General features: G+C 32.8%; 2 protein-coding genes and 1 long non-coding RNA gene across 3 annotated transcripts; all 3 read left to right on the plus strand.

The window, feature by feature from the left end:
- Positions 1 to 15,094: 15,094 nt before the first annotated feature.
- Positions 15,095 to 17,562, plus strand: LOC127872137 (scavenger receptor cysteine-rich domain superfamily protein-like). Its single transcript, XM_052415463.1, has 5 exons — positions 15,095 to 15,125; positions 15,896 to 16,058; positions 16,212 to 16,372; positions 16,798 to 16,971; positions 17,426 to 17,562. The coding sequence occupies exons 1-5, from the start codon at positions 15,095 to 15,097 to the stop codon at positions 17,560 to 17,562; spliced, it is 666 nt and encodes a 221-aa protein (XP_052271423.1).
- A 2,084-nt stretch (positions 17,563 to 19,646) lies between these two features.
- Positions 19,647 to 26,175, plus strand: LOC127873565 (uncharacterized). Its single transcript, XR_008046253.1, has 10 exons — positions 19,647 to 19,749; positions 20,206 to 20,362; positions 20,489 to 20,658; positions 20,819 to 20,965; positions 21,289 to 21,448; positions 22,926 to 23,086; positions 23,387 to 23,544; positions 23,936 to 24,099; positions 24,253 to 24,408; positions 26,037 to 26,175. It is a non-coding gene; the product is annotated as an uncharacterized LOC127873565 (long non-coding RNA).
- Positions 26,176 to 27,013: 838 nt separating this feature from the next.
- Positions 27,014 to 43,718, plus strand: LOC127873560 (uncharacterized). Its single transcript, XM_052417436.1, has 34 exons — positions 27,014 to 27,170; positions 27,609 to 27,765; positions 27,968 to 28,125; positions 28,338 to 28,505; positions 28,750 to 28,917; positions 29,237 to 29,413; positions 29,785 to 29,952; positions 30,100 to 30,267; positions 30,400 to 30,576; positions 30,789 to 30,956; positions 31,584 to 31,751; positions 31,932 to 32,099; positions 33,051 to 33,230; positions 33,408 to 33,575; positions 33,718 to 33,885; positions 34,732 to 34,911; positions 35,040 to 35,162; positions 35,466 to 35,587; positions 35,958 to 36,279; positions 36,487 to 36,690; positions 36,855 to 37,129; positions 37,257 to 37,470; positions 37,764 to 38,006; positions 38,361 to 38,498; positions 39,348 to 39,542; positions 39,739 to 39,987; positions 40,378 to 40,570; positions 40,877 to 41,046; positions 41,383 to 41,532; positions 41,886 to 42,005; positions 42,620 to 42,745; positions 43,046 to 43,180; positions 43,301 to 43,414; positions 43,511 to 43,718. Exons 1-34 carry the CDS (start codon positions 27,119 to 27,121, stop codon positions 43,582 to 43,584), a joined length of 5,760 nt encoding a protein of 1,919 aa, XP_052273396.1. The 5' UTR covers positions 27,014 to 27,118; the 3' UTR covers positions 43,585 to 43,718.
- Positions 43,719 to 72,089: the final 28,371 nt, after the last annotated feature.

The raw sequence follows: 72,089 nt of genomic DNA on the forward strand, positions 1-72,089 counted from the left end.
TAATCACACAAATGAGGAAAAACGACTGATACGAAAACATTTGGGTACGAAAAAATTATGCCAAAAAATGGGGTACGAAATAAAATTTGGGTACGAAAAAATGTTTGGGTGCGAAAAAAAAATGGGTACGAAAAAAAAGTTTGTTAAAAAAAATTTGGTACGTAAAAATATGTGGGAACGAACAAAACTGGGTACGAAAAAAAATTTGGTTACGAAAACATTTAGGTATTGAAAAAAAAATTGGGTACGAAAAAAATTTGGGTACGAAAAAAAAAAGGGTACGATAAAAAATTTGGTACGAAAAACTTTTTGGATACGAAACAAAATGGGTACGAATGTTTTTTAATTTGGTACGAATAAAAAAATGGGTTCAAAAATGTTGGGTACGAAAAAAAAATGAGGGTACGGGGAAGTAGTACCTGTGGACTTCTCGATAAATTTGAAAAAGGACGGGAACCAAGCTGTCTTTACCTTTATCAATGGCCCTGGGTTGGGTAATGTGGACATGGATGGTCGAGATAGACCGTGTTGTCATAAGAGATGTACAGTATTAATTTAAAGTCAATTGGTGAATTATTTGGAATTTTGATCTGACCCTTGAGTCAAAACTTATTATCATGTGCGTCGCATGTTGATAGTAAAATGAAGTTTTTTTTACCCATTTTACCCATTTATTTACCCATAACTTTTGACCCAGGCTGAGGGGTCATATCAAAATTCCGTCACCGTCACCGTCGCACATATGCACATAGCTGCCATGTGTGTAAGTTTCAAGGTTCCAGTGCTTATAGTGTAGGAGGAGATAGTAGCCACACGGAAGGACAGAAAGATGGAGACCAATACAATATCCCCACGCTTTTTAAAAGCGTCGGAATAATGAATTTATTTACTTTAAATATACATTATACTTATAATATATTTCAAGATTGTACGGACGAAGCTGCATATGTAATATTTGACATGGTTGATAGATTAAACCACATTAATATGCAATCGTGTGCCAGATATAAACCGGAAATTTGCTAACCTTTCGTATATGTTCGTGTATGTTAATACTAGAAAAATATCATTTATAGTAAGGTATGCAATTATTGTGATAATCGTTCTGTTAATTTAAGTCGCCACGTGTACAAGAAATAATAATTCGTTTTGTAGTTTTAACATCACGCTTTAAACGAGCTATAATGTATGAACGTATAACTAAGATTAAGGCACAAACGCAAAAGTATTTGAGCATTGCAACTCAAATTAAACAATAATAAAAGGTAATTAAAACGCATTCAATTTAATTACAATTTAATTACTCAATGGTAGGGAAGAGACTAGAGCAACAGAGTTACAACTTTTTGAGGAACGACGAAATGAAGAAACTACGAACGAGTTTATAAGACATTTTAAATGCACTTGAGCTACTTTCTTCTATGTTATTATGATTATTTAGTTATTTACAAACAAAACGTACAGTATGATTGTAGGCAAAAATGTGGTTGAGTAATCTTTAATAAACACATGCCTATGATTTTGGTTGACAGCAACAAAGCACATTTATTGCATACCGAATACTTAAGTGTAAGTATTGTCCTTTGTAGCCTTGAGCAACTTTCTTCTGTGTAAGTAAAAGCATTATTATCCATCAATGATTTAATAGCAATATGATTATGAAATGATACATGAACACACCATTAAATGAAGAAATTCTGCGTACATGTTTAATTGTTAAAATAGAGTGTTAAAGGTTTAACAAGGTTTTAACCATGAATACGACATTTCGGAACATTTTATATGTTGATATATTTCATAAAAATAGGTTTATTTCGTAGCCGAAAGGTTTTGATTGTAAGAAGTGTAATTCTTATAGGACAGTTTGACAATATTATATTACGTCACCTGCTATATTTGATAAACACTATTTAAACCTCTAGAGCGATCAATAGATTTCAAATTTTGAATCTGTCTGTGAGCAATACTTCCAAATGCAGGTCGATATCGTTAGAATGTGTATGAACGTTATGCTAGGTATACTTATAATTTAATAATCTTGAATACACAACGTCTAAATGATAGCTGGATTAAAATTGACGAACATATACGTGCCAGTTAAACTTCATTGATCTGGTTTTCTGTAAGTTTATATTTTACTGATGAGATGGTTAAATCAGTTATAATTAATTGACAATATTATTAGGTAATTTATTTCTCAGCATTGGCCTTGTAAAAAAAAAGTTTAAATAGCAAGATAGTATTGTCGTCAATTTTCACAATACCAATTATGTTTCGACATTTTATATATGTATATCCATCTAGGAATATAGCATATTGAAAGTTTTATCGTGGATGTGTTGTTAATTTCGGGATTTTTTACGGCTTGAGTTTCTATCAATTATGGCAAACCAGACTGGAACATAATATCTATAGAAAACACTACATTTAATATTTTGAACATTCTTGAACATACCAATGAAACCATGTATTTTTATTAATGATATATTAAGGATATATATTATTATATTTTTTGCTTCGGAAAATCCATTTGTTTTCAACAGTATGAAGTTTCATACAGATACAATTTGTCTTGGTTTAAAGCTCTAGCTAGTTGCGATTGATTGACTGTGAAATATCATGAAGATCATGTTTCAGTTGATGTGGTAAAAAAACTTCTAAGAATTTGAGTTTCTATTTACGTGTATCGGGATATACTTGCAATACTTTCAGAAATGAGATTACTTGGGTGGACGATGTTTCGATAACGTAAGTAACAAGTAAGATTCATTAAATTATTCTTTAAAAATTAAAGGAGAGTACATCTATGACTATATGTTAAAGGGATTTTTTACGTTTTATTTATGTTTTCAGTTTTGATCCTTAAAATCTTATTTTTCGTGAAATGTATTTGATACTATTTTTAGCAATTTATCAACAATCAATTAATAAAGTTTTCTAATGAGAGTCATAATATATAACTGGCTTTAAATCACTGTTTTGTTGATAAATCTAGATTTTAAAAGATTAAAAAACACATATGACGTGCAATCCCAAAAGATATCAACATATTTAAATAAAACATACTTTTATTTTTCATGACCATATAGTTTGTCAAAAATACTATCAAAACTTGTTTAAGAGATGATTTATATACGATTTACATTAGTATTAAATAATGGTCATGGGCAAAGATGTATTACTGGGCTTTTATTACAATTTCAATGTCGCCATTGAATGCGCTTTACTTTGTCAGTCATTTCATTATTCTATGTCTATTAGATACAATAGCAAATCTTTGAAGGCCGAAAATCATTTAATTAGGCAATGTTATGTGATGCTATTGCTAGATATAGTTTAATTGGGTACACTGACCTCTTTTAAAGTTGTTTGTTTCAACTAACCATTACCAACATAATTTTTGGAATGACCTTTAACTTTTTTTGTATTCAATTTTCTGTATCGAGTTTTCATTAGCATATTCTCAAGCTAAACGTTTACGCGTGAAAACAATATATTTCCAAGATATTTAGAATACTTCAATCATTTACTATCCGCACAAAAATATTCTTATACAAGAATACAATACAGTTAAGCCCACCTACGTTCTCAAATTTTTAGGCGATGCCAGTTGAAACAAACAAATGCGTAGGCCTAATCAACATTATCGACTTTTTTCTATAAGTAAATAAACAAACATTTCAGAAAAGTGCAGAGTGCGATCAAAATAGTAAATTGTGTGAATTATGACATATAACAGAATTATGTTTTTATGATATATTTAGATAAAAGCATTTCATTTGAAGACGATACATGTTTACTTAAATATTTGCAATGTGTCTTCTGAAATTAATGGAGATTCTGAAGAGTGAAATATTTATCTGATATATTGAAATGCGTTTATGGAGCATTTGTTAATGAAAGAAAGAGCAAGTAATTCAACTATCAAAGCTTGTATTTACTCGCTGAAAATTGTATTCATATACTTCTATTGTCTACTTCCTTTCTCAATTCATTTTGTCTACCTTGCGTTAAGAAAATAATATTATATCCATAGACTTTAAACCACTGAGTATTGAAAGATGAAAAACGTGAAAGATATTTAGTGATTTGGAGGAAATTCATTACCCTATTGACGCATGTTTGCTATTAGACTTTCATTTTGCGGAAGAGTATGACAATTTGCCTCAATGCATTTATTTTAGAAAGTTCTAAAAACACATTGTTCACTACAAAATTGTAATTGATGTACTATTTTAGATTCATACTACTCGATCAATACTATGTAAAAATGGAAATATTAATAGATTACTAAGGACCTGCACTATAAATATCATACTTTTTTCAAACCAAATTGTGCAACACCTAAAGTGTTAAGCACACTTTGCGCTCATAATCTAATGCGATCCATAATTTTACTTGAATATAGATAAGAAAAGACGTCGAATGGATTTAATACAAATATGTATTAAATACAAATAAGACGACCGGTTTTTCTCACAGGTGGTTAGCGTGTGGCTATGATTTTTAATACTGAAAACATCATTTTGAATGATAAATTATAAAATTATAATGAAAAATCAACTTTTTTAAAAAAATATTTCCCTATCAAATATTTGATAGTGAAATTTCTTTTTTCCAGAAAAAGTGACTTTTCTTGATAATTTGATTATTTATCATTCAAAATGATCTTTTCACTGATTAATATCATAGCCACACGCTAACCACCTGTGGGTTTTCTTAGCTCATCAAGATGTCCAATTTGTCACGGAAACACAAATTTCTTGCAACAAAAACAGTATACTGTCACTCGAGGCTACGCAACTCGTGCACATATGTTTTGTCTATAACCAATCGTGAGATAAAATTCGAGCATACAGATAAAGAAAAAAAATCCTGTATTCGTATTAATAGTGTGTTGATGAGTATATATGTTTTTAAATATTTAATAATCCCAATAATTGTGTTCTCGACGTAAAGATAACATTTGAAGTGTTTTAAATTCACTATTGAACGGACCCTGTACTGTATAGATACGCACTTAATTCAATAGTTCTTATAGCTGACAGTCTAAATAAATAGGAACACAGTCTAAATTACATAATTACATGTCAAATACTGCTACTCCAGTAAGCAATATTTAAAAATGTAACACAATACAATTATAGATAATGATTAGGTATATACATTTGACCAATTGAGTTTAAAGAAAATGTCATGAATATGTCAACCAAATAGCAACGAATGTGATAAATAATGTTACTTCATGAATGTTTCAGTAGAAACAAATATTGAACTACATTCGTTTTGTTCAAAATTAGCATTAGTCTTCAAAGGACTAAAATGGTAAGCAAGAAATTGCACAACTATGCATTAAATTCAAAATTAGGAACAATCGGAAAATAACACTTTATTCAAAATCAGATCCTATGAACGACAGTTTATTTCATAACCTACTTGCCATCCAATATTTGTGTTACCTATGAAATCGTAAAAGGAAGGTGTAATTATAGTTTTTAAACGCGTATTTTATTTACACACTTGACAGTTGGCGACAATGAATACACTTCAACTATTTACGTTTTGACTTCTCTATCAAAGGCGGGTTTAACGTATTTATTATTACTACTTCCTAGTTGAGGTCAAAGTCTGTTAGTTTATAAAATAAATAATTTTTTTCTTCACCACAATGTATTTTATTTTAGGCTATTGAACAACTTTCATACACTGCAACAAACGACAAGGCACACGCAAATTCTTTCACATATACATGTACACAAATACATATACATTGTGAACTAAACACGTCAGCATGTAATTTACAACACATATGACCATATGTTTAATAATCAAATCGCAGCTGTTATAATTCATAGGTGTACATAACGCTCAAGTCGGGACGGCTTATCATACGCTGTTCTATAATGCATTAATGGGTCATTATTACTTATATGGTTCACTTGAACTTGTGAATACTAATGTTTGCGCTTTTTTTATCTTTGAATTGATGACCGGCTTGCTATACGGTCGAAAACAAATAAAAGAACATTCGATGTTTTTTTAATTGCACCCCATGGTAATTGGGTTTAGTTTAATCCCACCAAGTATAATTCACAAGAAGCCATGTGGGATATAAAATTGTCCTTTAAACTACTTGTTTATGTCGATATAAAAATGTATGCGTTGAATATAACTAAAATGAATTTAACAATTTTTGATTACAACATACATTAAATGATTCTGAAATAGCTTGGCCTTAATGTTAACCACCTTCAGGTGGTATTTTACGCGTGAGAGCGCATAAACCTCCTTCAATATACATGTTTTTACTTTGAAATCAATCTTAGTATATAGATAACCTAATAACATATCCCCTAATCGCTGTTATTGATTTTAAATACGCACGTAACTGAGGCACTAACATTTGTAATATCCGATTCGCGCATTGCACTCCTCTTTTCATTTTCTGGATTCGTATGTAATATATATAAAAAAACGGGCGTATTGTTTGTGATTAATTCTTTAGTTATTATGACGTTCGGCTAGTCCTCTAACCGGTTTAAACCACACATGCTTACATTGTCCGATTCAAGGATGTGATCACAGTTTAAACATCTTATACTTATATTTGGTGGGACATTATAAAGTAGTGGATATAAACAGATATACTCTCTCTCATAATATTTTTAGTGTTGTTATTTGCAATATTAAATATCAAAGTAGAGTTGGAATCGTTAGAATCATTTATTTATCTGAATAGCAGGAATATGCTGTAAATTTGTCAACAATACACCCATCATTTGTATATCAATATTTTGATTTGCGTAAACAGGCAGTTTATTATTAACGGACGGTAAGTATGAATCATAAAAGCGTTTCGATTAAATCTATGTGTAAATAATCATACAGCTTTTATATACACAATTTGTACAGACTTAAGCTTACTAGTATGAGGACAATATAAACTCGATCGGTCGCATTTATAACTTTTTTGTTTGGTACAGTCAAGTTACCAATATAGGATCACTACCCATAGCGGATCACTTTGATGTTCAAGACTGCGTATCGCGATGAATAGTTGACAATTTTAGATGATATTTTGCACACATCATCTTCAATGCCTGTTCTTAAAAACGCATTGAATGAGTCGTAATTGGAGCTACTCTTTGTCAAACATTTCGGTATGTTTTATTGACATGTATATACGACTTTGTCGACTTCCGTCTAGTTTGCAAATCGAGGTTGAACATTTTTGGCGGCCACATGCTATAAAACTGTTCAAAAGTAAGAAGTTTACGCATTAAATTAAAGGCAATTTAGTAGTCTTTCTGCCTGCAAATGTCCTTTTCAGTTTTGATTCGTGTTTAAGATTTTGCAACAACTTAAAGTAAATGAAGACTTAGGGCAATAACGGATCAAGCGTGATAGTATGCGTATTGATAATATATTATATTAAATTATATGCCAATCTTATTGATTCTTACAATACATGATCTCAATCTTAATGCTTTATTTATGTTCGATTTTCAATATCGATGATTAGATATGATTCAAACAATTTACATGGTTTATAAGATGCCCATATCTTTTCGATCTTTTTAGGATTTTCAACAAATAATTCACACAAGAAAACCATGCATAAAGTGTGGTTACAAGATCACAATTAGAAAACAATTAATAACAAAAAAATGAATATAATTTATAACTGGCAATGTAACATGGTCATTGTAAACAACACTTTCATGTTTCGACCGTTCAAATAGCGTGTTAGATGCCCCCTGAGTGGTTTCAGTCACGTGATCCGTTATGGCTACAACTGATCCGTTAATGCATGAATTATGCGGCGAAAAAAAGGTATAACAAATACATTTTGCCTGTGTTTAAAAAAAGGCTATGTGCTGAATCAGTAAGCAAAGGTAATATTTAATCAAACTGGTGTAAAAGAAGTCTCAAAACATGTATTGCTTTTCACCAGAACAACTTAATAACGCTACTGATCCGGTAATGGTAACTTGACTGTATTTTGTTCGATAGGAAATGAGTTGACATTTATTTATTTTCGGAAAGATTGGAGCGATTTTGAAAATGACAGATTAATAAATATATGTTCATTTTAAGCATATTTACTTCTACGCTATTTAGAGGTAAAGCGTGTAATCTTAAACTTTTTTTGAGAGCTTATAAGGCGTATACTTATTTGTATTTGTATAGGCATTGGCTATCCAAATACTTCCTAGTTTGCGAAATGCGTCCCTACTTACCGCTATAAGTGTGGGAGATTAATACAATAATTATTGAAGTTGTTGAGCAATTTAAACCTGCGTCTAACATGGGTATAATTAACCACTCTTCATAGATATCAATAGACAGTGCTGTTAAGCCAATCAGAATATCGATTTTGATACAACGGCGTAGCGTCTTATTTTGAACTTCCTGTTCAATATATTGAAGCTTATGAAATTTTCTTTTGTCGTTTACAAATCGAGAATTTGTTTTCGAACGCACTCTGAATGCTGCAAGCATTCACTATTATTATGCTTTAGTAACAGCCTTAATTAAAAGCATAGGCGTCTGCATAATATTAACATTTCACCGTTTAACACTTGTAATTACGCGTGTCTTCACATGCGTAGTATATATTGTTGAACGGTGAGTTGTTAACATACTATGAATGCTGCAAACATTCACATATGCATAGGCGTCTGCATCATGTTAACATTTCACCGTTCAACAACTGTAATTACGCTTGTCTTTACCTGCTTAGTTTATATTGTTGAACGGTGATTTATTAACATTCATAAATGGATAAATATCTCATTTGATACTTTAGGCTAGGATGTTATATGCCTTCCGGAATCCATCATGCCAACTGGCGATGTAACACCTAATAATTTGTCGGATGTCGGCCATCCCAACATTTGGTTTATTAGGACGTGTGATCAAACTGACGATTTGCCAATTTTTCAAATTTGTTACATTAATTCAAAACAGAAATGGTGTATATAAAGCAGAGAAGAAACAATATTATGTCTATAGAACTAAAAATAAGTTTTTGTTGTTGTTTGTTTGTTAAAATGTTTCAGCTACAGAACAATACGATTATGATTGTTCATAACTAGACATTAAACGTGTAGCAGTTTATTCTAGGATGAATATATTAGTACATACTGACGTATATTAGGTATTTTGTAAGTAACGATGTACAAACTTACGCATGATGCCCAGTTTCTATTTATTTCTAGGCAATTAGATACCTTAAATAAACATTTTCAATCGGAGCATTTACTTTATATTTCAACTAATGCATATGTATAAATAATGCAATTGTCATCATAATTCTCTAGAAGCAACGTTATAATATTTATATTGCAGCTTTGGTAAGAACGGATTTTTAAAAAATTAATATTAGATATGAATTTCGATAAGTTATTCACCCCCTTAACATTGACAGTCAGACAGACAGACAGACAAACGGACGGACGGACGGACTTACAGACAGACAGACAGACAGACGGACTTACAGATAGACAAACAGACAGTCAGACAGACAGACATATATACAGACAGACAGACAGACAGACAAACAGACAGTTTATTTAAGACTTATACAACAGTACATCGTCGTCATACTCAAATATACAAAAAAAAAATTTTTAATTTACATGCTAAAAATATTATGTCAACATCAGCCAGATTTATTTTAAAAACGCGCTTCGCCTTCTACCATTGGTCGCGTTTATCCAATCTCTATATCACGATAGGTTAATGGGATAGCAGTTAATTGGCGAAAAGTTATACCTGTATCGGCAGTCTTTGTGTTGGCATAGATAGAAGAGAGACGTTTTTATAGAAATATCAAACACTTCTCTTTGTATTGGAAGTTTATGAAAATAGTGAGTCAAAACTGTTTGAACTTTTGGTATTAATCAGCGACATTTTTCAGCATTAATGTTGGTTCTTCTTTCGTTTTGGACATGTATTTTTATTACATTGAATGTCAGATAGTATGCCGTTAGGCATAATACTATATTATGTACTTCAGATTATGATATTAGGATTGTATTATCAAATTTTTTGGACTGATATTAAATAACAAAATCATATTGTATAGATTCTTATTAAATTAAAATACACTTATGAGTATGGTATGTTTTATTGTCAATGTATGTAGAAAGCAATGTTTATAAAATACATCATATGATGACGAAGGGATCAAATAATAACCGAAAAATAAGTTATGTACAGTAAACGAAAGCTCGAGCGACAATATAATAATTGTGCAACACCGTTGGGCAAGTTGAAGAGTATCCAGCGTCACATGGTTTTCTTACAATTTATTAGGCATACATTATGGTTCTGTTCACCAGTTATATACTAAAAATCATCGGGGCTTTCATGGTAGTAAACTTTCGTTGAATTAAAATCAGATCACATGTTCTTGATATGTGCAACCTCCAAAATGTTTAACCTTATTTCAGCGATAATAACGATATGAATGATGTTTGCTGTGTACCTGTGAATAATCCTCTGACATAAAAGTTCATGACGTAAGTTAATTTATTTGTTTGTTTTTTCATTCAGTGTTATTTATGTATAGTTTTTTCTTTGTTTTATGACATTTGTTTTAACAAATTCCTTTCGTTTTGACAAGTACATTATATCTAACATTACATAATTCAATTGGTATTAGCAAAGGACCGCAATTTTTCCATTTTATTATGATATAGTTGCTTTCCATGGTTTTATATGTGCACATAATTGGCAGTCCGTTAAGAACAATATAACATAGTTTATACCAGACAAAGGCAAATGGATCATATACATGCAAAGGTTTTGCAGAAAAGGAAGAAGATTTTTTGGTGCAAGGAACATCAAACAACAAAAACTACTCATAATGGAATTGTTAAGAAAATGGCCGTTGTTATTTTAAAAATTAGTGGGACATGTAGAAACATTTCAGGGTGTTCATTTTGTTTAAAATGTGTATTGCCGAAAAGCACAATATCGAACTCAACATCGCTAGTAATTCTGGAGATATTTTACATTTATGCACATGGTATGACATTAAAATGAAGACATACGAAAACAATGTGATAATTCGATTCAATATCTAAACACGGGAATAGAGGAGAGTCTATGTTTTTCGCGTAAAGGTTTTATTTCAGCCTCCTTCAATTTAGACCTCAACCGCTTATGCAGTAGTTGGAGAAAATGGTTTCTTATATAAAATAACTGTTATTTTTTAATCAAACTCATTTTTAAGCTTGGATTAAAATATATTCAATGATTCACTAGTTTTACCTCTTCTGATTAGATATTCAATATTTTAGGGATGATCACGATTCGAATGTGCGTAAGTCATTCGCATTATGGAGATACCTAGTTGAAGCTCAGACATGTTCAGGTACCAAGTACGTCAGGTACTGAGCAGTAAGGGAATTATTAATTATGTAAAAAAAAGTATCAGATTTTGTTTGTCGCGTTGATCTTAAAGTGGTACCCGTTTAATTTATGTTTGTAGTCCAGTTTAATAAAGTAATTTTGATGCTCGTTAAGTAATTTACGCTGCTTCAGTGTGAAGTCTGTCAAGCTCATGTTTTTCTGCTAGAGTGCATGTTAAATATTGTATTAATGATCGAATACATAGCGTATAATTTGATTCACTTGATTTGCAGTCAAATGTTTGCGCATAATATTTATTCGACTCCATGCGTTATCTGTGATATATTTATAATGAATATGCCAATTACAATCATTCGAAAGTAAATCATATCATATGATTTTGCTCACCACACTTGCCGGTGTAAACACTTTATGTTAGATACTCAAGCTTGGCGTAATGATAATATCCAAACATACCAATATATACCGATTGTATTTGGTTTGGCGTTGAGAAACGCGAAATATCACATACTTGTTTGCATTATGTTTGACACGTTTACAAAACACTTCTCTTTTATTTGAATGTAAATGTCGTAATTATGCACCGTGATTTGACAAAATTTTCATTCCGGCTCTATAAAGAAGACCTCCAAGCAAATCTGAGTTATTCTATACTGTCGAATTAGAATACCGTTGCATTACATGGTAGATCGTTTAATTTTGATGCAATTTGTAATCAAGAGTTAGTTAATGCAAGAAAAAGTGTCGGAACATGACAAAAGCAACGAATGCTTGTCTGTCTTTAGGAGAGTGAGACATATAATGAGTGATAATAAATCGGAATAATTTAATATTAATATGAACAACTTTATTTTTTTGTAAGATAACTTTTAACTTTTATCATTTAAACGCATGTTTTTCATTTTGATCAGATTGTAAATGAATATCTAAACACGGCGTCTTCTTTGCAACTCATAACTTTGCTTTAACTAGAAAATACCACAAGAATACTTGTTACATATACAATGAATGCTCTTTTATTAAAATAACTGATCGGGTTGTGTTTAATCGAGCTTTAACATACAATAACAGACACATATATTTTATTAGAAACTTTTAGATAATATGACCGTATTTTATTGAAGAGTAATCCTTAGTGTACATGGGTCAGTATGATATGCTTTTAGTTGTTCTGTTAATCAGTGTATGGTCCCATGAAACTTTTACTGCAAATATGATATGTGTTGTCTTTTTAACCACCGCCATACTGTTAATCAGTGAAACATCACACTATCACATTTGTATACATTATAAAATGGGCTTAATAAATACCATAAACATTGTTTTAAGATGGTTCGTGAATTTTGTTATGTTCACATGACTTATCTCTGTTTTATATACAGCTGAATTTAGTTTTGTCTTTATAACGTCCGAATGGTAATACTTTAGTTAAACCCTATTTATCAAAATACGAGCTTAAGGCTTATTGAAACGCTATCGAGTCCGGTTCGTGGGTAAAGCCAGTACGTATTGCATTTGGGTGCCATATGAAGATTGCCCCCACTGTGTGGATGCAAACCTTTACCTCTCGGTAAAATAACAAATAACCTTTTTCCAAACAATCATGTTGGTGCCATCTTTTCTATGAACAAAATGCAACACATATTTGCAAATAAAATATCACAAAACAAAAATGCGCAACAAACTAGCATCCCATAACGCCTCATAGTCTAGTCAATATCATGATTGGCAACAATCCATAAATAGCATTGTATAATAAACGTGATTATAATTGGTAAATTGTTTATTTATTCCAGTCATAACACAAACGTGTTCGAAACTTTGTCGTATTGGGACCAAAAACAGATCCCTAAGTTCAAATTGAAAAAAAACAAGCTTGAAGACTCTTGCTTAGATTACGAAACTTGCTTTGAACATGTGACTTTATTATACTCGGCTTAGATCACATAGACGGTTCCGGTCCATTAATAAACACGGGAAACAAGGGTCTCGACACTTTTCCTCTATGGCTTTATGGATATCATTTTGAATACCCTTGAAGTCACTTCAACGCCCAATTAACTCAATATGAAGAAGTGAAACTCCAGCTGCTGGAGCAGTATTGAATTTTCATTAAAAACAATTAGTTGGTCCTTTTTTTAAGGCAAGTGACCGATTGCCCAACACTTGCTCAGAACTTTTGAACAAAACACACCTCGACCGACTTAGAAAAGGGTTCCGGTTTGTTGAAAAAACATGGCCGCCAGAGGGCGAAGAAGTTTTCGTAATATGCACGTTGTGTTACATTGTGAACACTCTCGAAGTAACATTGTTTATCGCATCATAATGACACCTTTTAAAGAAGATTATTCTAATGACATCTTAGCCTTGTTTTAAAAATAGTTTCTGTCGTTTTGTAAAAACAAAATGCCCTTCAGAGGTGGGGCAGTTTTCCTCATATTGCTTTTGTGAAATCTTGAGAAAACTTTACAAGAAAATATAGTACATGTTTATTACGAAACTTTTCGAAACTTACCTCTCCCTTGGTCTTGTTGCCTTGCAACCGATAAGGCGACTTGATTATTGGGGGTGTTTATCTATTGTGGCACCGTATGTCACAATATTGTATATGACTATTACATGTTATTTGATTGCATGCATTTATAAAGAATACAGCATGTTAATCGTTCATCATTTTATGTATATACATGGAGATAAAAACTATAATATATAGGTAAGATAACGTCACAATTAGTGAGCGTCCTTGTAGATATGGATAGTATAGTGCTATAATCATTAATTTGTTTCTTTTTATAGATGTTTGAAATGTATGTCGATGTTTAAACAACATAAAATAATTGTTCAAGGAAAAAATATCAATTGAATCAAGTTCAATATAAGTCAATGAAGAACGTTGTAAACGGAGTTTCCGTTCAGTCATCGAATAAATCTAAAATAGACCAAATATATCAAAATATATTAATTAACTATAATGGATACTGCGTGTGCATTTAATCATGGCAAAACTAAAACAAAACATTATCACAAACTGCACAAGCATATGCGTTTTCCTTTTAAAGATTAGTGTTACTTAACCGTTTTATAATTAACTTATTGTATTATGAAAACAAACAAGGTGTTTACATGCCCAACACATATTTTGTATTTTAAATAATAATAAGCAAAATTTATTATATTATGAAAACAATACAAATACGTGTACTATATGTAATCATATATGATGCATACAGCCATTTATAGTCGCCTTTAAGTAAGCATATTATTTTAAACACCCCATATTGGTATTTGTGTACACAATTTTCTTAATTAACCGACGTTTAACTACGAATGTTTTGTTATTTTACTAGTTACATACATCAACCGACAATTTCTTAAAATAACAATGAACAACCGAGAGTCTAGATGGCAGCGTTTATTATTTACTGTCGCGTTTGGTAAGTATTTACTTTCTGTCTTATCGTTAATTCTAATTATGTATTTCTAAAAATAAGTGATTTGATATGAAATGCCGGTGCAGGTATGTCAAGTTATTTCCAAGTTATTCTATGTTGTATCTTCCATTTTATAATAGTTGAGTAGTTTGTAACGTTTTAATTATTTACATAAACAATTACAAGTATAACAAATAAATTATTTCAAACGAATTGCATCACATCAATAAAAATAATAGTAATGCATGCATAATAATTGTGTTTTCTTTTTTCTGTCAGCTATGCTGTGGAAGCATCAGATTGCTTTTGCAGGTATTTATATAGGTCGTCTTATTTTGATGCATTTTAATGTGTGTGTGTGTGTCGTTTTTATCCAAGAAAGTTTAAATACCAAGTTTAAATGAGTATTGGCTGCAATTATAATGCAATTCAAAAAGCATTTATCGCAGTAATTCATTTAATACACGTAAACACAATACAATAACAATTGCTATATTTTCTCAACCAGGCAATGTGGTTGTAATATGAAACAGTGGTTTTTTAACATTAATTATACATATATTCAATAGTAAAATAAGTTTTACTTTTTGCAGATGATGTCACTGTTATTATATATGTGATATTTCACTTGCTAGTAGTTAAATACTGTGTAAAGTTACAATTATTATTTAAAAAAATATCAATTTAAGGAGTCAATTATCTCAATCGAAATGTGTTACATCAATACAAAAAACTTATGTGTGCATGATTGTTTTTTATGTCAGCTTTGGTGGTGGATTGGACTGTTTTTTCCGAAGAATCTGGAACAGTAAGGCTATGTAGGTATTCTAAACTTGATAGATTTTAAATAGTGTGTCTTTTTTCTGAAAACAAAACAACGCAATGAATCAATATAAATGAGCATTGACTGCAATTATTACTCAATGCAAAAAGTAAAATCGCAATACGCCATGTTAGACTCGTAAATACAAAACAATAACAAATGCCGAAATTTCCACCATGCAGTTTGCTTGTAATATGGAAATTGTTTTAACATATATTAGATATGTTCTTATAATACAAATAAGTTATATTTTTTGTAGATAATTTCACTGGCAAAGACATCAGATTGGTTGGTGGAAACAGTGAGCTGGAAGGACGAGTAGAAATAAGCATTAATGGTATCTGGGGGACAATCTGTGGAGACGGCTTGTTTGACTTTACTGACGCAGATGTTCTATGTAGAATGCTTCATACGAATCTGAGGTTAATGTGGTACTATTTCCTTACGATGGTACTTTGTATACAGTTTAGATTTTATTATAGTGATTGTTTTACAAATGTTAAAATTAACTTGTGTACTTACTTTTTAATAAAATTGACAACATAATGAATTGTAAATGGTGTATCTCCTAACAGTGCTCTAGACTACTACACAGATGGACGAAACGGATATGGTAATGGCCCAGTATTTTACCGTTCGTTGTCATGTACCGGATTAGAAAAAACAATCCATAATTGCTCAAGTTCAACAGGTGAATCGTGTTCCCATTCGAACGACGTGGGTGTGATATGTGCAGGTACAACGCACTTTATTATTAAATCCCAGTTATTTGATTAGGTAGTTCTCATATTTTAATGTAGGATTGACTTAAACTATACTTTACCGTAAAGCAGAAGAGGTTAATTCAGGAATGTAATTCGTTTATCAAAACATTATTTCATGTTTTCTTTGAAGGATTATCATATACACGTGTCACAAGCATAAGTGATAAAAAACGTTGTGCTGAAGGATAATTAAGTCACGACAGATTAAGGTCATCGTCATATGGATAAAAACTGTCTTGTTTTTAAAGATACTTTTATAATAAATGTTTATTTTATAAATATTAACTATAAAAGCATTGCACTCAATGTATTACTACGTAACGATTCAGTTTCATTGGGATTGTCTTTTTTAGTTCAGATATGTGTATAACAAATGTTAACTTCATTTTTAATATAGGCTGCTCACGTCTGACACAACGTCATTATGGATTGCTCGAACACGTCAATATCACCAGCAATGGTGACGTATACACTGGCAGATGCAGCAACGGGACATCTTATTTCCAGTTCTTATACCAATGTGCACTCAATGGCACGTGGGAAGAGTATGGTACAAGATGTGGTCCTTTAGGTACTGCGTCTTATATGTTCTGACCCACCATACCAACTGTTTTCAATAAATCGATTAACCTTGTTTTGCACGACGTATTACATAAATGTCTTATGGGCTCCGTTTTTATATATCATGGAATGAACAATCTACCGATATATGCTGTGAATGTCGATATGTGGTCTAAAAATAATTATTTAAAAAGTATATCATATGTAAACATTCGCAAATAGACACAAAACTTGTTTGAACCAATTTATTTAAAAGAACCATTTATTCAATAGATATGTCTTAATTATAAAAGAAGAGTAAGCAAACTTTGTTTTACGTAATTTAAAAGCTTATTGAACATGTTTCAATGTTGATAGTCGTTAACCATATTTGGTAGGTCTTTATTTAACTCTACATATTGTGAAGACACTTTAAAAGTTTAAACTTGCTAAAGTATCTTTAAGGGTGGGTTATCAATTTATAGCCCTTAGAGATGTCCGATTCGTTGGTGGAGTCGGCTTGTACGATGGAACAGTTGAAGTGCGTGTTGGGGATACCTGGGGTCCGGTGTGTGGATATAAACCGACAGTATTACTCTTACCCCGACAATGTGTTTTGTAACATGAAAGGGCTGCGGTAAGTGAATTTAATTCCTAATGTGATATGTTAGCGATTTTAGATAATCCACTATATTCAAACTTACTTTGTAATTAAGGTTTTGTCTCGAGACATCGAAACTATTTGAATGATGTAAACTATCGCTAAATATGGCATGAACCAAGTATATATATTTTTATTTGTAAAATGCAGAGCAATCGTGATTTTAGAGATTTTTGTAATTCACTTACGTGTCGCGTCCGACAGTTTTCCTTTTTGAACAACTTGTAAAATCGTTCGTGTGTACATAAATGCACATACTTTATACACTTATCATATCAGTACAATCAACTTAAATCATCCTTTAAAAAAACGTAAGTATGAGAATTGGTTTTGCGACGTCTTTTTTTAACTTTTCAAATTATCGTTTATTATGACACCCACCACGCATTTTGCAATGAAGTCAAACGATTTCATTAAGTGTATACTGAGAAAATCTTATTTGTGCACTAATAAAATATAGAATGCTGCAAATTTGCAAATGTATTTGTTCGTATTAAACTAAGTAGTATGCGATTGTAATACAATGTTTTATGTAAAATGTTATGTTAATGATGGATTTCATGCAGATTAAAGTTTTGAGTTATGAAATTCAATGTCTAATTTAAATGATATTTCCCAATAAGCATCATACGTAACGCGGTACATTCGAAAGCATTTTATAAAAAGCAAGAGATGCGTTCGTCAGAAACACTATGCCTTCTACTGCGCCGCTTTGAAATACCATTTCTATTCATCATTTGGCAGGTATAGAAATCATCTCCCTTTAAAGCTTATTACTTCCCTTGGATTTTGTATTTTGATCTTTAACATTGAAGGATGACTTTGAACTCTCACCACTCAAAATGTTCAGCTTCATGAGATACACATGCATGCCCAATATAAAGTTGCTATCTTTAATATTGCAAACGTTATGGCCAATGTTAAAGTTTTCGGACCGACGACTGACAGACATACATACGGACTGACATTTCAACTGCTATATGCCAACCTACCGCGGGTGGGGGAGGTCTGTAGACAGTCAAAAATGACCAAGTCAGACATCGCTGACTACCAAGGCCTGTGGTTTATCAAAGAGATCATAGCCAGACTTCGTCATGTATCTATGTACATTAGTCCACAGGTAAATTATGAAAACAACCATTCACAAATTAGCACAGGAAAGAAATGATAGTTATATCATTAAAACAAAAACTTTGACAAATCAATCATTTAAGTTTTAAATAAACACAATTCAAAATCTGTACAGTAACTGTGAAAAGAACTTAAATTCTTAGTAAGGAAATATATAATCTGAGATTTATAATTATATAAATTGCTTCCCTTGAAAATAATTGTCTCTAACAAATCTCTATTTTTAGTAGCAAATAATTATAAGCCACTACCGTGACTATAGATTCACAGGTAACCTTAAAGTACCTAAGATACTTGTATGCCAAAACGTGTCATTTTGTGCTTGGCTTGACCATAAAATGTCATTTTGATTATGCTTCAGTTGTATGGTTTCATATTATTATACATAATAATTATCTCCCTTTAAAGCTTATTACTTCCCTTGAATTTGTATTTTTCGACCTTCGAACTTGAAGGATGACCTTGACCTTGACCTTTTACCAAGATGTGTTTGCCAGAAACACAATGCCCCCTACTGCGCCGCTTTGATTTATTAAAAAAAAAATTGGCAGGTCAGATAATTATCTCAATTAAAGCTTATTACTTCCCTTGGATTTGTATTTTCGACCCAGACCTTGAAGGATTATCTTGACCTTGAAATTTTACCACTCAAAATTTGCAGCTCCGTAAGATAAACATGCATGCCAAATATCAAGTCGCTATCTTTAATATTGCAAAAGTTATGGCCAATGTTAAAATTTTTTTTCGGACGGACGGACATACTGACTGATATACTGACGGACAGTTCAACTGCTATATGCCACCCTACCGGGGGCATACAAATGCTATACATATTTAAAATAGTATACATATTTAATATCATTTTTAGATACATAGGCTACCATTGGCGCTACGATAGCACAATGTCAAACGGATTCATAGGAAACCTACTGTGTTCTTCAAATTCATCCGATGTGAACTTGTGCAACTATACAACAGTCTATTCATGCCAGGCTAATCTAGGAATTAGCTGTAATGGTATGTAAACATAACTAAGGTTGATTGAAAGATGTTACACAAATTGTACCTCTGCAAATGAAATAGTATCATACATACTTGTTTATACATTTTTTTATCGAATACATTTTAGATAAATATTATAGCCTTCATTTAATGCTTCTTATATATTAGTTCGTAAAACCAATGTTAACATTCTACATTTTATGGAATTTTGTTGTGAAATGTTGTAGTGTTTTCCATCGCAAAGCAAGAATTATTATTCTGAAGTTAAACATTATAATTTCGTTGCAACGTGTTCCGTCTAATGTCGTAAAGGACATCGTAGTCTTGAGATTTGCAATCTACAAACAGCGTATGTGTTGTGTGGTGTTATATGAAGTTTCGTTGAATTCTTTGGGTATGGATATTATAAAATTACTTCTGTAATGGAGTAATTAACTTACGTTAGTATGGTTGATAATTATTTGATTTCAGGCTTCCCTTTGGATATTAGATCAATTGGTTTGGTTGGTGGATCAAGTGCACGTGATGGTCGTGTAGAATTGCGAATTGAAAATACTGCTGGCACAATCTGCCAAGATAATTTCGTTTTGAAGGATGCGCAAGTGATCTGCAAAATGATCGGATTTAAGTAAGCTTCTATAGCATATATTATATGTATTCGTTTTATTGGTTTAAAAAAGTTTAAATGATTTATGCAACATGCACATATACATTGAAGCATATCAGTTTTATTTACTTTCAAAGTGATTTTTAGTGCCGCTTCTTTATTCTACGCTGACTATAATTACAACACCACCGAGCGCCTTCCTATGATCAGAGACATTCAGTGCTCGGGACAGGAAAGTCACATAAATAATTGTACATATATAACTCCATACAACGGCTACAAATGTGTCGATGGTGCAGTAGCTCTTGTTTGTACAGGTATAGTACATGATAAATGTAAATCGAACGGTGTATACATGTGCAGAAAATCATATTTAATACCTTGATTAAAATGATATGACAATATCACCTTCATCGTAATAAATAACCTTTCAAATATCAAAAGAAATGTGTTTAAAACTATTTTTATACAATTCAGAATGTGGTCCAGTTAATGTTTCAAATGGACAAATAACGTCATACAATGACACGTCGAGGACTTTAACAATTCGATGTCATACTGGTGACCCAGCCTATGTTCAATACATATGTGGAAACAACGGAATATGGAATAAAACTGCAGAATGTAAGCAAACTGTGTTGTTTTTTCTAACAACACGGTGGTATGTAAACGGTTAATACGTTTTCAATCGATTGAAAAGGTTGATAATACTAATAAAAAAGATTTGTGTTTAGAGAAATTGAACTGTATAATAAATCTGATAATGCGTGTTATTTCCAATTTAAAATTGTGTGTACTCTTTTAAAACATTTACGCAATTGAATCGTAAGAATTATTGTAATTCGTTTATAACTAGCAGAAATCAAAAACAAAATGCATTGTTATGTGATCAACACAAGTTCAACTATTTATTTAACACGTATTAAATCAAACTATTTATTTAACAGGTATTCCAGTTAATGTCCAAGACACACGCTTAGTTTATCAAGCGTTATATCCATATCGAGGCAGAGTAGAGCTAAAAATCAACGGCACATGGGGGACCATCTGTGACAGCTTGTTTGGCATTAAAGAAGCAATGGTCTTGTGTCGAATGTTCAATGCTAGGTAATTCCCATTGTTGTAAAAGGCTTTTGAGGAAGTATTGATAAAGCTTCGTAGAAACACGTATGAACCAGAAAAGTAACGGTTATCCGAACTTTCGAAAGAATATCATCTATGGATGTGTGTGCCGTCTCCGAATCCATAGTTTCTCTCGCCAATATCACTGGCTATCTTTAACATTCACAGTTTCAATTCACCGGTAGCCTTTCAACTATTGTTTTTATTAACGGTGTTCTTGTTAATGCGCAAATGTCTTTCATATTAAAGTTTCAAACGTTAACGTACATGTTTGAAAAATATTAGCGGTTCACATAATTTCGCTTGCTTTTCTTGCAAATAGTTTAACTGTACTAGAATATGTTCACTCATCTATAATTGAGCGTTTCCGGGAAATTATATTCAGTACGCTGTTAAATTATTACTTTAAAGTATCAAGGGTTTTCAATTTAAAAACTGTGTTTCAATTTATTTGACAATCTGAACTTTCAGAAAAAGTATGTTTGCTTAAACATCTGATTCGTCAGCCATTTAAGATATTTATGGTAAATTGGGATAAGTACCTATGTTAATATAATATAATGTACATGTGATTACGTGGACCTTTCGCTGCAGCTCAGAGTCAATGTCATTCTCGAAGAATCATTATTTATGAGTTCGTGTCAGTTTTTGCATGTCCACTCAATTTGACCATATTTATTAAATGATTTTTTATCACACGTAAATTCAGACGATCTGTAGAATGAATAAGCCGATAACACAATCTCAAGGCCAACGGCATACTATAATGTTGAGACTAAAGTATGATGTCCTGTATATATTACATTTCTAAGCTACTGCGTCAAAGATGGTAATGTGAAAAATAACAAGTTTATGAAAATGAGTGCATCTAATTTGCATCGTCTGCGTGAGTGGCGGATGCTCTTACCGCGCATTAATATTATAGCTGGTGATTTTAAACTTGTTTTTTCTTAAGAATTAGTGCTTCGGGGGTGAATAAATTGGCTAGTTTCACCCACGCGCTAATACACAACAACACATAGACGGTATAAAGCTATTGAATCAGACCTAAAATAATACGTTGAACTGACTTTACCGTATTATTTGGAACGTTGACTATACATGAACATGGCTATTTCAGAACGATATATATTATAGTATATTATAGTATTTTGTTTTCATAAAATATGAACAAACAATATCATTTTGTCTCATGTACCCAATTTGTGACGTATCATATTCAAATATAAAACATAACTTAAAAAGAAAAAAGAGAAAGTCGCGCCACATTGATGGCAATGCAATATTTTTAGGCCACACGGATTACGACTGGAGATAAAGCTGTCGATTGGTTTTCCTTGTGATTTATAGAACGAGTAAATATGCCTTATAAAATAGGGCAATAAATAACTCATAACATACTTAACTTGCCAATATAATTACCTTTTCATAATTTAATTATTTTTCTGCATTGGTTATTTAGTTACTTGTCATACACGCCCAATGGAGGTTATGGTCGAGGTTCTGGTCCTGTCCACATGGCTAACCTACAATGCTCGGGTTCTGAAACGGACGTAGGCAGCTGTTCGTTTAACTCGAAACACAATTGCTCGCATTCGAACGATGTTGGAATTCAATGTACATGTATGTATTTGTTCTTATTCGAAGCTTTATACTAAATGATTATTCGCAATATTATGTACGTCTTTGTATGTTATATTCATCTTTTGTTAACAAAGCAACATTTTCCTTAATAGATGGAACTGTGTTCAAGTATGTATGTGAATATCATTGTAATCTTAATTATGTTTTTTTATAAATATTGTCTTTACTATTGCTTGTTTGTCTTGGTGTTTTAAAATGAATACTCGATAGCAATACCCACTCTTATAAACACCATGAAGTAGACATTTTAAAGTTTATAAAAAGTTATTGCCATTTCAGTTTCCAGCCTCAATGTCACCTGATATAAGATTGTCTGGTGGGACAAGCAGGTTCGATGGCAGGGTTGAACTTTTTGCAAAAGGAATTTGGGGCTCGGTTTGTGCCTGGAATTTCTCTCCAGCATATGGCGAGATGCTTTGTCGAATGATGAATTTAACGTTAGTATGATTACAATAAGTGTTTTATACAGAAGACAACTGTATCTCCAGAAAAAAGTATAATTAACTATTTGATGTTCAAATGTGTTCAAGCTAAATGCCGATACCAACATAAATATAAAAAAAACTTTCTTAAATCACCATTAATAATGATACATGTCCACACAAATAAATCAAAGACCATAATCTATGGATATTTACAAACAAACAAACCCGCAGTTGGTCCGAAAAGAAAATGTTAAAAATAAACATTAAGTCAACAGAATATAAATAGTACGTAGATAATTAATGTTTTTGAGTTAACCGGGAATACGATGACAAATATTGTTTTGATTGACTATTGATATATTAAATATACTTGTTAATGAAAGAAATTTGTGTTTCGTGACAGATATATTAATCATTATTGTTGCTCACGGAACGGAGATGGGGCGATACTTCTGCGTATAACAAGTTGCCCAAATACATCAAATCATATCAACAATTGTGTATATACACCGCTACCATCGAATTGGCCTTGTCAGCCTTCGAACACGACGTCATTGGTCTGCTCAGGTTTTTACCTCTTTATTATAAAACACATTCATTAAACACTGCCAAATATCGGTAAATGTGGATAATGAATCATATCTTAAAGAAAATTGATATTACAGCGTAAGTTAAGCTTTTAAAAAGAAAATAACTTTGTCAACCCTTTTATTTGTTCAGAATGCCCCGCTCTGCTTGTCTCTGGTGGATCTTTGGCATACAACACAAATGGCACGATTGCCACACTGACATGCAATGCTGGATTCATTTCAAATATTATCACATTCGTTTGCAAGGAGGGCCAGTGGTCACAACAGACAGCAATCTGCCATCTTTGTACGTACATATGTTATAGCTTATTTAAATCTTGCCTATGCAAAAAAAATGTTTACCATTAAAATTTGGAAACGCACATTTTGAATCACTTTGATATTTCGGGTGCTTTTTTTAAAGCATTGCCTTGTTAACCTGTTTTTTATTCTACAAATCTTAACACAATCTTTGAAATTGGCGTATAAAAAACTAGTGCTGTCTTAAAACTGATTGTCATCGATATTTTAAACAGAAATATACGAGGTCTGCGCCATACCTATGAATGCACTCAGTAAATTAGTTTTTGTTATTTAAAACTATATTATGAATGCCAACATGTTTGTGTATTGTTTTACCAGTGTATTAATTCAATACTGATTATCTTAAAGGAGTACTTCACACATGTATCCTCCCTATTTTCCTAAATGTATATCATGAACAAAAATTCAATAAAACAATAAATTAACGTACCTTAAATACAAGAATAATTTACATTTTAAAAGGATCAAAGTATGTAACTTAACAATGCAAAACATGAAAATATTTTGAATGTTGCTCGTATTCAACTTTCATTTAATGTCGATACGTATTTTGTTTAACAACAATAAATAATATTTAATACATCTTCTGTTTGGATTAATGGTGAGGTTTAAGTAAACACCGAAAACTGTTCAATCCCCGGGAATCACATGCTATATAAAGGTACTGGTAACTTAAAATACATGTTAACACCATTTCGTAGATAAGGGATCTATGTCATCTTTGCAATATACTACTTTCATCAACTGTTGATTAAGAGAAATAGTCACCGGATCCGGTTGTTTTAAAGAATCGTTTTGAATAGTGTTGTTTACTTGTATAAAGAGAACACTTTGTGTCTATCAATTTGTAAAATATACTCTATACATATCTTATTAAGTATTCATTTAATAGTCCTATTGATTAGTATTGTTATCTTTCATATGTTTTGTGTCAATGAATCATGCTGCGCTCTTTACACTATTTTCTTTTGATGGAGAAGGCGAATATGACGCCATTTTTCGATGAAATTCTTTAATGACCAACGGCAAGTTTTATTCTTGCAATAACTTTACAAATTAATTGTCCATACATTTTTAACCTAAAATTTTAACATTTTACCGTTGGTTGCTTTAGTTCTGTTTGATGTTATATGTTATGTGTATTATAGCGTATTTATTCGACGTCCTCTAAAATGGATGACATGACAATTTTATTTAAGATTGCTCATTTGCAATGTATTCAAGCAAACAGGTACCAGATTACAGAAACTCAATATTTTTTGTTTAACGAATCGCAATTTTAAAAAATCTAATACAGTACATAGTCGATTGTAGTTTGTGCTCTGCGATATGCTAGACAAACATGGTAAATATTCCAGACTAATTTGCATGAACAATACAAATTATCAATATTTCAATATTCAGCCGCTAACAAATATTTCCCAACATTATCCGTACTCCAAACCGAAATACACGCTGTAACTGTTTAATTTAATTTCCATTCATTATACTCCCAAGCAATCACTACATTCCCTTTTATAACACGCACGCACTAAAGACTAGACATTATCATATATTGCAACTTGTATTGTACATAAAATACAAGTTTTTTTGTGTTTAATATTATTTCAGACCCACCGCTAAATGTAACGGGAGTACGCCTTGTTAATGGACCAAGCCTTAACGTAGGCAGAGCCGAAATAGCCGTGGAGGGCACGTATGGAACCATTTGCGACAGCAATTTTGACTATGCCAACGCTGAAGTTTTATGTAAATTAATAAATTCCAGGTAGTATTAGTTATTATTGTATTTTTACAAGTTTGTTTTGTATTATTTATAGTTTAGTGTTTTTGGTTTCTTCGCCAACACAAAAGAACGATTACCACTTGTTTCTGATTTCCATCTTATATCAAACTTATGGGACCTCACATATATATTTCTAAGTCAGGTTCATAATAAACAACAAACGCTTTACTTCCATGTTTGCAAAATCTGAATAACTTGTGTTCATTGCATTGGAAATTAAAATTAAAATTGTTGCAATTAAAACATGTAGTGTGTTATTTATTTTTAAGGAATAACTTACCCCAAAAACCATTATGAACTGACTTCATTAGTTGAAACTTTTTATCAGTTAAATTGAAAAATAGTAATCTGTAATATGTAATTTGCAACTTAACTTGACTGATAATTCCATATTTTTATCATCAATATATTTAAGGATTCGCGAACTGGCAATAATTGAAATAATTGAAAACTTACTAACAATGATATTTTTATTTAGTTATAGAGCAGCGGTGTTTTTCACGGGCGCAAGATTTGGTGAAGGCTCAGGTCCCGTGCACGTTGATCAACTCCATTATGATGGCAATGAAACCTCTCTCAGCCAGTGCAAATATATAAAGAATGGCCAGTGCAGTCACAAACACGATGTATCATTACTTTGCAACGGCATGTTACATTGTTTCTCATGACATTGCAGATATCGTACATTGTTTGACCTAAAAGGTTAACATATTAACGAATCAGATGATAACATTATGCCTATGAATGATGGTGAATAATTATTTTGCGTATTTATGTACGATTGAATCAATTTCCAGAATGTGGGCAACCTGATATCGCATTTTGGGGCGTTGGGTACTTCAATTACAACGGGACAAGTTTGTATGCAAACTGCGAATATTACAAAACGTACGTCGGGTTCCTGCGTATGACATGTACCGAAAAAAGGTGGACGACAATTGGTGAATGTCTGGAATACAGTAAGTCACGATTGAACATATATAAGCCAACTTGCAATATGTTGAAATCCGTATTGACAATGATTTGTTTTTAGTTCTTGTTCAGGGGTATTGTATTCTATGTACTGTACTGTACCATGCTGTGGGAACAATGGAGCATGTCCTTATTCAATCATATCAATGTACAGCCGAGATTTAAAACGATATTTCAACCATGACCTAGACAGCTTAGAGTAAACTTTAGAACTCATATTTTATGGAGGATATTGAATTGTGTTCATTACTTGGAGTAAATTATGCAACGAATAGTTAATATTTCTTTTGTATAAACACCTATCTTTAATATTAAAGAACCAAGTACCTATTTTTCTCCTCTGCGAGTATAGCATATGACTATGTCCTCAATTATCAATAAGGCGTGATTGTGTATATAATTAGCAAACAACCGAATGGTTTCAGGTCGGCCACTTTCAGTACAGGATATTCGACTTGCAAATGGAAGTAAATCTACTAGTGGTAGAGTTGAGATCAAAGTATTAGACACATGGGGTACAGTATGCAGTGACAGCTTTGGAAAAGAGGAAGCTGACGTTATATGCAGAATGATGGGCTATCCGTAGGTTTAAGGTTTTTTTATGTACATATGTTTTCTGTTACATTGTTATTAATGCTTAGGCAATACTTTTCACTATTTCTAGTACGGGAAAGTCATTTGTATTAGGTTTAAACAAAATCAGCGTAAATCATAATTATGAAGCATTCGCTGTTAGGTAATGCATGATAAGGTTGATACACTTTCATCTATCGTTTCTTCACAGTCCTGCTAAGGCATTCCAAACATCATTGCACGAGGGAACTGGGCCGATTTTTATAGATAATATGGTATGTGGCGTGAACAATTCCAACATCAATGAGTGCCACTATGACACGTTCGACAACTGTAACCACAGCAAGGATATGGTCGTTACATGTACAGGTCCGTAAGACATTATGTATTGATATATCAAAAGACAAAAAATGCAAATGGTTGTTACAATTAATTAACATTGCAGTTTATTATAAAAAGGGATTCATGCTAATATAACAATTGAATTGAAACACACCACACCATTATTAATTATTAACATGAAAAACAAGAAGCCAAGCCTGATATAAGTTGAAGATTTCACTGGTATAATTATGTTCCAGACTGTGGGGACCCAACGGTTTCATTTGGTGAGGTCAACCACACCTCTTCAAGCGTTGGATCTGTTGTAAGCGTCGTGTGTGAATATGGTCGAAAACTAGTCGGGGACTCAGTTATTGTTTGCCAAGAAAACGGAAATTGGACTAATACCCCATTTTGTTCTTTGATAGGTATAACTATCCAGTTTTGTATTTATCATATTTAAAGAAGTTACAGTTAAAACATAATGAATTTCATTATTATATTGCGGTGATGTGTATACATCCATTCAAAGCATTGCTTTATGAATAGTTTTCCTTAAAAATGTATGTTTTCTTACAGCCTCATGTCCTTAACATTTCGTTTCACACAATTCTTATTTATTGTAAAAAAAATGTTTATACTTATCGAATTCAAACTCTTTAAATATTGCAGATTGCGGTAATCCTACGCCAATTAATGGCGCCACCAACGGGACATCGCACTACCTCGATGCCGTTCTCCACGTGTCGTGTAAAACTGGTTTTGCTTTATCTGGAAATTCCATCATACGATGTCAGAGTAACAGTACTTGGACTGATTATCCAGTATGCACCGTTGTGGGTAAGATGTTATCGTATAAGTAAACAAGGAAAACGCATATGCGAATTTCGTATTTAACCCACGCAGAATAAAATAACACAACCACTGATAAGTGCGCCCTTAACAAGCCATCAAGGTGACGCAATTTCTCAGTATCGTTTATGAAAGGCTTTTCTTTATTATTTTGATATTCCGTTAAGAGGAGACCACGTGGCAACAGTTGCAATATTATCCGCTGTGTAATATCATTGATAAAAAAGTAATACGAAAATGGATGAATTAAGATACACAAATTTAAAGGGAAATGTAGATGCTGAATTTAAAATTTTCTTTTTTACAGACTGCAAAGAACTTAATATTGTCAATATGACGATAGACGTCGGTAACAAAACTACCTACGGACAGATAGCACTTGTCAGCTGCAAACCTGACTTCACTCCACGTGGTTCATGGACTGTGAGATGTGAAGCTAGCGGCGTTTGGAATTACACGCACGTCCCTCAATGTGAACTCATTCGTAAGATATTATTTCATTATTACATTTTAAATACACATATTGATCCTTAAAGTTTTCTATTAGTTTGATAAATATTTTTTCATAAAAAAACATGCTCGTTATTTTACCAGCCGTCCATCTATCAATAAAAGTAGTTATACACTCGTTTATCAGCTAATCTTGGTAATCAATTAACTAAATTAAAATGGATGATTCTGTACTAGCGTGCATATATGAGCTTCCTTTTGTAATGAAGTTAATGCATTTGTAATACAAATACACATGTTGTTATATCCCAGTACTTTTATAATCAACAATATTTGAATGGCATCTTTGACGATTGTATTAATACAAGTATTAACTTAAAATAATTATATTTTTATATGTAACAGACTGTGGTGTCGCTGCGATATCCAATGGAAGTGTAAACGACACAACATCGACAGTTGGAACTGTGGTTCATGTGGAATGTAACTATGGTCGACAACTGATTGGCGATTCGTTACGTGTTTGCCAACTGAATGGAGAGTGGACAGGTTCTCCCTCGTGTATTTTAATAGGTAATACTTAGATATTCATTTTTTAAAGAAATAATGTTAGTAAACGGCATTATTTTTATATTCAAGTATGTATCAATTACTATATGTAGCATTGACGTTCGGAAAACATAATTACATTCATTCCACAATCTTCTATTAACAATGCAGAGTGTGATGATCCAAGCCCAGATAACGGCATCGTAAACGGGACATCACGGTTCTTAGACGATGTGCTTTCGGTGTCGTGTAATACAGGTTTCACGTTAACTGGCAATTCCGTCATACACTGCCAGAGTGACAGAACTTGGAGTGACAACCCAAATTGCATTATTGTTGGTAAGATATAATAATACTTATAACAAATATAACACCTTTCTTTAACACCTACCTTTGAATGTATTTCGAATCGTACCAATATGATAAATTGCTGAAGACATCTTGTTTGTTTTTAAATGGTCTACATTACAGACTGTGACCTCCTGTTAATTTCAAATATGATCATAAACATTGCAAATGTGACCACATACGGGCATATGGCAGAGGTCAGATGCAAACCAGATTTCACTCCACTTGGTGTTTGGACCGTGAAATGTGAGGCTTCTGGGGTTTGGAATCAAACGCATGTACCGAAATGTGAACTGATTGGTAAGTTGAATTGTACATGATTTAAGCGTAAAAATCAAAGTGCATAATTTGCCCATTAAAACCGATGACCATAAAACTATATGGTCAAGCTGACTGCCCGGTTAGCAGCATAAACTGAAAAACGTTCGGTAACTTTAATTCATTTCGATTTAATGAGCCTACCTTAGACTAAACTTCAAATTATGGCGATATAATGTCCCGTTATTTTACAGATTGTGGGGACCCGACGCCCATTAAAGGCTTAGTAAATTCATCAGTAACATCTGTCAATACAGTTGTTAGTGTTTCGTGTGAAAATGGTTATATAATGTCTGGCGATTCAGTCATCACTTGTCTTAGAAACGGCTTGTGGTCCGGCAACCCGATATGCTACCCTTCGGGTAAGTGACATGGCCAGAATTTCATATCGGTAGGAATCGAATGTAATGTTCGTAGCATTATTGGACCAAGCTTAGTTTATTTAATGTGCAAGAATTATTCATATTTCGGCAACAACATCTGAACAGAAAACATGATTCAAGATTTGTTATGTAGCATATGTAAATTAGGTGAACGTTTTTTGTCTTTTTTGTTTAACGCAACACCCGAACCTACAGCAAATACAAATACGATATAAACAAAAGTAATTTATAATTTTCAAGGCGACTTGGTATATTATTTATAGAACGTGGACTGATGAGAACGTAAACAAGGTTTTGACAGTAATGTTCAAATTCACTTTTAAATATTCTTTTGTAAATAGATTCAAACATAGTCCTTATTGAATTTAAAACTTGATTATTTGCATGAACATTTGTATCATAAACTGAAACAAATGGGTTTTTTTTATTTTGAAATATAAAAAAACTTTCTTCGAAATAAATGAGTAGTTTTTTCAATCGGTGTTAAACGTGATTTATTTTGTTTCACTCTTCCAACGCCTCAGTTTAAAAAACTCACAAAACTCAAATCATAAATATTTTTAAAAACTAAGGATTTTCCTTGTTTTATTTTGTCATTCCAAACAGATTGCGGCAGACCAGCCATACCAAATGCGAATGTGACGATAAGTACTTCAACGTCCCTCAATTCTACAGCTGTTATCAGTTGTGACGTGGGTTTCAACTTAAAAGGACCAAGTGTCATCACGTGTACTACAACTGGATGGAGTGATAATGTTACATGTTCACAGATTGGTAAGCAATACAAAAGCATCTAAAAACATTTTTTAAGTATGATACCGACTGGCACATATCCATACATGCAACTAAAATACATTACAAAAAACTAAAGAAAAGCACTGACCTCATATATACATATGCAATTATTTTGTATATTTATGCACACATGTTATATCCCTTAACTGATTTTCTTAGATTGTGGAAAGATGGATGTTTCAAAAGGAAGAGTAATTGGCACAGATACAAATTATGGGGCTGTAATTGAAGTGGAGTGTAGTACCGGGTATTTTATTCAGGGTGATAACAAACTAACATGCCAAGGCAAAGGTCAATGGAGCGATAATCCAATATGTGTCATTCAAAGTAAGCATTACATGTTCAATTTGAAAACTTCAAAAATATGAGTGAAATAAAGTTGTATTTTTCGAATTAAACGAGTCCATAAATGGCAAAATAAAATGCAACTTTAAAAATGCAAAAAAAGATACCATCTACCAATTAAATTGTAATTCGGTTGTATTAATAGTGTAAACCATTCTATTGCTTTTGAATTACACTTAACCTTTTATATTTTGTGTCACAATATATATATATTATTTTCTATAATATTTTAAATTTTATATGCAGTGTATTGTTGTCATGCGTATGTACTTGCTTTAATGTGAATATATAACTTGCTTTAATCTGATTACCTGTGATGCTATGTTTCATTATCATTTTAATCAGTGTCTTTAAAGTATTTTAATCGAATTCGAATGGCATTTGATAGGTTTGTTTTTTCGACGCGTCAACAATTTATTCCTCTCATGTCTCCATCCACTGTAGTTGAATGGCAATACAATGGTACTGTACGTGCATTAGGTTTTTGCTTTGTGATTCGAAATATTATTTAATGATGAGACCTTTTAAAGTAGTTTATATTATTTACTCTTATTATAATAATTTTGTTATTTAATAACTCTTGACTAAATGTAAGTTCGAACCACATCAAACAAGTTCAACACATATTGCGTTCAATTATATTATAGGCGGCAACCCAAGTTGTATTAAGACTTTTCTATTTGCTGTGTGTTTCTTTTATGTGTCTTATGCTTGTGTGCTGCGTCACATTGCTTGATAAGTGGTCAAGTATCAAACAAAAAAAGACCAATGGCTTTATAAAGAATTTTCTCTGGTATCGATGCAATTGCAGTGCATTTTTGTTTATATTTAAGTGAATTTTTGCTGGAATTATACTGTCTCTCTTGATTATTGCAATTGTACTTCCGTTTTACTTTAAAATATATCATTAATTGTATATTTTAATTTCTTAAGATTGTACCAACGTGACGATACCAACAAACGGCATTATACTTACAAGTCCTATTCTAACCACATTTAATTCATCGTTGCGTTTTCAATGTGAACATGGTTATCAACTCAACGGAAATGACATCTTGTGGTGTGATGCAACAGGCAAATGGAACAGTTCAGTCCAGACCTGCATTCGAAAATGTAATATATACTTCGTATGTCCAGTTAACGTTTGAAAGCTATTTATGAAATATAATTGAGACAGAAAACAATTACAAAGTGTTGTAAAAAACTGTTTACGAGGCACATCAAATGTTATAACAGTGTATAAGTCGATATCTTTCAAGCAATATTATTTTGTTATTTAAACCGTTGTAGATTGCGATGACCCTACTCCTGCGAATGGTGTCATTAACGGGACATCATACTACTATAATGACGTGGTTTCAGTATCCTGTAATAATGGATATTCGTTGTCCGGCGAACATATCATACAATGTCAGAGTAACAGTAATTGGACAAGCTATCCGACATGCAATATTATTGGTAAGCAAATTATAGTTCACTGAAACAGACACTGAATAGAGAAAAAGATTTGATGGCATTGAATATACAACATATGAAAATGATAAATCAAATTCCGTATGCATAATGAGTGAATATATGCTGTTATTTTATATTAACCTAGTGTGCGAGCAGATTGACCTGACAAACGGTAAAGTGACCGGAGCATCAACAAAATTTGCGTCAGTAATTGAGGTACAGTGTCATACTGGGTATGATCTCAATGGTGACGATAGACTAGTATGTCAAGCAAACGGTCAATGGAGTGGAAAACCAACATGCGTCATAAAAAGTATGCTTTTTTCTATTCCTACGTTGTTTTTCAAATCATGTGTTTCTTAATTTTCAATATGTTGCCCGTAACATAGGCGATATGAGTATTGCCTCGTTTGCATAGTTTATGTATTTAGGTTACATATCAGTAAATCAGTGTTATCCCTTCGAAGTTCGTTAGAACGTATTGCCCATTTCTTCCAAATTAGTGTCTGTTCTGGTATAAAATAGATTTAAAAACTACAAAAACTATTACCTTTATTGGATGCGTATGCAACCGTTTACGTTTTTTCTGTTAAGACTATGTTTTTATGTTGTTTTTTTTACTGATTGAATTTACTGTTAGAATATTAGTCTAAATTTTACTAATCAAACACAGTTTTCTGAATGTGTCTGTATTCATGCAAAAACACTGCAATAACATGGTACGTTTCTTAAGCAGTTTATTTGTGACGGGGAGTATTCATCATTAAGTCTGCTAGTAAATATAATAATACTATTAATGTTTCTCTAGTCAATACATTGTTTATACCATAAATTTTCACATACGAGTAATAATGGCCTTATACACGAATAGCTTATTTACAACAATGCGTGCCCAACATTACATTGTATAAACAGGTCATCCCGTTATGGCAATCGATATGTCGCGGTAGCGTTTGCATAATAGTTGTTTCTATCTTCTTAAATGGACGTCAACGTTAGCTGAATTAATACCAGCATATATCGCGGGGAAACCCGGAATTGCAAAAATCGTATATTTTTTCTTTCGCCTACCAATACAAATGCGTTACATTGTATCATATTATAATATGACGTTATCAAATTTTGAGAAAACTATTTCACGTTTTATCAATTGTTTTAGATTGTGGCAACATTACTGTGCCATCGAAGGGAATGCTCCATGGAAGTACAATGGTGACAACATATAATTCTCTATTACGGTTTCGATGTGAAGAAGGGTATCTGCTGAAAGGAAATGACGTCATGTGGTGTGCAGCCACAGGCGCGTGGAACAGTTCTGTCCCAATCTGCATCCGGAAATGTAATTTGATTATTTTGAAACCATTTTTAGACCAGCTAATCTTCTTGAATATAATCTACGGTTACGAAAGAAAGCTATCCTAAACGAATATGTTTATACTTGTAAAGTGAACTTATACGGTCTTTCAGCTAACATCGGAGGACTATGTACTGATGCAAGCATGTGTGGGACAATCAATGCAATATGCGAGAACAAAATATGCGCTTGTATGTCTGGTGTGGAAGACAAACATTCGGGCACATGCGACATCAGTAAGAATGTATTGTTATCCAAAACAAGCAACATTCTTTATCTCATAAGGCTTTTGAGTTGAAATTTCCAGAAAGTGTGTTTGTGTTTGCTTTCATCTATCACATTTTGCTACAGACTACTTTACTGCCTAAACTGCGGTGATAAATGTGCTCACTTTACTCGAAAAAAATATTTATTTGTTTTGTTTGCTTGTTTACTACTCACTGGTTAAATGAAATTAAGATGTTAACTTACACTCATGGTGAGAGTGCAGTTTCCTTGAAACAATTTGAGGAGCTTTATGGTGTTGATTTTTTTCACAGTGCCAATACTACCATTCGGGCAAGAAGCAGGAGATACAAGTCTTGGTCATGACCTATGCAGTGAACAAATTGTGTTTGAACCTACGATTCCAGTCTTCGACAAAATGAGACGGCTAATGCATGTAGGTCTACATTGCATATGTGTGCGGTTTCTTCGCTTAAAATGTTATATGTGTCTTTTATTAATTATTTCATTTTATGGAAACTCTTAAAAATCGTACGCTTAACATGTCGTTTATATCAAAGCACTACCTGACTTCTTTTGCAAATACTGAGTATAAATTGGTACAATTGTTTGCCGGAAATAGTTTTGCAGTTCTTAAGAACAAGTAACGGAATGAAAGATATTTTAAACCCAAGCAGAAATCGACATACCAATCGAACAGTACTACCGATCACTTATGGTCTTCGGAAGATTGTGTTTGATTTCCTTACTTTAAGTTGTAAATTATTTATATAAAACATCTTTCTAACGAATGTGTTTATATTTAGGTGTGTAGGAGAGGGTTCATAAGTTTTGATACAAAGTATCTTTCTGAAAAGCCTAAAATGGCTTCGGATGGCAAAGCAAATATCAACTTTCCAGTTGTGGCGGCATACTTTACAGAAATATATTTGGACCATTTATCAACGATCACTTACAGAACCTATGATGTGCTTAAAAATTACCCTTTTACACCTAAAGTTGCCGGAGAATTGGAATTACTTGAAAGTGTAATCAAGCGGGTGGAAAATATGTCAGCATTTGATACAAGTTTTGTTTTGATAGCAACATGGAGTAACGTGAGACCATCATTTAATCCTTATAATGCAAGTGTTTTTTTTTTATTTACTTTAGTATAATGTTTGCATATAGTCTTTTTAAGTATAAATAAAACTTGCATCTTAGCAATATAAGTTGTTTTAGTCTCTGTTTTCTGTTTACACCTATTTTTGTTTCGGAAGTCAGTCAGTTTTTTTAGAATAGACTATAATTCTTTTAACGAAATTGTTAATTTTATTTTTGACATTTTATAGACAGCAACGTTTCAATTGATCATAATTTCAAGCGGTGAACAGACCTTTTCGTTTTCAACATACGGACATAATTTAATGAAATGGAACTCGGAAAGAGAACGCATCCCTTTATGGATCGGTCATGCAGACACAGACAGAGAGATATACCGTTACATTTACTCGTTTAGCAAAAATGCACTGAAATGGGATCTGCTACCGAAAACAGGAGGTAAACTGTATATGTCCTTCAAGTTGATTTGGAGAAAACTTACTAATTACGGAAATCCCATTGGTAGATTTGTCTGAATATAAAAATGTAAACGATTTTTCAGTCGGTTAATAAATAATATTGTTCTTAGATATCATGTTTCTTAAAAGAAAGTTATCTTGCAGGAATCCGTGGACTTCTTCTTAAAAATGTAAATAATAACAAAACAACAGTAAGTAACGACGCCTTGGACTGTATTAAGTGGTACAACAGAAACCTTTATTTAAAACAAAACATCCATGTCTACTCACAACGTCTGCCTACGTGCCCATGTGACGTCGGCCTGGCCCAATGGGATCCTTGGTTTTGGCAGATCCGCCGCCAAGTGCGTCTGCCTGATAGCAAAGATGTAGTCTGCGTGGACATGATATTACGCGAAAGTTACAAACCATACGGAAAGGTAAATAAATTTCAGAGATTAAAGTTATCCCACAATGTGTCATGGTATCTGATTATTGTAGTGTGCTATTTAAAGTTTCTGTAAAAATTCATTTGCGTTAATACTAAGAATTTTCACAAACTTTCAGTCGTGCTGCTATTACCGCTCGTCATTGACATTCGTGGAAATGCAACCCCTATCTGGTGGATTTTACTTTTCACATCCGTCATTCTCACCACGTGATCACGAGGTAAATGACGTCATCATGAAGGACAAATGCTGTACGAAATCAGACTACTGCAATCTCTATTACGAACTGCATCCAACAGGAACATGCTACACCGAGTCGCCGTTCAACTTTGGTAACATATTTTAACTTACAAGGAAAAAACATCTTCCACTAAAATGAAAAATAACTTAATTACCTCTCTTCTGATTTCATTTTATAGCAGATGATACCTATTGATTTAATGTCATGCCAAATAAGTGGGTCCATATTAACAAGTCTACATTCTTTTAACTCACTCTATCTTTACCATTCGAATATATATATATATATATATATATAACGTATAGATATTTTGTATTGAAAACAACAATTGATGTGTGTCTTTTTGCATTTTCTTAACTTTCTGGGTACGCTTGAGTTTATTAGGATCATTTTGGGGAGATCCACACATGCGCACACTTGACGGAATGAACTACACGTTCAACGGACTTGGGGAATATGTGTTGCTGAGCATCCAGACATCAAATGTCACGTTTTCACTCCAAGCTAGAACGGAAAGGGCAAAGAAGGCGGACGGAAATATCTCGGATGCAACAATCTTCACTGCCTTTGCGGCAAGAGATCATACGAATTCATCACTTCATATCGAGCTCAATACGGCAAAAGATGGTAAGTCTACAACACTAAGATATGTGCGTTAACTGTTAACAACATTCTTATTTGGGATGCTGCGCGAAAGGGAGAGTCACTGAACAGATTGTATCCTTAAAGAAATGTTTGGCTTTTTAATAATAAATTATGTTTTAGCGATTGCATTTGTATAATATTGAAACACATATCACGAGAACATCTTATTAATGGAAATTATAACACGGTCACGTCTATTTTTCTAAATTTCTTCTCAATAAAATGTGTAAACATTTGAACTAAATCTTTAAAACTATTTTCTTTTGTTCTTTTTATTGTATAATTTCCATTGACACGAACATAATTACAATTATTTTTTCTCGCATGTATATTCAGATTTGATCTTGTATGGGAATGAAATCGACTTAACGAAGACACTAAAGGACTTTGGAAACGATCGGTTTGCTTTTAATTCGCCAACCATGTCTATTTATGGAGTAGATGGGGTGTTGAGGGTATCATTCCTGGAGACAGGTATAGTCAATGCGATCATTCGGTGTTAATATAACATTTACATCTCTGTTAAAGTGACCCCATGTTAAGCCTGTATAAGTGCCAGTTATTGTTTATTGCAAGGAATGCATGACATAGGGGATATTTGTTCATGTCAGTGAAAGATCGTTTGTCATTTCACGAGTGATCATAGAAACTATACTTTCGTAAGTGGCGTAGCCATGAGTAAAACTATTATTTTTCTATGATCACGAGTGAAAAAACAAAATATCTTACACTGACATGAACACATTTTCTGTTTCTTTTAAGCCCCCTTTTCAAGAAAATAATTAACAGCTGTTTCCCTTTTGCTGAAAAGTTACCCTTTCTCGGAGTTTCTCCAGAGGCGTGCCTCAATACATTTCAAATCACAAAATGACGTCATTAGTGTGACGAAATGACGTCATTTTACCAGCGAAATTCTCCAGTTAAACTCTTTTACAATGTAAATAAAAGGTGAAAAAGCATTAAAAAAATGTTGGATTCGGTGGAATGTCGATTTTAATTCACTCGCGATCATAGAAAAAATATATGTAATTATTTATGATAATCTAAAAATAGAAAAAGGAGTTCCGAAAATGTGTTCTTTTCACCGGTGAAAATAACATTTTTTTTCTTTTCACTGCTTTTATTTCACTGCAGAAATGTCATATTGTATCATTAGGTATAAAAGAAAATTCAATATTATACAGGATTTGTCATACTGCTCGCTTACTGTAAATGCAGTTGTTGTGTCGCAAGTATTAAACGTAAATAAAATGTTTTTATTTATATTCGTATAAGATATTTATAACAACTTCGTTTTTGCAAGTCGTTTTTGTCAATCTGCAGGGATAATGCTTGAAATAGGAAAAGAGGCCAGAATGCTGTCATTAGATACCATTGTACCGAAAACATTCAACAACGTGACGAAAGGTCTTCTGGGCAATTTTGACGGTGACCCATTCAATGATTTTGTATACCCAAATGGGAGTCTTCTGCATTTTAATGCAAGTGACTTAGAGATATTTAGATTTGGTCAGACATGTAAGTGATTCGTTTACAACGCTATTTTATCATGTTTGAACATTTTTACGTCAACAAAACTTTGAAGATGCATATAATAAACGAAATAATTTTATCCTACTTACACAAATCCCGGTATTTATTGTAGCTCATGTTAACGTGTGTGGATTATTTTTATATAGGGATGAATGTTATCAAATGGGGTACTTCATTTCAGGGTCAGTGAACGACAGTTCGTCAGTTTTTATATATGAAGACGGCAAGAGCCATTCCGATTACCACAACGCTTCTTACGTTCCGCGTTTCCTAGATACATTTGACAAGGAAACGATTATTAAAGCTGAAAAGATATGCGGGTCAGTCAATGTAGAGTGCGTGTTCGACTATGTTTTCACTTTGAACAGTACAATTGCAAAGACGACCAGCAATATAAGTGAAACCATTAATATAAACGCAAAAGAAATAGGTAAATCGTCCAGATTTTTAGTCACATTATAAGTGTTCAATTTCTTTCGCATATATCATTCACTTTAGATGAAGTTCATATTAAAACATATGTGATTTTAACAAACCAACCATAGAGTAAGTGCGTTTTCACATGAAATACGAGAATAGTTTTTTGTATTTTAATGTGATGTACTCATTTTACAGCAACCATTTCATGCTCAACTTTAAAAACAAATAAGTAACCTATCACAAATATGAGTCGTTCTTACCAATGATAAATCATGGTATGCATTTTACGAGTTAAACTATTTACATTGTATAAAACTAGTTGTTATTGCTGTTTCGCTTTTCACATCTCAAAATTGAAAATGAAATCAAAACTTAAATAAACATTTCACTCTATTTTCAGCAAAAGTTGTGCCAACAATCAATAATACTTGTAGCGTTAATGCAACAGTTGGAGAACACATATCGTGTCAATTAAATCTTGCAGATGAATTAGATATCGCATTTGTAAAAAACGAAAGTAATAGAACAACATATAACAGAACGTCGAAGACGCTATATTTCAAACAGACAGATTACCTTCCACACAACATATGGTATAAATAATAATAAAACCCATTATAGACATTGCTAAAGCCTAACATAAATTAAAACCTTATAGAGGTATGGTAAAGATGCATGGATGCTTTGACAGCTGAACTCAATTTACACATATATTTACTTTTTTTAATTCCGTGATGAAAAACATGGTTTCATTTTTGAATGCTAAAATCACTACCAAGATAAATGCACCATTACTTTTATTGATGATAATTACGTTGAAGACATATATATTAGTTCTTCAAAACGTATGAATCACTGAATCAAGACAATGGAGTCAAATAGGTACATTTCAACTGTAGGTTCGTTGCAGTCAATGCTGATGGAAAGCAATCACAGCAACATATTGTTACGGTACAACTTTGCACTGGGTGCCATGGTAATGGACACTGCTCTACGACCGTGCGACAGGACCCTCGAGAGAATGCATATTTCAAGTATTCGTCATGCGTTTGCAACGCTGGATACACAGGTTAGTGAAAGCTGGATGAACAACAATAACAAATATTGCAAACTCTTAGATACTATCAATACCGGACGGACAAACATGTCCAAAAATGAGATACATTTGTTAAATTATGAAATTCGTGTATCATTAGGATATAGTATTTTAAGAAGAAACATCATATATTGTACAGGTACGTTTATTTTGCATTTAGATAATTTATGAAAAGTAAGTTTGTTTTATTGGTATATATTTAGATACTTTACTTGCGTGAATTACTGCGTTTACCATTATGTTGAAAACAACCCTCTGTTTTGGATTACATCAGCATTATATTCTTATAATTGTTTTATTCTATTTCAGGTGCTGATTGTGATAAAACATTAGACTGGTGTGCTGGAAGTCCCTGCACTCTAGGACGAAACTGTACAAACGTCCCACAGAACAATACATACTCGTGTTATCCTTGCCCAGCGGGATATGCTTCAGTGCCTAATACAAACGATTGCATTGGTATGCACTTTTTGTTTTATACATCTGCTTTCAAATTAACATTTTTCGTAATTATTTTATTGATATTCTTATTCCTGAAAAAATAGGATCGTGGATCAATAGAAATAAATAGTTTATTTGCTTAAACAAACCGTAATCAACTATTTAATTATTGAACTGGCTGTTGTGATGTTTTGTGTGTGTAAATGACGATGTTTATGTTAACATCCAATAAGACCATTTTCAACGTAAAGTATGGAGTGTTAACACTCACCTATTCATGTATCATAGATCATGATGTTCCATTCGCACATTTTGTTAAACTTGCTTTGAAATGCAAAACAAACTAAGGTAAAAAAAATAATATTGTATAGATAATGACGAATGTAGCAGTCGTCCCTGCAATCAACTCTGTATCAATACTGAGGGAAGTTACTCCTGCGGTTGTAAGGAAGGATATCGAGTCGATCCAAGCAACGAACATACATGCATCGGTACGAGGCGTAAAAAAGATTTGATAAATATAATAAATTCGGTAAAGTCTGTATTATATATAATGTAGATTTATATTTTTAAAAAGCCAAACACATAGGATAACAGAAATCACAAGATATATTTTATATACTTAATCGTTTAATGAAGTAATTAATTAGCTTCAATGAGTTTACATTGGAATAAAAGAAAGTGTCTCCAATATTTCACTCGTATAAAAATACAATTCCTGATGGTATTTAACCCATTATGCCCAATGTACTCTCCCATCCTTCTAAATTGGATCAATTTATTTCCAAAATTAGGGATGTTTAGTATATTTATTTCTATATTTAGACTATTTCTTACAGAAATTCCTTTAAGCAAACAGCGCAGACCCGGATGAGACGCTGCATCATGCGGCGTCTCATCTGGGTCTACGATGTTTGCCAATGCCTATTTTCTAGATGTTAGTCATTAATGGGTTAAGAAGTTACCTTTTGCTCTTTTTTTCTTTGAAGACAAATAACATTTTATTTTTATTATAAACATGAATTTTTGTCTAGTTGGCCTGTTTTAACTCGTAGTTGCTTTTTTAATGCATAACTGCAATAATATAGTTTTCTATTTTATATAGACATCAACGAGTGCAACGAGGCTACTCACAACTGTACTCAGATCTGCGACAATACGATCGGCGGGTTTCTTTGCAAATGTCAGCCTGGTTTTACCTTCAATGTTTCAAATTTTACATGTTCACGAGGTATCCGTATTTGTTTTCTCTTTTTAGTTGGAATATATACATATTTATTTGAAAAAAAAAACACACAATACGTTTCTAGGAAAAACAAAGTATTACAATATGTGTGTGATTGGCGAAAATTTGTTCGCACATAAAAATATATAAAAAGGCCGCAAATAAAAAGAAACATTAAACTTTGTGTGTTCATGCCTTTACGATTGTTTAATTAAATCGATATATTATATTATGAATGCACCATTAATAAACTATTTAAGTAACATAAAAGAAATATGTTTCAAAATCATAATTGCATTGTTACAGATGATTCTGATCCATGTGCTGCTTCAACACTCGACTGCAGTCGTACTTCGGGATGCACCCTGGATGTTGGAAATAATACCTTGTGCTTCTGTGATGCAGGCCTCTGGTTAAATGAAACATCGTTGGGATGTCAAGGTACGTCTTTTGTATATCTATTTTACGTTGCATGCAAATTCCGTGGCAATTGAACCCACAACGATATATTCAAGTATTTTAGTTTATGAACAAACACACGATAACAGGTTTTATTTGCAGATGTTGACGAATGCTCTCAACATATTTGTGCACAAGACTGCATGAACACGATCGGCAGTTTTCAGTGCAGCTGCATAGCGGGTTATCAGCTAGTAGACAAGGTCTCGTGTAAACGTAAGTATATGTAACCTAAACTTAAATATTTGATAGATTTAACGAGTAGATGACAGGTGATCATTTTATGTGAATGTTTACCTTCATTTCTTAAAGCATGTGAGGTACCGAACTGGGGTACAAATTGTGGCCAAACTTGCGCATGTTCCGGACGAGGTGCAGAGAGATGAGATCCTGTGAGAGGCTGCATGTGTTCCCATGGCTGGACAGGAAGTTCATGTGACGATGACGTCGACGAGTGCAAGGAGAATCTAAGAGTCTGTGGTGATACAAGAAAGTCCTGTAGTAACAACATGGGCTCGTACAGCTGTGATTGTTTGCAAGGATACCAGGAAGATGCTAGCGGATTTTGCCGAGGTTTGGTATTTTTTATTTAAAATAAGTATACATTTATAATAAAAAAAAATTAATATTAAATTTTATAATAATAAGTGTTATATTATGGTTTTACATAAAGTAAGTTATTTAAATAAAGTTTTATCGATTAACTACGAAATTTTACTTGCTTAAAAGCAAAACTTTGTCCCCATACTCGAAATTGCATTTTTAATAATATCCACAAACAAACGCATTCCTTAAAGCATACCTCAAACAATACACAATACAACATTATTATGTATTGCGTTATAAAGCTAAACATTTCTCTATGATATTACGTATTTGGATGCATATTGCTTGTTCTAGACATAAACGAATGCTCGGATCCACGGTTGAACGAGTGCACTCAGACGTGTTTGAACGCAGAAGGAAGCTACACATGTGGATGTAAATCAGGCTACACAGAGGTCAACTTGACACATTGTTCTGGTACATAATTAACGTTCTTTATACAAAGATTTAGCGTGGGTTGGAAACATTTTCTAGTGGCTTCATGTCACAGATTCAGTTCCTGATTCACATTTACCCTATAAAAGGTCCTTTGTAAAGACGGTACTCATTATAAAGTATCAAACAAATGCTAATTGGTCATCCCAAGTACTGTTCTCTTCAACCCATTATGCAACCTATTATTTTACGTTAACTGTGTGTGACAGAGTTTGGATTTACATGGCATGTGAGCTTCACGCATTTGGTCTGCTGTTGAACAGACCCATATATTGACACTTTTCAAAAAAAGCATTTGATATTGTTTATGTATTCAGTGTCACACTGAGCATTTCTTGCATGTAAAAAAACGATTTAAAGTAGTCAGTAAAGCTTGTCTTCATTCTCAGATATAGATGAGTGCCATTTAGAATTGGCGGACTGTGAACAGATGTGCGAAAACCATCCAGGATATTACAACTGTTACTGTTATTTCGGATACAGACTCAACGACGACAGAGAGTCGTGTAGTAAAGGTATGATGTGTTCTATTAAAGCAGCGTATAAACGATATCAAACTGCAAACTGATTATTATGTTTTGTGAAGGAATGACATTGCCTCCAAATTGTTTTCATTTTATCGGTGTATTTATTGTATCTTTTATTAATTTCAGACCATCTTATTTTTACAATAAAACATTTCACATTTCTCGATAACATGTATGGTTTCTGTATTTTGAAAATATAAAATAGTTGATATCTTGCAGTGAAAGATTATTGCAAAGAACTCCGCAATCTGACATGTACCGGCTACTGTGTGGTACAAGACAAGGTTCCATCTTGCCAGTGTCCGCAAGGCTTTAACCTTGCCTCTGATAATCAGACTTGTACAGGTAAAATAATCCTGCCGTAATTGTACTAGTTTCTTTTCTGGGTTAAACGACTTTATACGCGTTAAATATCTCGTTTACCTTAATCCATTTAAAAACGTTTGAACACGTACACACACATTTTGAAAAGGTAGTGTTAAATAAGAATGTTACAAAGAATAAATATAATTGTTTAATATTCGCTTAACAGATATCAACGAATGTGGGGAGGAAAACAAATGTTCCGAACAAGCAACGTGTTCAAATACAGTTGGCTCGTATGTATGTGAATGCCCTGTCGGTATGAAGCTGCAAAATAACAAACGGATATGTACAGGTGTGAAATATTGTTATCACAATTAAAATAAAATAAAAACTGAATAACTCTTTTTATACATGTCGTCACATGCTTCTATAGTTACGAGTTTTGGCTACTCAATGTGTGAAAAATGGGCTGCTATTGAGATGTGTATACTTTTTATTTTGTGCAAGACATATTGTTCGATCGTCGTATTTTTTATTTTGAAACGAATGCGTTTATAATTAAACCATTACACAGACGGTTTTTGGTTATGGATAAAATAAATTATGAACTATTTTTAAGATTGTGACAAGTACCATTATGGGAAAGAGTGTTCGCTAACGTGTTCGTGCATCCACGGTGTGTGCAATAGTACCGTAGGAAAGTGTTATTTTAAAATTATTTTAGCGAGACAACTATTTTAATATATATTACAAAATATAATAAGAACTGTTACTACCCCTGCTGTTTTTGCTGCTTTCTACTGCTTCAGCTATAACGACTATAGCAAGCATTAGTACAATCTGATTTATTTGCAGGGTGTGTGTGTAACCCGGGATGGATAGGGATAAGTTGCGACGTTGATGTGGACGAATGCAGGGATAACCAAGTAGTCTGCTACGAACCCAATACCCGCTGCTTGAACACGCCTGGCAGCGCTTCCTGCGTCTGCCAAGAAGGCTACAAGAAAAACATAGCATCGGGAAAGTGCGAAGGTTGGGACATTGCATTATTTCTTATTGACTTGTAATACGCCGATATGTGTATTTCACTTATTTAAAAACAATACACTGTGACAATGAATTTACATTTTGACTTTCTTAATGAACCTTTTTTAATGAATAAAACAGTTTTTGTAAGATTTGCAAGAGAATAACTTGATATCACTTTAGCAATATTATGACTTCTTCAAATTCCAAACACATATAACAGCAACATTAAAGTAATAAGATTAACATTATTAATACCAACTTCCATATTGTGCAAAAATGAAGGTGTGTTTACACATAAGAAAGTGTACCATAGCATACGAAGCAATATGATTGATTGTGTTCATTTTATAAATAATAATGGAATAACTTAAGTGTATGTAAGACTATACGCAATTTAATCATCATCAAACCTATTTCCAAAATAAACGCATGCATGAAAACATTTTTGTTAATGTATTGTAAAAACATATAAACATTTGATTCGTTGCAATTGTGAGCCAATTCAAACACTCACAATAAAGAAACAATACAAAACTGCATTGTTGATCAAGTAATATTTACAGTTTCAATCATTTTATGTGTATATTTGGTGTTCTCTATAAAGTAGTGAATACGAACTATAAATTCTCTACTGTTTTCTTTTTGGGTATATTACATTCTTCAACAGTTCGAAATGTGCTGTGTTGATGCAGTAGAACGCATCCTTGTATATATCTTCCATGTTGTAAAATTGTATTACCCAGATGCTGTTAGTAAAAGAACACTATGTTGATATGTGGTTGCAACATGATTGCTACCATTGTTACACAAAGTGTGTTTTAAATTTTCTGTAGATTCATCGCGAAACTTATTGTTTAAAATATTTTATAGATGATTTTTTTTCTAAACTAATATCTTTAAACCCTATCCCCCAATGTTATTAATAGATTTCCGGTACTTAAAAACTAGTACAATAAAATTATGTGTACAGTATTTGATTCACTCGTCTTGGACGCTCGTTTAGTATGTGATAAATTGTGGTGTAAGTATGAGGGTCGGCTAGCCTTCAAACTGGTTTAACCCCAAAATACTTTTCTTTCAAAGGCGGTAATGCCAGTTTTAGTCATGTTATATTTTAGTTGGCATTATGTTATTTAAGTATTGGTTGATAAGGACAAAATGAGAACAAAATTATATAACCTCATACTTTCAGGCAGGAGTTTCATATACACAAGAATGAAAACCGCCCGAAAACGACCAAATTGAAAACAAAATCGTTCGCAGCATGCGACTCTCAGCCGTTATTTAGAATTATGGGCTCTCCCTGAGAGTCTTCGAATAAAGCAAACTATTACGTTTATGCAATATTATACATTAGAAAAAGACAAAACATTTAAGATGAACAATACCGGTTTGGCTAGAAATAATGCTAAGAACTACTTTCTGTTGTTAATCAACAGTTCAAAGTCTTAAATAGTCATTTTAACTAAAGAAACGTACTGAACTAAATAGTATGTTTTGTTTAGATGTTAACGAATGCCAAGCTGCTGACCAGAATTTATGTGAACAGATTTGTATCAATAAACCAGGAAGTTCCCAGTGTAATTGCAGGACAGGATTTGTTGTCAGGAATGGAACGTGTTCAGGTATATAATTTAACAATGTAAATAAGCCATTAATGTTATTATATAATTGAAATTGAAAATGTGACTGCGATGTACTTTTAGAGTCCATATTTGTACATTTATTATGGTGTTTTTTCGACGTTCATTGTTTTCTGCGAGTTAAAAATTACGTTAACTTTATTTTTGAAAGAGACACAATTGCTTGTTAAAATGAACACCAATTAATAACATTGCTAATTTGTTAATCATATTAGACATTCAAATTGGTAACGATGCATACGTTTTTGTATTTATTAATTTATTTATTATCTATTTACTTATATATTAGATATAAATGAGTGCTATGGCGACAACAAATGTCAACAACAATGCATCAACACTCTCGGTAGCTATAGATGCTCTTGTGTAGCGGGATTTATTCTTAATCTTACGGACCGAATGTCTTGCATACGTAAGTGTTATATTTATGTAAGTTTTTTAATGTCAATTAGAAAGGTATAACACTATTTTATTTATATTTCGGTATATATTTTTGATTATGTTGCAAATAGAAAATGAATATAACAATTTGAAAATGTTATACATAGCAATACAGCAACAATATTGTAATGATAATGTTGTATGTTGATGTTTCAGCTGAGAATGAGTGTACGTCAAATCAATCTGCTCGCTGCTCTGTAAATGCATCGTGTTCTGTTTCCAATGAAAACGTTGTGTGTGTTTGTCCGAATGGCTACAACGGCACAAATTGTACAGGTACCAGATATTTACATGCACAATTCATAGTATGTGTTGTGTTTTCTTTAAATGTAAAATATTTTATAGAAATGAAACATGCTCGTAGTACATCAATCCTTTACGTATGGCGTTATATTAAAATTTTGTTTTGTTAAGCCGGATTGTACATTTAATATTATTCATCTAAGTTCACTTATTTGGCGTTATCTGGCTGTTTTGTATGTTGGTGTGTTTGTTTGTGTGTGTCCCTAGTCTTTCAAAGATCCATGGAGAGAAATATAATGGGATAAAAATATGCTCATTTGTTGCAGACCTTAACGAGTGCGAGACTGGTCGACATGCGTGTTGCCAAGAATGCATCAATAATGTTGGTGGGTATAACTGTAAATGTGAAGTTGGACATTTTCTGCAAAACGACAATGCCACGTGTGCAGGTAGGTTTTGTTCGTTATGCGTGTTTGTATTAAAAAAAAAAGTATAAGAGAATATTCATTTATTTGAAACATATATTAGCGGTTTAAGCGTATTTGAACTTGTTGTTAATTTCCCAAATATTATTTTTGGCGTGCTATGTATGTCATATTTCAAACACAAAACAGTACATCCTCGTGTATGTTCAGATGCACGAGTGTTGTGTTATTATGTACAGTAGCAACTTGCAAGTCACTATCTTTTCTTTTTCTTAGAAGGTTATGTGGTTTCTTTTTCAGAGTGCATGGAATGGACTTACGGGGAGAACTGCTCCAGTAAGTGTGATTGCAATGTGACCAACACTGAGAATTGCAATCTAAAGAACGGAATATGCGCTTGTTTGAAAGGATGGCAAGGTAAAAACTGCTCGGATGACGTCAACGAATGTTCGAATACTACGCCCGTGTGCCCCACTAATTCATACTGTATAAACCTGTCAGGAAGTTTTACGTGCCAATGTAATCCCGGATACCTGAAACAATCCTCTGGTCTTTGTCAAGGTAGGTTCATCCAGATACACTATTTCACCACGCATTTAATCACGTTGATGGTAGATTCGCGTAACTGATGACGCAATAAACGTGGAAGAATTGAACTAGCGCTTCGTATTAATAATCTATAAGTAATTCTTAATTTATTAAACGTATGTACATTTTATATCAAAATGTTATCAAAATGTTATTGTTGAACAATATAAACAGTACGAGATTGTGTATAAGTGGTTAACTTAAAGGCGAGTACGTACATGAGTTTGTGCTTGCATTGATATGTGTTGCTTTATTTTGATTTCTGTTTCTTTTCCAGTATGTCATCAAGGTCGTTTTGGCAAAGGCTGTACAAACACGTGTTTGTGTGATATGACACATACATCAGTGTGCAACACGGTGAACGGGAGCTGCACGTGTGACGCAGGATGGATGGGTTCCGAATGTAATACGGATATCGACGAGTGTGCCTCAGCTAATGGCTTCACATGCCCTGCACACTCGACATGCGTAAATTCACGTGGTAGTTACGAGTGTCATTGTAATCTGGGTTTCAAAACCAGCACCAAAAAAGATAGCTGTACAGGTAATTTTTGTTAATTTCTTACCAGTAGTCGTACACCCACCCAAGTATATCGCAACACCAAAACAGTTTAAAATGCATGCTTTCGTTTTAGCAGTATAAGCGTATGCGAGTGCACTTAACCCCAAATATTACAAAGAGTGTAGCTTTTCATCTTTAAATCTGTTTTGACAACGTTTTTGCGCGAACCTCTACCTCTATTATATGTTTTAACGAAACAGATTACTACACGAAGTCTATTCTGACAGCCATTTGCGTGCTTTGAACTTGACATACAGACGGGCGATAATTTGTTTCATTTTCGCTTTTGCAGATAATACATTGGAATGAAAAATAAATGTAGCCATTCATAATATCATATGTAAACGTGTAAAATGGATGTTGCTATAAAAGTTTTTATTACCATTAAACGCAAACAAGAGCTAAAACATTCATACCTACACGACATAACGAAAAAACAATGTGTGCTTTTTATATGAAAACATCTTATAGAATGTTGGCCATTTCAGACAATTACAAACAAATAGACCTGCAGATCACACTGAATATTCCAAAAGGACAAGATGTCAATTTTTTGTCAGAGGGAACTTTTGCAGAGGTTGCAGAAAAAGTTACGTTATCGGTATGTATAATATGTTATTATTTTCGATGAACTGCGATTACTTAGGTCGAATTAATCATTGAATCAGTCTAACCCGGCGATCGCTATCTTCCGTTATATTGTGAATTTAAATTTTGAGTTGACAAATTTCCAGTAAAATTGAAACTTACGCCTTATGAATTGGAAAAGTGTGTAAAATATAATATCGCGATCGGCCAGTTCAATAATAAAAAGCTAGTGAAAACGCTCAAAATATGATCAAGTTATGGTTTCATACTTCGAGAGACAGTTATTGATTTTTTTAAATTCTTGTTTTGTTATATAACTGGGTATATGGTGCTTAATAGCGGAACGATGTAATGTACAGATTATACCTGAAAGTTTGCGTAAAAAATATTTCATTGCAGCTACGGATCTACATGCTGCGGTTCATTACATTCTTTAGAATCGTCGTTAACACCATAAGGTAATCGTTCCGCAATTTCTTCCGTGTATTTGTATTTTGTATTGTTCCAGTTTTGAGATACATGTATTTTAAATTAATATATATGCAACGACTTTGCGAAATTACTTTAATTCAATCTTATTTGGCATCCTGTGTATAGGACTGGAAGCTTGGTAGTAGACTTCACTCTTTTCTACGAAGATACTGTCTACGCGTCAACACAGATAACAAATGCCTTATTGGATCTTGCGAAAGGAACACAGATCAAATATGACGGAGAGACGGTTCATGCGATGTCAGGTGGATAAATATTAAGTTTACTGGAATCTTGAATGTTAATTAATATGCTATGCGAAATTAATGTTTTTTGATGAATATCTTCACTATGTAAAAGGAACTAAAACACTTAGTAATCAAGCGTCGGCCACTTATGTGATCTTGCTGAGATTTACTTAGCAAAACGTAGCTGCTATTTAGCAGTAAAGGACCTAACCACATTGCTACAACTGATAATACTGGTAACAACGATTTGATTTCATTTAACGATGACATTTATTTTATTGAGTAGCAACACTTGCTAACGCCACCGTGCTATGTGGATTGTACGAGAAGGTCAATGGTCGTTGTGAATATGGGAAGGTATGTGACGTAACAGACGATGGTGAACTCGCGTGCATAACGGACAGTGTGCCTTCAGGTACGATTTATCTTTTTATTGACAAAGGAGAACTTTTAAGATTATGATTTGTTATCCTCACGTTAACATACATTGTAATGTTTCTTTATTCCATCAAAGGTTGTAAGGACAAACGACTGCTCACACAATCGAAGCAAAATTGTATTTGAAAATGTGTTTACTGTACGGCATTTCAATTTAGCAATTAATTAATCTGAATCAAAACTACACGCACGACATAATTAAGCGAAATTTGTTAAAATTAATGTTTCGGAAGAAGGCAGTATATTGTACTAAAACACTGTCCTGTTTTGTCTTCACCGTGCCACGCTTCTGTTTATTTTGCGTTTATGTGACGTACACTTCACGAAGGTTTATACATTAGCGTTTCTACGGAGGGAAAAATAATATAATTCAATATTTGTTTTATTTTATGTTTTCAAATTATGTAAAGATGACCGCTTGAGTTCATGCGACGGGCAGAGTATCTTACTACGACATTGTTATACTATGTATTCCAGATAATGACGAGAGGGTCATTGGTGGTTCTGTGACTAGTTGTATATTATCTTCTTTCACACTGTTGTCTGTTTTTCAGATAACGTGATCCTTTTTGCGAAGGGCGGTATATCATACTATAACTCTGTAATCGTCTGTCTTTCATACAATTTCAAGCTGAAGATTGATGTTTCTGCGACGTGCATTACATCATACCTTAAGAGAGTCGTTCTTTGTCTTGCAGATTATGTAAAGTTGATCGTTGGAATTACTTTGTCGGACAGTATATCATTTTATAACTATCTCCCTGATACTATTTCAGCCAATTTCAAGCTGATCATTTCTGTTTCAACGACTAGCAATATACCCTTTATTTATTTAATTTTTATTTTTCATTCAATTTCAAGCTGATCGTTTTTGTTTCTATGACAAAAAATATTCATTATGTTCATGTAAGATTTATCTTTCATTCAAATTCAAGCTGGTCGATTCTGTTTCTATGACGAAAAATATTCATTATATTTATGTATTGTTTATGTTACAGACACTGTCAATGTCAAGCTGATTATTGGTGTTTCTGTTTCGGGCGGTTTGCTTCTCGCTATAGGAATATTTACAGCGATATGTATTGTGGTCAGAAGAAAGGCGAGGAACGCAAACAAGCATTCAAATAGGCTGGAGAACCTAAATCGGTATTCGTTCATTTACATATTTGATGTTCAATGGTTTTTTATCACTATATATACTTGTTTTGAATCCCGCAAAAGGCAAACATTGATAATTTAAAAAAAAAAAATATGCTATTACACTTAAGACTTTTCCAAAGTTGTATTTCTTAATATATTTAATGTAAACGTAAAAAGCCCAATAATTTCATCAGTGAAAAGTTCCACTGTCTTTTACCTTATGAAATAATGGGGTTTGTTTGAGTGATTCCTTTCTGATATGTGTACGTACAAAGTACACAACTTGTTTGTAACCTCTGAGTTTATTCTGAACTTTCCGTTTCACATATTTAAATATTTTTGGACGGTTTTATACAAAAACTAGATCATACTGAATAGCCATCCTTAGTTGAGCAATATGAATTATTTCGGGCTCGATCACTTTCGTTTATAAATGATGTACTAAATGCCATTCATACTTGTAATCAATTAAGGACATATCTGTTTAAAATAAGACTGACTAATAAATCACAACATCCTCTACTGTATCATCGTTAAGACATGTTCACTTTTGGAAAACGTGGGTGAAGCTGGAACTAAATGTTTTCGCCGTGAAAATTAAAATAATTACCTGTTTTTCAATTAAGGATACATCATTGAAAACTTCTTTTTATTTGTAGTTTTTTAAAGAAGCATAACTATATTTAGTTTTTTTTCTAGTTTTCGTACAGATCATTTCAACACATGTGTGCTTACCGGTATATGTTCTTTGTTACACTTTCTTTACCTCATTTACTATCATAAATCTATCAATAGGAGATGATTGTATAGGTATATGCACACACTAATTTCTTGCCCAATATTAATTGTAATTAATGGTTATATTAATTCATTGAAAATAACGGGTTAGAAAAATACGGAAAGAAACATTGAGGGTATGCAACTTTAAATGTTTGAGAATCCTTTACTTTTGCTTAAATGTTTCTTTGAACTTGGATGCAGTGTATGCTAGTAATGCGAAATATTCGGTTACAACCCTGAAAATCTACATGTTCATATAGAGAATCTAATACATTGAACAAGGGATGGCAACGAATAGCAAAATTGATATTCGACTATTCGCTCATTGAAGTATTCGATTCTGTCGTCCGGTATTAGATATATGCAAACATGATATTAATATTAAATCTACTTTATGCGACAAATTTCGTTTAGTTTAAACCTATTTATTTTAGCTCGATTGCATCGAAAGACTAAGGCTTATATAAACGCTCTCGAGTCCGTTTCCTGGGCCTAGAACCAGTACTTGGTGTCTTTGGGGGAGATCGAAAGAACGCTCCCACGGTGATGATCTAACCCGTGACCTCCCGGTCGCTAGGCGGACACCATATCCATAACTCCACGGCGACCTGATAAATTTGTTGCATACATGATAACGAGCAGCCATATACACGCATATCACAGATGTACACCTACATACCTCAAAAAGCTACAGTACAAACAGACATATTTCTTCAGTTAGAAATTAATCCTTATGACTTTTTATTTCTCGATGTTGCTAACTTACCCAAAATGGGAGCCTTTTGAACGGCAGATCTAACAGTTTAAATCATGTGTATCGAATCATCTATATCAAATATTGTTTCAAAAAGATAGGCGCCGAAAAGCATGTTTAATACACGTAAGCGAGCGTATTGTACATAATGTGTTTGTTAATAGAAAGTGTCCTTGATGTCCATACGCAGTATGGAGTGTCGGTTTAGGAACTAATATATATAGTATCATTATATTAAAATTTTCTGCATTTAAATTGATTGTTTAAAAGCAACAACATTAAGGAACATGTTCAGAATTTTTTTTTATTTTATTCGAGTATTCAATCATTTAAACATTCGTTGCCATTCCTACCTTTAACGCGATCTATATGAGATTAATTTGGGAGTGCTAAAATTAAATTATGTAAATGTGTATATACATGTATACAAAACTTAAAACGGAAATTCAACTTTCACGTGTTCAAATACTGAAAATGCGCTTATTTTTGTTGTTGTAGTTAACATATGCATGTTTATGCGTTTTCCAATAATTTGATAAAAAATACAATGGATAATAGCAAACAGTTCTCAGATGTTTAACACCCACTGAAGGAATGTTTGGTGCATGATGATGACACATGCTAAATTACTATCTTATCTACATTTAGATCCGATGGACAGAGTGGGAAGGTCTTTTTGAAATCGCCTTTCAATGAAGTTCGCCTTGGAAGTGAGTATGTTTGTTTCTCATTGTGAGGTGGTACGCGTAGTAATCTACAATTGAATATACATCATCTTCAGTTTCGACCTATTCAAACTTTAAATTAAGCCTCATGTTCTTTATATTGATTACTTTTTACTGGTAAATATGAGATGTTGTAGAGATATATAAAAATATATATTTATTCTTTCAGATGAACCTGACTCCCCAAGGCATAGAACATGGCGATCAATGGCTCTAGAATTCAATCAGGATTCCGCTAAGGTACGTCAAAACAAGAAACTATAAGTATGTGTTTTTTGTGTGACTTTATTATCTTCTACACTATCTATATCCCTTCAACGTATTGTACAAGGCACACTAGAATATAGTATAATGTGGAATACTTTAAGTAGAACGTCGTTTCAGATTCCTAGGATAGTTGTGGACGATACATCAAGTTCTACTAAGTAATGATGTACACAACAACAAAAAAGCCAGGGAAGAAACCGCAAATGAACTAGCTTTGTATAGATATCCTTAAAGTTTGATTATATATGCATATATATTATTCGGTGCACAAATCATATGTAGACTCCGTGAACCCGAGAACACAACTGTTGTATATAGTGTTTAATTTTTATCTATGGTAATATTTGTTTACCAATTCCATAAAGGCGCCTACTTATAAGGCATGTAATCAATCAAGCTTTTTATCATTTGAAACTATGTTTATTTTATATTTGTGTTTTCACTTTGATTGAGTGTGTGTTCTAATTAGTTATACACCATGACACAATATGTGGAAGTTCTAAAGAAGTTGAAAAATATGAAATAAAAGACTGATAATATAAAGCTACACAAGCTTAGTTCATAAGGTTCGTAGTTTTGCCATCCATTTGTTCATTATTTATAACTTAAGAAATTTATTTCTAAATTTTATTTAACTACGAATGAAAATAACATACAAGTATTAAGTTGGATTTGTGCGATTATATCTGCCCGTCATATGACTTCATATTAATGTATTTTTCTATGTTAAAAAGATTCAAAGCTTTGGATGTATAACAACGAGTAATATCTTACATATCAATTTTGAAATAAAACATTTGTTCACTATTGAAATCTGTTGCAGAAAAATATAATAAGTGTTGCAATTATTAAACTACATTTGACATTATGTAGATCTAATAACATTCTCATGAAAACACGATAACATGTTTACTACTTATATTGTAAATTGATCTTTCTGCGAAATGATGTATATATTGTATTTACTTCATTCTGTTATTGTATTCGTATGTAAATGACGATGAGCTTTACATGTCTTAGTAAAAATAAACGATTCTGGTCTGTTCTGTTCTGATACATAACAAAACATGTCAATTTTTATCTTACATACTTATTAATTGTTTAATTTTATGGATTGTTTTCGTTATAATTTAGCAGCATAATATCTTTTTTGCATTTACACACTATGAAATAATCTGTCACTTTCGAATCTTTTTAGTGTATATTAACGTTTTGTGATGATGTGTGTAGTTACTTTATAGGGGTGTTGTTCACTTGGTTAAATAAATAATACTAAGTATCATTTTTGTTATATATATTATTTGTAAATACAAAGGTATTTTGTCATACAACTAACTCTATTTTGTTTAATAATGCTCACAATGATGGCTATTTAGTAATTTGTTTTTGTATCTTAATTTGTTATCGTTTCCTTTTTATTAAATCATATCATAATTAAGTGTATTGTTTGTTCGTTTTTGTTTTGCTTATCACTACTGCATGCAACTCATCGTCGATAACATTGATATATAATGATACTTAACATTTCGTTCTTGCTCTCAAATACATTTCTTGTCACACTGCAAAATAACGTACTCCATGTAATTACCAAAATAAGGATCGATGAACTATTCAAAAGTAACTAACATCTTCAATTTATAGTTAATTTGAACGATATGAATATTCTTTTATTTGTAAATACAAACCACTAGAAATGGGTGGGCCTCTTCACGAAATAGTGCCCCATGGCTACGGGCACTATACTTATTTACGGCCCGCGAAAATAGTATTTGGAAATGTACCTTAAAAGTTACATTGTGCATTTATATAAGTTCAAAGAAAGCAAAACTTACCGAAGGTATAAAATACAACTGTTTAAGTTTAATTGTATATACCTGTTTGTATATGTTTTAAACACAGCAGTTCAACTTAAAGATTCAAACCGATTATCTAATCGGTTGAACATGTCAATTATTGCGATTACTGGACTAGCTTATTTCAATTATTTTGCCGTAACTACTGTACAACCATATATTTTGGTCATTTTTACGATTCCATTTGGTTATATCTCAGTCACAAATAGAGACCGATCACCTTACGATCAGCGGGCGACGTGTTTTTATGCTCATCGGGCTGGCGCCCGGCCGATGATCGCACGGACACCGGATAATTTTGTAGCATCGGACGCCGTCCGAATTAATTTTAAGTCTCACTTAAAGTTGTACCCGACGTCGAGCCCTGGAAGGAATCGAATTGAGCTCGAAAAACGATCGGACGATAAATGCCCGGTTATCGCCCGGTTATCGCCCGGCGATCGCCCGACATCGGATTCATCGTACGTGTATCGGCAAAAATCAAGGTATTTCCCAGGGACATATACATCGGACGGCGACCGTCTGATGGTCGGAGGGCCTCCGCACGATGACAGACGGACGCCGGAAAGAGCTTGTCATGATACACGTACAACGAATCCGATATACATAGAATGGCGCAATGTCAAAAATAATTATATTTTCCAAGAAATTTCTAACGTGAATAAAATACCCCCGAACCTTTCTCTCACAGGTATAACAGTTATATCAGGAACTCTGTTTAACAATCTACTTGAAAAAAAGTTTCTTCAGTATACTTCATAGTGATCACATTAGTCAAGTTTTACTAAAATTGCTAAAGCAATACGAAAATATTTCTCTCCGCAAACTTAGATGCATACAATGAACTATGATAAAGGTCATATAACCCAAAAACGTGTATATCACTAAGCATGAAAACGTGTCTTACTAGTTACACTTCATGGTGATAAAATACTGTAAGTTTATATTCAATACCTTGAGAAAAGTAGAAGTAGCACGCTCCACAAACCTATACGATTGTATAATTCTGTCCTAAACATGGCTGAGCTCAACGACACATGAACAGCACATAACATAAGAACATGTGGATCACAAGGCATGAAATGTCTGGCACGTCTACACTTCAAGGTGTTGATATTTTCAAGTTTAAATAAATTAGCTATTGAACTGTAGAAGTAGTTCGTTCCAGAAACATTTTATATTATGAACTTACAAAAATTTAGGGAACATAATGCATGAACGTTTCAATTTACGGTTGAGGAATGTAGCAGTATGTCTCTCCACATTTAACACAAACAAACAATCAAAATACAGCTGACTCTACACAAACCACCTGCGAAACTTCGTGTTCGGGTTATAAAAACTATGTCTATCATTAAATCCAATATTTGAACAGCAATAAACATAATTAACACAGCCTTGTCCGATCGTTCGTCGCATCGTCTTTTTCTGGCTTAAACTATTATAAAAAAAGAAATATCTTTAAACAAAAGATATTCAGGGTTTATCCTGACTTTGAAATAAAGGTAGAAATTTTATGTTTTTAAGTTATTAAATTGAAAAAAAAGGTTTAGGTATTTTGAGTTGTTGTGTTTTTTTTTACTTAAAAGTCCTATATCCACCGCATGAAATGTTTCTTATGAAAGAAACGTATATTTAACGACATAATAGTGTTCGTAGATACAAATTTTACTACGTGATATCCACCGAATGAATTGTTTGTTATAAATTGCGCGTATATTAAACTTCATAATAGCGTTCGTAGATGCAAATTTTACTACGTAAGATCGCATCATGTGTCCTCACACGAATCATTACGAATGTATTTCCTCGTCATCGAAACATATGGTGTGTTGATATTTGATTAAGACGCTGTTTTCTTTCCACACATTCAATTAAAATGGTTACATCCGCATCATACGAAAAGTGGCCCTATTGCATATGCGGCCAGCGTAGTTCAAGCCCAGCCTTCTCGAAAAAGGCTCGCAAGGTTTTGTGGCATCTCCTAAGTATCCTCATCAATATGCATATCCCTAAAAGACTGCGCAGGCTGGATTGGAGCTACGCTGGCAGCTTATTGCGTAAGACCCATTTTCGCATGACGAGGGTCTTTAAAAATCGTATGACGTCTTGTAAACGGAACTTTTCTTGACGATTTACTGACCCAACACTGACCCTGAAAGTCTTGGGTCACTGGGGATGCATTCGGGTTTGCTGGCGTTATGTAAATGTGAAAAGCTGGGTTAAACAGCTACGCCAAAAACTTATGGATAAATCAATCAATTCAACCATTTTTAGCTTATAAGGTGCATATGTATAAAATGTATCCGTAGCGTAGTTGAAGCCCAACCTTCTCGCTTGCGCAGTCTAGTCATTTGCTACGCTTTCCTCTTTAAAAAAAGCTCGCTAGGTTTTGTGGTATCTTATAAGTATCCTCCTCAATATGCATATCCCGACAAGGCTTGCGCAGGCTGAAATGGAGCTACGCTGGCAGCTTATTGTGTAAGACCCATTTTCGCATGACGCGGGTCTTTAAAAATCCCATGGCGTCTTGTAAATGGAACATCAAACAACGATACTTTCCAATTGAAAAGTGCAGTCATATTGTGTTATTTAAAGCAAACTGGCATATGCCGGTAGCCTAGTTTTGCTTGCAGGAAGATGTTCATACAGACCGACCGCGTATGTCACACATTTGTGTCTAGATAATTACACGAGTTCACTTCTTTCATGAACACTATACTATTTCGGTGGTTTTTGTCTGACAATACAAGACAAATGGCATATACCGATAGGTTTTCATTATTTTTTTCCACTAACATTCGTGTTATTTAATATCTTAAAAACAATACAGTGTTATCAATATAAGGCGTTTATTGAAAGTACTTATCGTCTTGCAATGACGATTTACTAACCCAACACTGACCCTGAAAGTCTTGGGGCATTGGGGATTCATTCGGGTATGCTGGCGTTATGTAAATGTCATCTAATGTTAAATGCTGGGTTAAACAGCTATGCCAAAATCTTATGAATAAATCAATCAATTTAACCATGTTTAGCTTATCAGGTGCATATGTCTAAAATGTATCGACCCGACTTTATTTTGTCACTTATTGTCCATTCAAGCATTGATAGAATAATAAGCATTTATAGATTTTGAAATCGCTTGGTACATTCAATATAATAAATGTATATATGTCTTTAACGATGCTATCCGCCTATTACTCATCTTTCCTTATATCGAATGTTAAACCCCTTAAGTAATTAGTGACCGTGCAAGCAATTGTTACTGTTGTCGTTGCTGTTGCTTTTGTTGCTATATTTGTTTCCTATCAATGTAAAATAAAATATTACATGATTCGTGTATTGTTACTTAACAAAATAGTTACTATGTGTGGGACTATTGTTTTGATAAAATGGAAGTCTAATTGCAATGCGCATATAGTTTGGGTAATGCATTGCTTCCGGACCTCGCGTATTTGCCAAGTGACTTACGTGTTTAAATACTATGGGTAACGATTTATGTTTACTGTGCAGGGATCGTGCATTAAATATACGTGTGGCCTGGCAGAACGAGATGAGAGAGAATTACATAACAGATGAGTTGATTAAAACTATATGTAATTCAAACATTTTCTCAGCTTTAGTTTGTTATTTAGTGTATTTCATAAAATAACAATTTTGATTTAATATATATGGTTTGTTTTGCTTAAATACACTTTAAATTGTCAAGTGTATATATATAACATGTACATGTACCACGTGTAACGCACATATTTTTAGATATTAGGAATCCCTAAGAACGCTATATTTGCAGTAATATCCATCACTAAATCAATTCATATCACGCGTTTTATACCGTTTTCCACTTCGTTGAATCATGCGGGCAATATTTTCTGATGCTGCTTTGTCTTTCAACGTTATGTTGCCTTTATGGTCGATGACTATTGTTTTTTAATTGCATAGTTGTTGAGTCCATTAAATGATCATAACTAATTATTGTATCATTATGTTAGCAGTAGTATTAGTTATAGTAGTAGCAGTAGTGGTCGTGGTAGTGGAACTGTTTCGGTCGGTTAAACGGCTTCATGGAGACTAAAAAGGTGGAAGTCAAAGACGAAACGATGGGTGGGATAGCTCGGTAACCTAAAGTCTCCGGACCTCCAACATATAGGAGTTTAAAACTACATATAAGCCATGTGAAATAACTATATTACTATGGCAGGTTTTCTTCTGTATTCACTGATAATGTGAAGAAATTGTTATTATTGTCATTTGCCTAGAGGTATAAATACATTATTTTATTAGCTGATTTGATTAAAAAATATACGTTTCATCACGGTGATTAAAACGACTAGCTATTATTTAAATTTGATTTAAATTTTGATATATTCAATCCGTTGTTTAAAACCTTACTAGTATTCTATAAATAAAAAATCCTTTGTGTTATTTATTGAAATTGTCAAGCAAGAAACTTCGGGAATCCAAACAAATAAGAAATAAAAGAAAAAAACTCGTTTTAGTTAAAAAAGTATTGTTGTTATCGAGTATGTATCATAATTAATAAGTAGTAGTTATAGAAAAAGCTACAGAAGAACAACAACAAAAAGTAGTAGAATAGCAAGTAGAAGTAGGAGTAGTAGCAGTAGAAGTAGTAGTAGTAGTAGTAGTAGTAGTAGTAGTAGTAGTAGTAGTAGTAGTAGTAGTAGTAGTAGTAGTAGTAGTAGTAGTAGTAGTAGTTTAGAAGTAGCAGTAGTAGTAGTAGTAGTGGTGGTGGTAGTAATAGTAGTAGAAGCAGTAGTAGTAGTAGAAGTAGTAGTAGTAGTAGTAGTAGTAGTAGTAGTAGTAGTAGTAGTAGTAGTAGTAGTAGTAGTAGTAGTAGTAGTAGTAGTAGTAGGAGTAGTAGCATTGTATTAATAGTAATAGTAGTAGTAGTAGAAGTAGTAGTAGTAGTAGTAGTAGTAGTAGTAGTAGTAGTAGTAGTAGTAGTAGTAGTAGTAGTAGTAGTAGTAGTAGTAGTAGTAGTAGTAGTAGAAGTAGTAGTAGTAGTAGTAGTAGTAGTAGTAGTAGTAGTAGTAGTAGTAGTACTAGTAGTAGTAGTAGTAGTAGTAGTAGTAGTAGTAGTAGTAGTAGTAGTAGTAGTAGTAGTAGTAGTAGTAGTGGGATGACAATTAATGCATATGCATTAAGCCCTGTTTTCCCAAAATGAAGCTTAAATTATCTATTTTATTAATGATTTGAAAAAAACAACAAATGTCAGCCTGTGCTTTAAGACACACTCTTTCAATTTGAATGTGATGTTTTCATTTCAAACTTGCGATATAAAAAGCAATAACATAATTTTGAAAACTGAGTTACGTCTAAGATTAAGCAACAGCGAACAACTTCAGTGCCTTCAACGCTTTGATTCTGCTAGTAGTAGTAGTGGTTGTTGTTGTTGTTGTTGTTGTTGTTGTAGCATTAATAGTAGTAGGTGATTGCAGCTGTAGAAGTATTAGTAGAAGTAGTAGAAGTAGTAGTCGTAGTAGAAGTAGTAGTAGTAGTCGCAGTAGTAGTATTAATTGGAGTAGCAGTCGTTGTTGTTGTTTATGTAGTATTAGTTGTAAAAGTAGTCGTACTAGTAGTAGTAGAAGTAATGGTAGAAGAAAAGTAAAAGTAGAAGCGGTAATAGTAGTAATGGTGGTGGTTGTTGAACTGTTTCGCTTCGTTTAACGGCTTCGTTGAGACTAAAAATGGAAGTCAATACGAGAATGGGTACAATTGCTCGATAACCCAAAGTCTCTGGACCTCCGACAAATATGAGCATTAAACAACATATAAACCCTGTGAAGTAACATTTTTACTTTGACAGGTTTTCAACTATATTCACTGATAATGTTTAGATTGTTATTCTTTCCGTTTTTCTATAGCAATAAGTGAATTATTTTATAAGCTGATTTTATTCAAAAATATATATTTAATAACGGTGATTAAGTACGACTTGTTAGTTATTTAAATTTGAATCAAATTCCATAGTCAATACGAAGTTTTAAAACTTGTGAGTTTGCTATAAATAAAAACCTTTGCATTTATAGGTTTTTAATAGTTAAGAAAGACACTTTTGGAATCCCAACAAATAAGAAACAGAAAAAATACCCGTATTAGTACAAGTAATATCGCTGTTGCAATCAAGTATGTGTCTTAACAAAGTTGTAGAAGTCATTGTATAAGCAGCAGCAGAAGTGAAGCGGTAGAAGTAGTAGCAGCAGCTGCAGCAGTAGAAGTAGTAATTATAGTACCAGTAGAAGCAGTAGTAGTAGAAGTAGTAGTAGTAGTAGTAGAAGTAGTAGTAGTAGTAGTAGTAGTATTAGTAGAAGTAGTAGTAGTAGTAGTAGAAGTAGTAGTAGTAGTAGTAGTAGTAGTAGTAGTAGTAGTAGTAGTAGTAGTAGTAGTAGTAGTAGTAGTAGTAGTAGTAGTAGTAGTAGTAGTAGTAGTAGAAGCAGTAGTAGTAGTAGTAGTAGTAGTAGTAGTAGTAGTGGTAGTAGTAGTAGTAGTAGTAGTAGTAGTAGTAGTAGTAGTAGTAGTAGTAGTAGTTTTATTATACCCAGTTATTGGCGCGAATCTTGTATTTAATGTGCATGCTTATCTGATTTAGTGAATATAATATATACTTTTTGTAAACTATTTTATAATAAATACATATATATCGAACGGTTTGTATTTACCAAGAAATAACTAAGGTGACTTAAAAACCACCGCACCTGTTTGTCACAGGTATAGCAGATATCTCAGGAATTTGTCGATCAATTGACATGAAGAAAGTGTCTCCCGTGTACACGTCAAAGTGATGACATTACTCAAGTTTCGATTAAATTGCTTTAGCAATAAGGACATATTTCGCTCCACAAACTTAGATACAACTAACACATACCTAAGGAATCTGTGGATCACAAGGCATGACATGTCTGGCACATCTACACTTTATGGTGTTGATATTTTAAAGGTTAAGTACATTAGCTTGAAAACTGTAGAAGTAATTTGCTCAAGAAATATGTAACATTTTAAACATTCAAAAATCAAGGGAACATAATTCAGGAACGTTTCAATTTACTCGGGTGAGCAATGTGGAAGGAGGTCGCTCTATATTTTTACACGTAAAAAAATCGTACCACTGATTCGAAACATACCCCCCTGCGAAACGTCGTGTTCGGGGTATAAACTATGTCTTTCATTTAATCCAATATTTAGACAACAATAGACATAATATAAACAGCCTTGTCCGGTCGTTCATCGCATCGTTTTTTTTTCTGGCTTAAACTATTATAAAAAAAGAAATATCTTTAAAAAAAAAGATATGCGGCGTGTATCCTGACTTTGAAATAAAGTAAGAAAACTTATGATTTTATTGTTAATAAATTTTAAAAAGGGTTAACGTATTGTTGTATTTTGTTTAAAATGATAGTCGTATATCATGAAACGTGAAATGTTTGTTATGAAGAGCGCGTATATTAAACTACATAATTATGTTCGTAGATACAAATTTTACTCTGTGAGATGACATCATATGCGTCCTCACGTGAATTATTATGAATTTATTTATTCGTCATAAAAACATATGGTATGTTGATATTTGATTAAGACGCTGTTTTCTTTCCACACATTCAAATAATACTGTTACATCCGCGTCATTCGAAAAATGGCCGCTATTGCATATGCGGCCAGCGTAGTTCAAGCCCAATCTTCTCGCTTACGCAGTCTGGTCATGTGCTACGCTTTCCTCTTAAAAAAAGCTCACAAGTTTTTTTTTATATCTCGTAAGTATCCTCCTCAGTATGCACATCCTGACAATACTTCGCAGGCTGGACTGGAGCTACACTGGCAGCTTATTGCATAAGACCCATTTTTGCATGAGACGCGAATCTTTAAAAAATCTCATTGCGTGTTGTAAATAGAACCTTAAACGATACTTTCCGATTCAAAATTGAAGTCACATTGCTTTATTTATCGCAACATGTTGTAGCATAGTGCTATATTTTAACTTTATAAGTATGATAACACAACTCAGTCAATTCATTACACTAATTTTATTTGATACAAAGTTCTATTAATTTACAATCTCAAGTTATTGATAATTTCAAAAGACTTATTAAATAACATAACAAAAACCTATCCTACCTCCTAACACTAGTGACCTGTCACGTCTTGGGGTAAGCATTATATAGGCCGAGATGCATGTACTGGACATCTGGCATCATATGGAAACATGTATCCTTTGATTAATTAATTGGATATAATTATAAGGTACACTGCCCTACCTATCTGATCTCTTAGGTCTTTCGTGTTCAATTATGATTGTCAATATGTAGACACCGCTCCCAAGCTATATTCGTCCGTATGTTACGTACGACTACAACTCGCGACGGGTTTTATCGTGCAGTTCCATCATGGCCTTCATATCTGAATGCCAATCTAAACAATACCCCGTCATTGGTGTATTTATCTTACGACTGAATATATTTCCATGCGACCCGATGCCAGATTGTATCTTTGTCTGTTCAATATTGGTTATAGAGAGAATTTGCCAACTGAGTTTCTTATTGTTTATACTTTCAATGTTTACAGAATTTAGTCTATTGATATATAATACGTGTATAATATTTATTTAGTATTTATTATTATATTTACTTTGATAACTTTATAATCAATCTTGCTATGCGACATACCTCACTCGCATAGTTCGTCGTGACACAAGAAACGTGAACAGAGTCCAAAATTGATTTCTTTACGTTTTATTTCTTCTTATTAGCACAGCACAACGTTTCCAAAATGTTTGTCAAATACAAGATACATGCGAAGCCCGCAACCGGCCCCGCCCGCGACAGCAAGCAATAATACGGCTGCTATCTTCGACTTCCCAAGCAAGACTGTCTTTTAAATATAGATATAAACAACGAAAGCTTTGATAATTGTTACGTGTACAATTCTGATTGGCTGTGTAAGGTCACATGCCTATGACGAATGCAACGGACACATAACGAATACATACGGAAATGACCGAAGATTGACACATAAGGTAAGCAAATATTCCTGCCCGGTACTTATAACCCGAGGCTATTGATTTGTTGATCCAGGTGGCTGCCTATTTAAGATTGTATGAAATTTGGTTCATATTTCGATCATTACATAAGTCCAACAATGCCCTAAATGTGCGTTATGTTACAATGTCAAATGTATGTAGCCTTTTTCGGCTTGCACTAAAGATTTTCAGACAGGCGCGCTTGTCACACATTTGTGGCTAGATAATTAAACGAGTTCCCTTCTATCATCGAAACTATACTTTTTTGGTGGTTTTGTCACACAAAACAAAACCAATGGTATTTACCGATAGGTTTTCATTCATTTCTTCCATTAAAATTCGTGTAATTTGATATATTTAAAGCAATACTGTGTTATCAACATAAGGCGTTTATTGATAGTACATACCGTCTTTCCTTGAAGATTTACTGACCCAACACTGACCCTGAAAGTCTTTGGGCATTGCGGATTCATTCGAGTCTGCTGTCGTTATGTAAATGTCCTCTAAGATGAAAATCTGGGTAAAACAGCTACGACGAAAAAAATAAGGATAAATCCATCAATGTAAACATGTTAACCATATAAGGTGCATATGCCTAACAGGTATCGCTCCGTCTTTATTTTGTCACTTGTTGTTCGTCCAAGCATTGTAAGTATCATAAGCATCTAAAGATTTTGAAATGTTTTTCTACACTCAATATAATTAATGTATAGATGTCTTTAACGATGCCATTCGCCTAGTACTCATCTATCCTTTTTATCGAATTTGAAACCCCTTACGTGTTAAGTGACAAGAAATTATTACTGTTAATGTTGCTGTTGCTTTCGTTGTTTTTGTTGTTTTCTATCAATATAAAACTAAATATTAAATTATTCGGTTATTGTTGCATAAGGGACAGTTACTATCTGTGTGACTTTTGTTTTGATAAAATGGAAGTCTAATTGCAAGCAATGCGCATATAGATAGGGTAATGCATTGCCTCCGGACCTCACGTAATAGCCAATTGGCGTTCCTGTTTAAATACTATGGGTAACGATTTATGTTTAATATTTAGGGACTGGTGCATAAAATATACGCTTGGTCTGGCAGAACAAGATGAGAGAGATTTACATAACAGATGTGTCGATTAGTACTGTGTGTATATTAAACATTTTCTCAGCTTTAGTTTGTTATTTAGTGCATTTCATAAAATAACAATTTTGATTTAATATATATGATTTGTTTGGCTTAAATACACGTTTCAATTTTCATGTGTATATATAGAACATGTGCATGTACCATTAAAACACGTAAACGCACATGTTTTTTGCGATTTGGAATCCCTGATAAATCTATATGTGCAGCAAACAGCAATATGTAATAACCATCACTAAATTAATTCATATCCCGCATTTAATACCGTTTTCCACTTCGTTGAATCAAGCGACCAATATTTTGTGATGCTGCCTGTTTTTACAACGTTATGTTGCCTTTATCGTTGAAGGCTATTGTTTATTAATTGTATAGTTGTTGAGTCCATTAAATGATAATAACTAATTATTGTATCATTATATGAGCAGTAGCAGTTAAACTAGAAGTAGTAGTGGTGGTAGTTGAAACTGTTTCGCTCGGTTAAACGGCTTCATGGAGACTAAAAAGGTGGAAGTCAAAGACGAAACGATGGGTGGGATAGCTCGGTAACCCAAAGTCTCCGGACCTCCAACAAATAGGAGTTTTTAAATACATATAAACCCTGTGAAATAACTATTTTACTTTGGCAGGTTTTCTACTATATTCAGTGATAATGTGAAGATAGTGTTATGATTGTCCTTTGTCTATAGATATAAATGAATTATTTTATTAGCTTATTTGATTCCAAAATATACGTTAAATAACGGTGACTAAAACGACTTGCTATTTATTAAAATGAGGTTTAAATTTTATATATTAAATCCGTTCTTTAAAACCTTGCTAGTTTTCTATAAATAAAAATCCTTAATGTTTATATTTTTGGAAATTGTCAAGAAAGAAACATCGGGAATCCAAACAAATGACAAATAAAGGAAAATTACTCGTATTGGTAAAAATAGTATCGCAGTTGTAATCGAGTATGTATAATAATAAAGTGGAAGTAGTCGTAGAAGAAGAAGTCGGAGAAGCAGTAGTAGTAGTAGTAGTAATAGCAGCAGCAGTAGTAGTAGTAGTAGTAGTAGTAGTAGTAGTAGTAGTAGTAGTAGTAGTAGTAGTAGTAGTAGTAGTAGTAGTAGTAGTAGTAGTAGTAGCAGTAGCAGTAGCAGTAGCAGTAGTAGTAGTAGTAGTAGTAGTAATAGCAGCAGCAGTAGTAGTAGTAGTAGTAGTAGTAGTAGTAGTAGGAGTAGTAGTAGTAGTAGTAGTAGTAGTAGCAGTAGCAGTAGCAGTAGCAGTAGTAGTAGTAGTAGTAGTAGTAGTAGTAGTAGTAGTAGTAGTAGTAGTGGTAGTAGTTGTAGTTGTAGTAGTAATAGAGTTAGGAGTAGATGTTGTTGTCGTTAATGTAGTATCAGTAGTAGAAGTAGTCGTACTAGTAGTAGTAGAAGAACAGTAAAAGTAGAGGGGGTAGTAGCAGTAGTGGTGCTGGTAGTTGAACTGTTTCGCTCAGTTTAACGGATTCTTTGAGACTAAAACGTCAAACTCGAAAAGTAGTAGTAGTAGTAGCAGTAGTAGTAGTAGAAGCAGTAGTTGTAGTAGTAGTAGTAGTAGTAGTAGTAGTAGTAGTAGTAGTAGTAGTAGTAGTAGTAGTAGTAGTAGTAGTAGTAGTAGTAGTAGTAGTAGTAGTAGTAGTAGTTGTAGTAGTAGTAGTTGTTGTAGTAGTTGTTGTAGTAGTAGTAGTAGTAGTAGTAGTAGTAGTAGTAGTAGTAGTAGTAGTAGTAGTAGTAGTAGTAGTAGTAGTAGTAGTAGTAGTAGTAGTAGTAGTAGTAGTAGTAGTAGTAGTAGTAGTAGTAGTAGAAGCAGTAGTAGTAGTAATAGTAGTAGTAGTAGATCTCCAATTTGATCTTTGGAGATTAAAATATCAAGTACAGTGTTTTGTCTATTTGCTTTGGATCCTGACGCTAGTTTGTAAACAACATTTAATAGAGTTAATGGTCTTGAATTTTTAGATGGCACTTGGGCTTGTTTTCTTTTGGTATGCAAGTTATAATTCCATGTTTTTGTGTTATGGATAAGGAGTTTGTAATAAAAGCATAATTAAGACTTTTTACAACAAAATGACCTAACTTTTTCCAAAATACTTTAAAGAATTCAGCAGTAAATCCATCAGAGCCTGGACTTTTGTCAGATTTCATGTTTTTAAGCGTTACGGATACTTCCTCAATATTAAGCATTCCTTCTAATGAGTCAGATTGAACTTTATTCAACTTTGGTACCTCAACATTAGATAAATCAGCATTTATGTCATAATTAATTTCGTTGTCTTTCTTTTTGTACAATGTTTTATAGAATGAGACAGCTTCATTTAAAATTTCATTTTGATCCTGCAATTTAACACCATTTTCTTGTTCAATAAAAGGTATCGACTTGTTTACATAATGGCTTGATTCCAGCGTGCAAAAGTATTTTGAGGGTATTTCCCCATCTTCTATCCATTAAGCTTTAGAACGAATAAGATTCCCGTAAAGTTTATTTTCCCTTATATTTTCTTATTCTTGTTGTAGTTCTATTAGTTGGTCTTTATTTGTTTCATTTAATAATTTTTGAAGTCTGTCAATTTCCTGTATTAAATAAGATTCGCGGTTTTTGTTTAGTTTACTTTTATATGACGAGAATGACATAGTTTTTCCTCTGATTTCCATCAGTAATGTTTCTAGGAAAAGCTGGTCATTGATAAAAATTGTATATTATTATTGTCAATATGTTCAATGTTTTCAAAGTTGTAGCTGGGAATACAATATTGTTGTTTTACATTTTCTATCAAAGTAGTAATGCAGTTTAAATAGTCTATATCCTTTAACAATGTATTGTTGGATTTCCATAGCCATTTTCCATGTGCTACATCTTCAAAACTTATTTCTTGGTCAATAATGGAGTGATCTGATTTATAACATGAATCAATCGTAGATTTTCTTATTTTGGATGACAAACAATTTGAAGTAAGGAAAAAATCAAGTCTAGCCTGTTGTAACGGAGTTAATCTTCTCCAAGTATATTGTTGGGTAGTGCCGTTTATATATCTAAAAGTATCAATTTTATTGTTATCTCTAATATTATCTTGTAATGTTTTTCTTGCATTTTTATTATTATTAATCGATGAATAATTTTGATAGTCCAAATTAACATCTAATACACAATTAAAGTCTCATCATATAATGAATTCATCATTTTGAAATTCTGTTAACTTTTTAAAGAGATCTGTAAAAAAAGATGGGCGTGTCTTTGTTAGGTCTGTATTAGGTCCATATAATGAACATAAGGTAAACCTATTGGTCATGTTAAATCCAGTAAAATGTAGTTACCTGAAGAATCATTTTCAATTTTATTTACTGTGATTGGTAGGTTTTTTCTAAACATGACGCATATTCCTCTAGAGTTTGATTTCCCAAAACTAATATAACATTCCTCGTCCCATTCTGATTAGATTTTATTTTTCATATCAGGAGTAAAATGACAGTCTTGGAGACAGTAAATATGTGCTTGTTTCCCTTTTAAAAAATCGAAAACATCTCTACGTTTTTTAATATTATTTAGGCCCCTACAGTTGTATGAGATTAATTTAAGATTATCCATTTAATATAGGTATGGTGGAACATGTGCTTTAACAAATAAATTAGTAAACATGTAATTGGTAGACAGCATACATCAACATCATTTTCAACTCTAAAATTCTGCATGTTAAGATGCAAGTAATTCAGCAAATTAAGTACAAAGAAACAAAGAAACAAGAACAAAATGAACAAAAGGGGTAGTATGGTTAAACAAATGATTGTGATTACAAGCAAACAAATCAGTTTGTTTACATCAAAATACATGATTTTACAACAGATTTTTTAAAAGTATGTGTTAAAGATAGATGTGATTTTTACAACGTAAATGTTTTCAACATATTATTGTATATGTAGTGTTTCATCTTATCGCATCCAATGGCGAACATATGATATTGAGAGTATGAATAAAGCACCCAATTCTTACGCATAAGGACATTTAAACACATATAGAGCATAATGTTTTAAGATCAACAGCATGTTTTCAAGTTATTTACATACACTTATATATATTTACATCTATATAAATACTGACATACACAACCACACACACAAAAAATCCCATATACATCTATATCTATATCCTAAATAAATGCATAATGTCTTAGATCATAAGCAAGTAAGTAACTGTATGGGATATTTTTCAAGTTATTTACATATATTTATATATATATTAACATCTATATAAATACTGACATACACCATCACATACGCAAAAACATACCCATATACAGCTAAATATATATCCTAAATAAAAGCATCTTTAAGTAAACATCAAAAATACAATTGTTATTGTGAGAAGAAAAGAACCAATGTTTTGTTATTAAATTTTACTTATTTGACAAAAACTACATTTACACATATTTATTACACATATATGTATACTAAACATATAATAAGTGAAAGGACAAATATCCCACATAAAAAATTTGATCAACGTTCACGTGTTGCAGATATCAATAACATTCATTTATAGACTGTGGCAATATTTAAAAAATGTATCAGAACTTATTTATTTTCTTAAATCTTTGTCCTTTACAGACTCTTATTTCAAACATTAATAAAGAGAACAACAA

Source organism: Dreissena polymorpha, chromosome 3 (assembly GCF_020536995.1).
Source record: "Dreissena polymorpha isolate Duluth1 chromosome 3, UMN_Dpol_1.0, whole genome shotgun sequence".
NCBI classification, from domain to species: domain Eukaryota; kingdom Metazoa; phylum Mollusca; class Bivalvia; order Myida; family Dreissenidae; genus Dreissena; species Dreissena polymorpha.

Coding starts and splice junctions, on each gene's coding strand:
- LOC127872137 (XM_052415463.1), top strand. CDS start 15,095: ATGCTGTGGAAGCATCAGATTGCTTTTGCAG. Junction 15,126..15,895: donor GCATCAGATTGCTTTTGCAG/GTATTTATATAG, acceptor TATTTTTTGTAG/ATAATTTCACTGGCAAAGAC. Junction 16,972..17,425: donor TACAAGATGTGGTCCTTTAG/GTACTGCGTCTT, acceptor ATCAATTTATAG/CCCTTAGAGATGTCCGATTC.
- LOC127873560 (XM_052417436.1), top strand. CDS start 27,119: ATGACATGTACCGAAAAAAGGTGGACGACAATTGGTGAATGTCTGGAA. Junction 39,543..39,738: donor ATTTAGATTTGGTCAGACAT/GTAAGTGATTCG, acceptor ACTTCATTTCAG/GGTCAGTGAACGACAGTTCG. Junction 42,006..42,619: donor CAACGAACATACATGCATCG/GTACGAGGCGTA, acceptor TATTTTATATAG/ACATCAACGAGTGCAACGAG.